The sequence below is a fragment of the Poecilia formosa genome, unplaced genomic scaffold (genome assembly GCF_000485575.1).
Source record: "Poecilia formosa unplaced genomic scaffold, Poecilia_formosa-5.1.2 Scaffold351, whole genome shotgun sequence".
In the NCBI taxonomy this organism is placed as follows: domain Eukaryota; kingdom Metazoa; phylum Chordata; class Actinopteri; order Cyprinodontiformes; family Poeciliidae; genus Poecilia; species Poecilia formosa.
The window spans coordinates 13392-81911 of NW_006800290.1; the positions used below are offsets into that span (position 1 = coordinate 13392).

At 38.9% G+C, this 68520-nt stretch overlaps 6 protein-coding genes across 17 annotated transcripts in view; 2 read left to right on the forward strand and 4 right to left on the reverse strand.

Moving 5' to 3' along the window:
- Positions 1–683, reverse strand: part of atp6ap1a (ATPase H+ transporting accessory protein 1a) — a 12356-nt gene extending 11673 nt beyond the window's left edge. The window contains exon 1 of one of the 2 annotated variants that reach the window (XM_007574393.2): positions 497–683. In XM_007574393.2, the coding sequence (XP_007574455.1) occupies positions 497–633 (137 nt within the window). In that variant the 5' untranslated portion in view covers positions 634–683. The remainder of the gene's footprint in view (positions 1–496) is intronic. The other variant, XM_007574392.2, reaches the window with a different exon arrangement.
- A 394-nt stretch (positions 684–1077) lies between these two features.
- tafazzin (tafazzin, phospholipid-lysophospholipid transacylase) lies at positions 1078–7827 on the reverse strand. 2 transcript variants are annotated; one of them, XM_007574396.2, is made up of 11 exons: positions 7724–7827; positions 6422–6569; positions 6213–6341; positions 6089–6134; positions 5169–5254; positions 5016–5096; positions 4885–4926; positions 4628–4690; positions 4097–4149; positions 3945–4022; positions 1078–2771 (listed from the first exon to the last, which is right to left on the reverse strand). In XM_007574396.2, the coding sequence occupies exons 2-11, from the start codon at positions 6528–6530 to the stop codon at positions 2670–2672; spliced, it is 789 nt and encodes a 262-aa protein (XP_007574458.1). In that variant the 5' UTR covers positions 6531–6569; positions 7724–7827; the 3' UTR covers positions 1078–2669. The 2 variants fall into 2 exon arrangements, with proteins under 2 accessions (XP_007574458.1, XP_007574457.1); XM_007574395.2 differs by having other exon boundaries at positions 5016–5254.
- A 408-nt stretch (positions 7828–8235) lies between these two features.
- Positions 8236–14663, forward strand: ndnl2 (necdin-like 2). 2 transcript variants are annotated; one of them, XM_007574398.2, is made up of 11 exons: positions 8236–8324; positions 8539–8602; positions 9820–9939; positions 10148–10211; positions 10744–10823; positions 10898–10995; positions 11082–11161; positions 11949–11991; positions 12798–12860; positions 13655–13769; positions 14382–14663. In XM_007574398.2, exons 2-11 carry the CDS (start codon positions 8552–8554, stop codon positions 14481–14483), a joined length of 816 nt encoding a protein of 271 aa, XP_007574460.1. In that variant the 5' UTR covers positions 8236–8324; positions 8539–8551; the 3' UTR covers positions 14484–14663. The 2 variants fall into 2 exon arrangements, with proteins under 2 accessions (XP_007574460.1, XP_007574459.1); XM_007574397.2 differs by having other exon boundaries at positions 8245–8395.
- Positions 14664–17199: 2536 nt separating this feature from the next.
- LOC103153466 (6-phosphofructo-2-kinase/fructose-2,6-bisphosphatase) lies at positions 17200–30517 on the reverse strand. Of its 2 annotated transcripts, none has more exons than XM_007574400.2 (14): positions 30234–30517; positions 26936–27061; positions 26129–26225; positions 25753–25819; positions 25402–25476; positions 25258–25314; positions 24499–24620; positions 23504–23711; positions 22301–22447; positions 22039–22143; positions 20847–20976; positions 19743–19805; positions 19580–19644; positions 17200–18303 (listed from the first exon to the last, which is right to left on the reverse strand). In XM_007574400.2, the coding sequence occupies exons 1-14, from the start codon at positions 30256–30258 to the stop codon at positions 18244–18246; spliced, it is 1347 nt and encodes a 448-aa protein (XP_007574462.1). In that variant the 5' UTR covers positions 30259–30517; the 3' UTR covers positions 17200–18243. The 2 variants fall into 2 exon arrangements, with proteins under 2 accessions (XP_007574462.1, XP_007574461.1); XM_007574399.2 differs by lacking the exon at positions 30234–30517 and adding an exon at positions 27876–28927.
- A 2425-nt stretch (positions 30518–32942) lies between these two features.
- LOC103153467 (NACHT, LRR and PYD domains-containing protein 3-like) lies at positions 32943–51534 on the forward strand. Of its 5 annotated transcripts, XM_007574401.2 has the most exons (11): positions 32943–33002; positions 35853–35893; positions 37116–37397; positions 38702–40451; positions 41863–42042; positions 43016–43189; positions 44837–45010; positions 46826–47002; positions 49261–49434; positions 49953–50105; positions 50625–51534. In XM_007574401.2, exons 2-11 carry the CDS (start codon positions 35860–35862, stop codon positions 50635–50637), a joined length of 3111 nt encoding a protein of 1036 aa, XP_007574463.1. In that variant the 5' UTR covers positions 32943–33002; positions 35853–35859; the 3' UTR covers positions 50638–51534. The 5 variants fall into 5 exon arrangements, with proteins under 5 accessions (XP_007574463.1, XP_016517449.1, XP_016517450.1 ...); XM_016661963.1 differs by lacking the exon at positions 43016–43189; XM_016661964.1 differs by lacking the exons at positions 43016–43189; positions 44837–45010.
- Positions 51535–55217: 3683 nt separating this feature from the next.
- Positions 55218–68520, reverse strand: part of LOC103153468 (neural cell adhesion molecule L1.1-like) — a 47619-nt gene continuing 34316 nt past the window's right edge. For 3 of the 4 annotated variants that reach the window (XM_016661960.1, XM_016661962.1, XM_016661959.1), the window contains 17 exons: positions 67800–67960; positions 67489–67642; positions 65997–66133; positions 65615–65716; positions 64980–65186; positions 64389–64459; positions 64086–64311; positions 63145–63251; positions 62070–62334; positions 60705–60827; positions 60456–60626; positions 59728–59841; positions 59044–59193; positions 58826–58957; positions 58664–58733; positions 58141–58152; positions 55218–55679 (listed from right to left, as the gene is read on the reverse strand). In XM_016661960.1, the coding sequence (XP_016517446.1) occupies positions 55424–55679; positions 58141–58152; positions 58664–58733; positions 58826–58957; positions 59044–59193; positions 59728–59841; positions 60456–60626; positions 60705–60827; positions 62070–62334; positions 63145–63251; positions 64086–64311; positions 64389–64459; positions 64980–65186; positions 65615–65716; positions 65997–66133; positions 67489–67642; positions 67800–67960 (2458 nt within the window). In that variant the 3' untranslated portion in view covers positions 55218–55423. The remainder of the gene's footprint in view (positions 55680–58140; positions 58153–58663; positions 58734–58825; positions 58958–59043; positions 59194–59727; positions 59842–60455; positions 60627–60704; positions 60828–62069; positions 62335–63144; positions 63252–64085; positions 64312–64388; positions 64460–64979; positions 65187–65614; positions 65717–65996; positions 66134–67488; positions 67643–67799; positions 67961–68520) is intronic. The other variant, XM_016661961.1, reaches the window with a different exon arrangement.

The window sequence follows — 68520 nt, forward strand, 5'->3', positions numbered from 1 at the left end:
CAATGTGGCCCGTTGAGGGGGGCCAATATGCTGAAGTGGCCCTCGGGGAAATTGAGTTTGACACCCCTGCTATAAAGTGTATTTGAATGTTTAGAATATCTGAGGCAGACAGTAACTAGTTATATTTACAATTAAAGGTTAATATTGTAACAACATGTAATATAATTTTATATAATTCAATAGTCTATTTTTATGTATACACATTCCTCGATCTAGAAAGCGTATTTATTTAATTGAAAATTGATACTGAAGGTGATTAAAGCCATTGGAAAAAAAATATTTTAATTTATTTTTTTATTCTTAGTAGCCCTCATCCTCCTGAGGTGACACTAAACGCATAAATAAACACAACATGACTTCTAATGCGCGATAATTTTAGTTAAATTCAGACCTAATTTCGACATCACAGCTAACATTTCTCCTCCTCCGACATTAATACACTGCTAACGGTTAGCGGACGGTCCAAGCCCCGGTAGAATCCCTGGACCCCACTCACCTTTCACTCGTCCATATGATGACCGGGACCTGCTCATCGCACTGCACCGTGATGAGAACACTGAACACGGCCAGAAACACGGTCATGGACCCGGGAATCCGCTGGAGGAAGAGGCTCGCTGTCCCTGACGACGCCATCTTTCCTCCGATATGACAGCAGGTGCCGAACGTGACGTAGAGGAGACCACGTGACGACTGAGGAGCATCTCTGCAGGAGCGCGCTAAACTCCGGTGTATCTATGGCAAAACAACTTAACACATAATCACAATACAAGATATTGGTGAAATTCTCTGGTTAAGCAATCCTACGACTAATTTTACAAAAAGAGCGACACGTAAGTAACAAAGACAAGTTATTATGCGCAGCTATATTATATTATGGCTTACTTAACCCCGAAGAGTGTGTACAGATATTTAAAATATTTTTCTGTGTTTTTATTCAGTTTTATAAGCTTTGACATCAAAATACCTCAACTCAGTTGTAAAATTAAGCTTAAGTTTTGTTTTCTAAAATACCATTTAGAAATATATGATTGTCCTGGGGCTAGAATAGAAACAAGGGTACAAAACAAAGACAAATCACAGCTTTAAAAGTCAGATGCTTTATTGAAAGCATACAGGAGGAAAGAGTAACAATGACAGAAAGGTGATTCACTTAAAATAATGGCAAATCAATGTTTTGTTTCCCTTAGAAAAGTCAGTAATCCGGGGATAAAATACTCTCTATTTATACAAAATATGCATCAAAGCTGGGGATAATTTCAAAAAGTTAGTAGATCTACAGAAAATACAGCATTTTTCAAACATACTTTCCCAAAATCTTCACATAATGGCCATAAAAACCCCATCAAGAATATCACAAATCAAGTGTTTGGTGTTGAACTGCCAGGCTATAAAAGCGATCCAGCCAGAACTGTGATAGTGATCGGTGCTGCAGCAAACAGATAAACAAAAAATTGAGCAGGAATCAGAAACCAGAAGACAGAAAAGAGGTTAAAGCACCTCTGACCTCAGACTGAGACCAGAAATCAAGCAGACGATTCCCCAATCGACATGTGGCACAACGTGGAGGTAAACGAGCGTGTAAAGTTACCTTATAAAAGATACAACAGGCTAAAGACGTCAGTTTTTAGCTTTGATGGAAAAATTAATGGCTGAACATATAAGAGGAGTAAAAGTAGGGTTATGGGTTTGCAGAGTGATGTATTATTTGGCATAAAACAGGATGAAAGAAATGAAAAATCTCAGTATTTTCATGTATAAATTGTGGATGTGAAGATTAAATCAACATCAAAGTAGTTGGAGGAAAAAACATTTAAATGGGGTCAAAATCTAAACGGAAGCTGCTGTGGTAAAATCTTAAAAAAGATCATCTAATGTGAGTCGAGATGTGTAAAAACTGTTAGCGTTAGATGCTAATAGAGTTAGAAAAAGTCCAACTTTTAGAGAAAACTTGATGGAAATGGGAAGATATAAACAGAACTGGGAGTTTAGCTGCTGGCGCTTTGGCACGCTAACGAATCAGGACTGACATCAGTTTATAGACGCTTGTCAGTCCACAGGTGCTTTAACTGGACAACACTTCCTGGTCACTTAAAGAGCAGCTTAACGTCGAATTCTCCAACCGCATCATCAGAACCAACATCGAAACACGAAGCAAACAGTGAAGAAAGATCGTAAATGTATTTTAAATTACCGCCTTCGTAAGCGTCTGACGCCGCTAAATCAAAGCAGAAATTATTTTAAATTAAATATGAGAATTAAAAATGAGGGATAACAGAAATGTAAAAACAAGTGAGGTGAACAGAGGCACAGGTTGGATTTGATCTGAAAACTAGGAGCAGAAATGATTCAAAATCCACAGCAGAAACAATTTCTGGGTCAACATACATTCAAAACAATCAGTCATCAACCTGCGTCACAGCTGCTGTTCGCTAATTCAATTTAAAACATGCTTTTTATTTAACAGCTGGAGATTCTGTTTCTTCAAAAGTACAGAAAACAATCACTGATGATTGTCGTTTTCTTCATAATTAACTGAAAAATCCAGCATGTTGTCAGAGCAGAAGGTTAGTGACCCGAACCAGAGTCCAAACTGTGTTAGCATCTGACCAGGCTAACGCTACATCCGTCCGTCCGTCCGTCCTGCTCGCTGTTTGGAGGGAAATCGAGCCTCAGGATCTGGTTTCTATCTGTCTGTGGAGACCTTCAGCCTGAGCTTTCAGGTTCCTGAACTCCGTCTGGATGAAGTCGGTCAATGTCTTCCTCATTTCCATCTAAAACAAGAGTTTGGTTAAAACCAAGGGAGGAAATCCTAATAAACAGGGAGATTTCTTAAGCGTGTTGACAAAGTTACAGTGAAATTTAACATAAAATATGTTTATGTTAAATTTAACTGATATTAATAACTGATATCAATGTCCTTTATTAGTTCCATATCTCTTATCTGAAAGGTTTTTAATGTGTTCAATCTGACTAAAAATTCATCCTTATTTTTTTTCTTAGATGAATGGCGAGTTTATTTTATTCTTTGTTTCTTTTGCCTTTTCATTTTTGTATTGTTTAAATAAAAAAGTTCCTTTAGTGATTTAAGACTTGGGGGATCCGGGCCCCCCAAACCCCCCTGGAATTTACGCCTGTGGTTATAAAGTTAAATTTACGTCACAGAAAACAGACGGTGTCTGCAGCTCAGTCAGGCTGCGAGAGAGTGAGAGAGAGCAAGACTATAGCATACAAATCAATGTATAATTAAAATAAAAAGTAAAAGAAAAATATATTTTTAAAAAATATTCAACAGCTAGAATATAAAAAATATATAAATAGTGAAATAAAAATGAAAACTAACAAAACAATAAGATTAATAATAATAATAATAATAATAATAATAATCCCAATAATAAATTGGGATTATGTTACATTACTACAATTAAAAATGACAAACAAATATTAATCTATGTTACTATGTATAATCAAATAAGTTGGGAAAGTTATTTTTGGAGCAATATTTGACCTAATTATTACTTCATCAAACTATTTATGTTTTTCTATGTTTTGACAACTTCTGTCCTCCATAATTCAACGTTTAATGAATTATAATATGTGTTAAATCTGCATATAAATTTATTCCTTAATGTTACTGGGGTTAAATAAAAAGCCCCTGATAGGTTCAACTAAACGAGAAGTAAATAAATAATTATTAAATTGGTATATAGTGACACATCAGGATTAAATAAATTAATGCCACCAGTTTGGTCATTTTTAGTGTTCAGTGTGTAAGGAAATGTGTATAATAAGTGTTATATTGGTTATGAGATATAATTACATTACTGTTAATTTTGGATGTGAATATCAGGCCATATTTTCAGTGCATTCCTAGTTCAGACATTTTTCTTTAGTTAAATTTGCTGCTGGTTTATTTTTCCCCTTAAAAAGCAGTTTGTCGTTTTCACCTGGCTCTTCTTTTCAGCTCGGAGGGAATCAACCAGCTCTTTGACGCTGAAAGGTTTTCCCACCAGGACCGTGATCCTCTGGAAGAAAAAACAACATTTAATACCAACAGAAGCAGAACAAATCCAAAACACATCCAGGTCAAAGGTCTTACGTTCCCGGCCCGAGGAATGTAGGGCGACTCGTTTGGCAGGACGTCGGTCAGACCTGAGGAGACGAAACAGCAAACACTCACAGCTGGAAGCACAGAAACACACCCAGGAGAAAACAATTAACACCATCAACTCAAACAAACCAAAAAACTATTTTATAAAAAACAAAAAGTAGCGCTGTTTCAGTTGCTATGGCAACGAGTCTGAGTGTGGACTCAGAGAGCAAGAAAAAGTGGTTTGAGTTGCTCTTTAACTGGTTTCCTGGGCTATTTTTCCCTTTGCTGTGGTTCTCTGAATTAATAACCCAGGAAACCTGTTAAAGAGCAACTCAAACCACTTTTTCTTGCTCTCTGAGTCCACACTCAGACTAGTTGCCATAGCAACTGACAACAGCGCTACTTTCCAGGTTTCATCCAGTTAGCGTCTCTACTGCAGCAGCGCGGCTACGGATGGCATGTAAAAGAATCGTTGTGCATGAACCTTCCTGATGTAAACGAAAACATGCAGCGTGTTCGTACTGTGGGTTTACTCACCTACATGCCAAAGCGGCAGGATGATGGGATTCAGAGAGCACTCTGCTATCAGCCGACCTACACCTGAAACACACAACAGGACCAACGATTCACCAGATGTAGGAGATATTTTAGAGGTTCTCCACTTCCTGACTGGGGCAGAACCAGCAGAACCTGGTCCAATGCCTGGTTCTGAACCAGATAAAGGCCGAGACTCTGGGTCAGGCTGAAGAGTGCAAACAGTAGGAGACGGATAGAAAAGAGGCTGTTCCACTCACCCCATTTCAGGCGGATAAATTCCTCCGTCATGTTGATTTTCCCTGTTAAACCAGGAATAAAACAGAGGAAGTTTTATTTTGATCCCAAAGACTCAATGAAACAACATCTAAAACATGAACTACTGACGAACCTTCAGGGAAAATGTGGACCCATTCTCCCTTGTTGAGTTTCTCCAGGACAAAGTCCATGCCCTTCTGGTAAACACCGTCGCCTGCAGGAGACAAACCGTTACTGCGTCTTTCATTTGTGCAGAAACCCGAACTGGGGCTTTGCTCGGACTCACCTCTGCAGACAGGAACACACTTTCCTCGGCTGAAGAAGCAGGAGTGCAGCTCTCTGGTGAAGCAGATGTCAGACGCTGTCGGCGTCCTGTCCGGTCCAAACAGAGGTTTCCATGGTTACTCACAGGGAAAATCTGGACTGGAGGAGCAACCAGGGATGCACCGATCCACTTTCTACACTTCAGATACCAATATCTGAGGTTTATCATCAACTGATACCGATTGATACAGAAAAACAGCCGAACCGACTGAAATGTTTGGATAACTCTGCACCAGTACAGCTCAGTGAAATACACCAGCAGCTTCACAAGCTGGTCAAGCGAGTTTGCTGGTCAACAAACTTTAATTTGTTCAATCGGCTCAATTAGAACAGCCAATGTAACATAAATAATAAAGAAACTGAAACTGACAGAAACAGCATGTTGACTATCTCAGTCAAACATGTACAGAATAAACTGCAGCAAACCTCAGATGGTTCAGAAAGAGCATTTAGAAATTCTAAAAACAAAGTAAAATAAAAAATAAAGCATAAAATTGGACTGAATGGATCTGCCCTTAAAACCCTAAGACTGGGTTTTTCAGTCTGAAGGTTGCTTAACTTTATTTTAATCTTTCTATTTTTTTTTAAATTATTATTATTTAACTTTATTTTTTTAATTTTTTTGGCCTATTTATTTGTCGATTTTGGCCCATGTGGCCAAAAGTTTGGACACCCTACCTGATCTAATTTGTGAATAAGTTAAAAAAGAAAGTCTTGACTCTGCCTACATCTCCCAAAATGCAGTGCAGTCCTACACTGGAGCTCAGTGAATATTCTATCTATTGATATTGATCCCATGTCTATCCTGACATATATTGTTGTTGATTTATTGTCCAGATATTAACATCTGATCGGTGCATCGCCAGGAGAATAAAAACTCACCATCGCATCTTCTTATAGCTCCACAGCTGCCGCAGCTTCAGCACACCTGCTCCAAACGAACAGCATTACTTTACTTCCTGGTTACAACCCTCAGGGCCGAACCGCCAACGTTCCCGGGTCTTACCCCAGATGTGGGGGTCGTCCATGCAGGACTGGTGATTGGACAAGGTGATGAGGGGCGTGTCTGACGGCCGGTGGTCAATCAGGTCCAGCAGAACCTCCTGGTTGTGGACGGTCAGGTAGTTCATGTACTCTGAATGGAGACCAGAAAGTGGCTGCTTGCTCCGCTAGCATGGCTGGATGTTTGTTTGCAGTCAGAGATTAAACACTTACTGGTCCAGATGAAGGAATACGTTCCCACCATGCCCATGATGAAGGAGCTGGAGACCCGCCACGCCAGCGCAGGGCATTGTGGGAACGGCCATCGGACCTCCAGGGGCATCCTGGCTCTCCAGAGGTTCTACATACAACCACAGTCACCCTGACAACAAGAGATGAAATAATCATAAAAATAAAGTAGAATAAAACAAAGGTCAAACAGCTGCAGTGGATCCAGTCCAGAATGAACGACCTTCAGATTCTTCAACTTGAGGTTTGAAACATGAGCGTGATTGGACGTTCCAACAAAAAATGATGCTAAGCACATCAGAGCTGGTTTGGCAAAAGATTAGCCATTAAGCTAACATCAAGCTAATGTTAACATTAAGCTAACGTTAACATTAAGCTAACAGTCAGCTATCAGTAAGCTACAGTTTGGAGTTCCCAAAAAAAAACAAGAAAATGAAAAGATGGAGAGAAAAAGAATACCAGAGAACTGCACTAAGATAAACAGATGGATGGATAAATGAATGACAGATGGATGGACAAGGGAATGAATAGAAGTATAGATGGATGGATGAATAAACCGATGGATTAATGTATGGACGGATTAATAGATGGATGAAACTATCACGATGGTGAATTAAAGATTAAAATCTGAACTCCTGCAGACCTGGAAAAGTCTTAACTTCCAGATTTTTCCAAACTGCATGAATCCTGGATTCAATCAGGAGACTAAAGTCTGAACTTTGTGACACAGAGAGGTCAAAAGGCGAGGAGCTGTGTGATCTAACAGTGACGTCACATCCAGCAAGATTTTTTTTTTCTCCTCCAAATGTGAATGAAAATATTGATTGTCTCTTTTTAACCGGAATGCATAACCTAAAGGTTGTTCTACTTGACTGGTTAACCAGGTATATAATTCAAGTATAGCTGTGTTTATGTTGATTTTTTGTTTTTTTCTCATATTGTCACTTGTTGTTATAAATGAAGACTATTTAAAAGCATCCAGCAGCATGTCTCAGTCCGCTGTAACATCCTGTAGTTCCTGAACAAAGTCTCTCTCACCTGAACACGTTAATTAAGCTGACCAACACAAACTGGGGCAGTCCAGCTAACACGTCAACTAGCATTCCGGTTAAAGTTTAATTATATTTAATCAAATATCAGGAAACTTTACAGCTCTAAATAACCACACATAACTATTTTTATTCAAATAAATGCACGTTACAGCCAATCAGACAGTAGACCCCTCATTTCTACACTTTTAAGTTGTTTATAGGAAAGCAAAAATCTCCTTTTTTATGTTATACTTACTTTATAACTGTCTCTAATGTTAACCTTTCTTCTTTCTTCTCCTTCCTCCTTTTTCTTCTTCTCTTTTAGTTTAACTGCAGTATCTGCATCTCTTGCGGCGATATCGCCTCCTGCTGGATAACCTGATCATTGCAGTTTTTATTATTCTAAAATCATTCGTCAGGTCGGATTGTTTAATATTTTTGTTTTAGTTCATTCCCGCCATAATAAAATTGAGTAAAAAATAATTTTGTTAAGCTAAATGATAAAATATTTTCTAAGGACCTTCACACCCTCACATGTGTCTGATTGACAAACTGAAGATACTCCTTAGCAGCACTGTTCTGAGGAGAAATTATATTGGTAATTGCTTAAATTATGTAATTAGTTTAAAAATGTAAGAGCCAATCTTTTTAACTTAGCAAAAGTTGAAAATCATCAAGTCATTTGAACGTTATTTTCTTTTCATGACTAGCGTACCCCCTTCCAATATGGCGATGATCTTGGCGTATTGCAATCCTTCAGGACGCAGGGATTTTGCGTCATCAGCGGAAGCAATCGCGGGAATTCGACAGTTGGTTGAAACACCGGTTGGTGTTCATAGAAACGGTTCATTTAGTGAGTGAGTGAAATATTTAAACCTGTTTTTATAAACTGCTATTACTCTACTGGGATTTAGACATTGTTCCGTCGGTAAGAACGTTACTTGTTTATTGTTTATACGTGGTTTAATAAGCTAACACTCTGTTCAGCTAACGTGCATCACTTCCTGATGTGTTGTTTATGTTTGTGTTTCAAGTCAAGCTCATTTTTATGACTTAAAATGACTCTTTCAGACGTTGTCCTGCCATGACGCAAAGAAAACGACTATCTAACGTACAAAGCTCATCTCAGAGTAAAGTAAGTGTTAAAAACACGCAGGATTGTTTGAGCAGGCTGGTTCCGCCGCCATGTTTCCCAGGTCACGCTCCCGGCCATTTTTTGTGTTTCTCACAATAAACTAAATAGACACAGAGCCCAAGGATCCCAGAAAACATAAACATTCATCGGGTAAATTTTCAGCTCTTCATATTTTTTAAAAAGTTTGAATTTCTAAAAATCATCTTTCAGATCACGGAATAAGAAATTAACATTTTATTTTCTGAATAATATCGTTTTCAGCACTTTAACGATGTAATTTATCATATCACATGTTGCCCATCAACCATTTTGGGTTGTAGATTACTGATAGAACCTCCAGGAAATGCATAAAAATTGCATATCATCCAAAACTTTAAAAATGGACATGTCAATAGGCAAAAACAGACCACAAACCGTACTTAAATAATCCATATTTTATATAATCTAATCTGGATTTGTGTAGTAAGTATGTTGTGCATTACAATGGATTCCAATTGGATCAGATACACATTGAACATATGGATAAAAAAAATCTCAAATAAGTATATATATATATTTTTTTACAATTTCATTAACATAGTCATTTCATCAGACTAAAATTCTAAAATTTTGACACTAAAAACATCTGAATTATTGAAATGAACATGCATAGAAAGAATTAGGAGCATATTTAGTAGCTTTTTTATAATTTTAAAGTGTTTATTTAAAAAAGGCATAAACCTTTTAGCTAACAAGAAATATAGAATGCATATGCTAACAATAACGCTATGAAAATAAAATATGTGATTTAAGATTGGTTTAAGACTTTTTTTTAAAATCAATTTTATCAATCAATCAATTAATCAACTGTTATTTGTATAACACATTTCAACAGCAGGACATTTCAAGGTGCTTTACATAATTAAAGAAAAAAAAAGAAAAGAAAAAATAAGAACAGCATGTGACATTGAATAAACAGTAAGAAAGAGAAAGAGATAAAAAGATAAAAAATGTTTTAAAAAAAGATTTAAAAAAAAAGATTTACCAGTTATTGATCTACTTTTTACTATGTAAGGACTGGAGTGTGCTGATAAAGCTCAACCTGAATAAAAAACCAATGCTAACACAACTCATATTCTCATGTAGACTGACGTTGAAGACTGTTTACGTTGGAATGAAACTGTAACAGTTTCTGTTCAGATTGGGATGTTTCTTAGTGTGTCTGTGTTTTTATTTAGCGGCAGTCCAACAGCTTCATGACACAGGAGGAGGATGAAGATGCAACGTTCACTCAGCCGAGCACATCACAGGTCCAGAGGGGGCTGGAGAAACTCACACCTGCACAGGTCGATCAGAAGGTAACACAGTGCCACCCAGACATGTTTGGTTTGCAAAAATAAATGGTTTAAAAATATTAAGATGCTTCTAAAAGTACACATGCAAATATCAGCTGATCACCAAGAATTATGGAAAGGAGAGCTGATTAGTTAGTGCACCTGTACACCTAAAGTAATGAATTGTTTAATTAAAACAATGTTAATGTAATATATTTTACCTTTCATGCAGACTGCTGAGGTGGTGCAGTACATCCTGGTAAAGGACCAGAAGAAGATTCCTGTGCGCAGAGCAGGTAGAGTATCGTCATGGCAACAAGGGGATGGAACCGGCAACCTTGGTTGATTCACAGTTAGAGGGAGGGAAACTGAGGAACGAAGGAGCAGAGCAGGTTCACGGATGTTGTGAAGGAGGTTACGAAGAATATTCAGCAGATTGTAAATATTTTCTGCATTTTGATGAAACGCCTCTTAATATCCTGAAGGGAATATTTGCTTTGATGGTGTTTAATTTATCAGTAGAGATAATTTTTTTCATAAGGTAGCTTTCTCTGAAGAGAATCAGAGTCGGCCTTTATTTTCATCGAACAGAAGCTCAGCGAAATTCGTTTCAGTGCAGCCCAGCCAAAGAACAAAAAAAGGCAAAACAATCGGATCTCATGTTCTTCTCGAAGGTTTTTATTTTACTTTATTTCTTCTGTCTAAAGGCAGAAAAGGAAACAAATATTTATTACTGTAAAACAATCCCAAATTGAAAATAATTTCTGTGTATATTTTAGGGTTGGAGAAAGTGTCAGTGGTTAAATCGTGGCTCGTTTCTCTTCCCAGATCTCGTTAAACACGTCGTTAAGGATTACAGAACCGTCTACCCCGAGATCATAAAGAGGGCAATGCGGACATTTGAACAGGTTGGTTAGATATGCTCCCATACATTTATAAGATTAAATGTAAATCTGACATTAATATTTGATTTTTCTACCAGGTGTTTGGCTTAAAACTGGTTGAAATTGACTCCAAGAACCACATGTATGTTCTGGTGAATAACCTGGACGCCTCTACAGCCAGACCCTCGCCAGTGGAGTGAGTATCAGCACATATCTCCTGTAGTTTGTTAAGCACAACTTTCAATGTTTGGTTTAAAAAAATAACGCTTTTTCTGTTTGTAGGCGTCCAAGCAACCCGAAAATGGGCCTGCTGTTTGTGATCCTGAGTGTTATTTTTATGAAAGGCGGCGTCGTCAGAGAGAGTGAGTCTCATGATGCAACGTTTCGCTATAAAGTTGGGTGGTAATTCTGTTTTTCTTCAATCTGCTGCAAATCTAATGCTCAGTGTGTAACTCTCTTCTACACTGACCCCTAGTGTCCAGGAGGACAAACTGCAGCACCTTTTGACCCCATAGCTCCAGCTTTACCACACAGATGCACTTTAAGATTAAACTGTTTTTTTAGTTGGATTAAATAATTTTGAAAACTGCATAAGTATCAATAATTGATTCCTTAATGGATTCTTGATTTTTTCAATCAAAATCACTTATTTTGAGGTGCTACTTTAGAAATATTTGCAAGGAATGTTGTGAATTTTTTTCTTTATTAAAGCGCTTTCTAAATAATCAGTCCAGATGCTCATCTCTTAAATTTACTCCGGAAATTTATGATGTCCAACTTTACACCGCAGGAGAATATCTCTGTTTCATTTAATGGAGAATTTCAGTTTCTTTTTTATTGCAAATGAGAATGTTAAATTAAAATCTAAATTTCAGAGGCTTTTTGACTGAAGTTGACCTCCACAGCCACATATTTACATTTTTATCTACAACGTTTCTGTGATGGAGGCAAAGATGAGAAAGGGAAAAAAGAAAACAGGAAGTTAACTGATATAATCGCAGCATATTGTGAATGTTTGGCATGAACTTTACAGCAGTTTTTTGTTTTTTCATGATGGATTGCAGTGTCAGCACATTACCACCCAACCCTAATTCACCTTATTATTATTATTTGTTGACCAGAATGAGACTGAAATGTTTGTTTTTTCAGACCTGATATGGAACACTCTGAAGAAGCTGCGTGTTGATCCGGGGTAAGGAAGAGTTTTTACATTCAGCAGCTTCACTCGCTTGTTGCTAAGCTAGCAGTCAGCTTGTTGGTTGAAACTTCAGGGCTTTAGCTTTCTTCTTCTATGGTTTCTGATTATGATGGCCAATGGTGGACACACTTGTGCTAATGCTCTTATAGCGGAGATAATTTTTTGGTTAGAATTTTGCTAACTTTGAAAACGTTTAGTGAACTTAGTTGGTTTTTCAGGGGAAATTATAAAATGCTAATTTAGTTAGCTGTTCTGTAAACTTTCTGCTGAATAAAGTTTGTAGTTTATATTCATGCTCTTATTTTGAAGTGGGTGAGTTCTGTTTCCTCTCTTTTTACCTACAACTTTGTCTAAAACAAGAAACAGACAGACAATATCAAGATAACCATAAGTACATAGCTTGGGTTGCTAGGCAACAGCACATTGCTCATCTATTGTGTCTTAACAATCAGAGGTTTTTGAAACGGCTTGTTTTCCAAACACCAGAAAATATAAACTTATTGCTAAAAACTGCTGGGTGGTTTTATTTTAAATTTTTTAAAGTCTGTTTTTAGGAGTGGTAGAAACCCAAGTTAAAGTACAAAAACAAGCAAAATGTGAAATTTGGATAATAAATCCCCTTTAATGCTTGTTATACTGCTTTAGCGTTGGCAGAGATAATTTCATGATTAGCGCCTGACAGTTAGCGCAGCTAGCTGATTAGTTAGCAGTGTCTGCCGCTGGTGAAAAACATATGAAGTTAAGTTTTTTCCAACATGTTTACTGTTGTTTTGATTTTTTTCTGACATAAATCCCTCCAGGCAGAGACACGAGGAGTTTGGTGACGTGAGGAAAGTCATCACCGATGAATTTGTGCGTCAGAGGTAAGAAAGAAGCTGCAGCTTTCGGATTAGCAAAAGGCAGCCGCTTGGCCTGCGTATCGTAACCCAAACAGACCCACCTGTTGGCTCAGCCTCAGTCTCTGGAGCCTCCAACCGAGAGGTCGCCGGTTCGAGTCCAGCTCGGGTCACAGCTTGGTGTGTTCAGAGCCAGTTTCTGTCAGACCATAGACTCTGGTTTATACCACACCACAGATTAACAGCAGCGTGAGAGCAGGCGGCTCCTGCAGCCCAGAGGCCGGCCAGCATTCCCACTGCAGACATCATGATGCAGCCTGGACCAAAGTTTCCACAGTTCACTAAAACTAACAAAATGACTGAGGAAACATTTTTGTTAACTGAGCTTATTCTGGCAACGGAAGAGTTTGAAGGAAACATCAGTCGGTTGATTGTTCAACAATATTTTAATAAATGTTTTGAAAATTACTTCTCCTGTTGAGGATCCATTACCCAGTCAATGCAAACATGATAACAATACTTGACCTTTTTGAATTCTGGTGTGTTCAGAGCCAGTTTCTGAACTAAACTACTAAAAACTAAACAATATTGACTACTAGTAACTAGCAAATACACGCCACACACTAATTAAAACTAACAAAATAAAACTAAATTATAATGAAAAACTCAAAGCTGCTATAACCCTGAACCGGACTTCCTGTCGCTGCAGCCCAGAACAGATAGGTGGCGCTGCAGATCGGCTGGTTTCTGACTAGTTGTTACGTTTTTCTGTATTTATGATGTAATACATCCGTCATGAACGCATGGTTTCCTGTTTGCAGGTATTTGGAGTACGTTCGGATCCCGCACACAGAACCGGTGGAGTACGAGTTTCGCTGGGGGCAGCGGTCCGACATGGAGGTGTCCAGAGCCCAGATCCTGGAGTTCATGGGTCAGGTGAGGGTTCTGCTCCAACGATTCATTACTGATCAATTAATCTGACCATTTATCGGATGAAAAACTGGAAAATTTTGCTTTTATACAATATTATAAAAACACAAAACAAATAATTCAGTTCCTTTTTAAGAAAATAAACGTTTTGTTGTCTAAAAACCAATAACGGTAATCCAGGAGAGAAGAAATGACCTTTACCCCCTGCTGCTCATTGATCTGTAGAAAAAGCCTGAACTCCTTATGTGGGTTGAAGCAAAACCACGTTGGCAGAGAAAAAGTATCAAATAAAACCAAATCGTCGCGCTGGACTCCGTTTATGTCGGCTTTATTTGGGCCAGCGCTGGAGGGTTCCTCTGCATTTTAGACACTTTTTATTTTCACCCAATTTAACATAAAAACAATCCCAAAATTCTGCTAATCCTTGGGATTAACTGATTAGAAATCGGAAAGCAGAATGTACATGAAACAGTTTTATACTCTTAGCGTTGCTCTTTCTGTAAATGGCCTTTTTCTTTTAGTCTGTAAATTAGTTGACGATTATGAGATTAATTCTGTTTTACTCTGATAGGATTTAATCCAGAATGTTCCCTAACTGGTTATTCTGGTTTGTCTCAGCTTCATGAGCAGGATCCACGGAGCTGGACTCAGCAGTACCGAGAAGCTCACTCCGCCGCCACCGCCAGCTCCAGCCAGGCCAGCAGCAGCAACCACAGATAACCTGCTTACTTTGACTAGGCCTCTTCTACAGTTTAAAACTGAACTCTCGGTTCCAGATTTGCTTTTTCCTGGTTTTTAATAAGGTCAACATCCAATGTTTCATTTAGTCAGTACTTTAACTGTTTGTTTTTATTGTACAGAGTAATGGATTAAATGTGTCATTAAAAAGTTGTTAAAGAATCCGGCGTGTGAGTTCAACTGCAAATAACTTCAGCCAGAAAAGCATCAGAGACAGAAATGCAAAGACAGACAGACGTTTGAGACGTTTAGGAAACGTAGATTTACCGACGCTCACCGTAGTAAACGGGGCCGGTTCTTCTCCAGCAGACTGGGTTTCCCTCCAGGTCGGCCATGATTACTGGTCTCCAGCAATACAAGAACAATGTAGAGAAATAAGATGATTTCAATCCTATCTGCCCATTTTTAAAGTGCAACTAAAACCCAAATCTACTTTCATAACTGATAAATTGTCTAAAATGGTCCTTAAAGATTTTCTTCATGTAAAAGGGCAAATATTTACATTTTTGTGTGAATTTAGTTGCACTTTAATGATCAGCTACGTCTGAGCTGATTGTTTGTAGTTTTTGGTAAAGTGAACCATTTCAGTAAATGTAGCACTTTAAATAAATTAGCATATTCTAATAAAACAACAATCTCATAAAGTGCAACATTACCCAGAGAACCTGTGGAACGTTCTTTAGAAAAACAAACAGTTCAGAGATTATGTTTATTCAGGCACCTGATTTTAAGCAGACATGGTCACAACACAGATTACACACCAAATACACTTAATGTTTCACAATGTTTCATTTTAAAGACCTGCATTAAAAGGAATTACAGTGATTTACTGAAGCACAGAATCAAGAGCAAAAATCTTAAATAATTCACATAATGAGGTCGAGTTTGGAGGAATGACTCAACTTGTGAAGACACAAATCTGAGCGTGAAAATCCAAGATGGTTCTGGTTAATCTGGAAACCACGCTCGTCTTTCAGATTACATGAATGCTGTGGCAGCTTTACAAGCGTCCAAAATGGTTTTCAAAAGTGCACATGTGCAACAAAACAGATTTCCAGTAAATTAGGAAAAAGTTTATGCAAATTGGATGCTGTTTGGAAAGTTACTACGAAAAGTTTACAGCTATAGTTTCATTTAGCCTTTCATGAGGGAGTTTATTTTTCAGTCATTTTCACCATGTTATTCCTACATAATAAATGTTAGAGCTCCCAACTAAATATCTGGCTTTTAAATTAAATATTTAGTTAGGAAGCTAAACATGAACTAAATGATTCAGTCTGAGTTAAATATAAATATTTAGCAAGCAAACCAAATACATAAGTTGTTAGCTAAATACTCAGGCAGGTACTTGGGTAGCGACCTAAACACTCGGGTTGCGAAGTAAGTATTTGGTAAGCAAGTTAAATATTTAGCTTGCTTGCTAAAATTTAGTTTGATAAATAAATATTTAATATAAAAATAAATGTTTAGTTTGGAAATTAATTTAGTTAGAAAAAATATATTGAATTTGAAGTTTGGAACTCTGACATTTATAAATGTAAGAATAACTTGGTGAAAATATGACTGGAAAACACCCACAGAGGCTAAACACTGAAAATTATTGCTGCTAATCTTTTTACTGTGTAATTTTAGAAACAGCACCCATGTACGCATTGTAAGAGCAAAGAGCATATCGTCATAATTTTGGCTTTCAAAGCAATAATTATGAGATAAAAAGTCAGAATTTCTTTTTAAGGTGGAAAAAAAATGCAGATTATTTTTTTCTAATGTCGACCTCATCCTCCATTTCACATTTTACATGTTTAGTAAAGGATGCAAGAGCTTGAAAAAGTAAAAATCAAAAGTAACACAGCTCATATTATTCAAACAGTACTCAGCTATTAAAAAAAAATCATATAATCATTACAGATGCAGTCAATTCCCACAGGGACAGCAACTTCTTCACAAGTTTGTATAAAAAAATGTAAATAATGAATGTTGGTACCATGTATCACTGAAGCATGGTGGTGGCAGAAGGGCCTGGGGGCTTGGTAAACAGAAGGAATGTTGGATGGTATTAAAACAGGCAGAGGCCCACATTTCCACTGGGTTCAGATAATTAACACCTAAAAAAACCCCTTCAGACTATGAAAACATGAGGCTGTGACGCCATCTAGCGGCGCATGGCTGTACTGCATGTGGTCGGAATACTTATGCGCGGTATTGTTTGCATTTTTGATGCCTTTGAGCACCTTCATTGACATCCTTCTTCAGGCTCATAATACTATGAATCAGGAAATTAATAGTTTTTAAAGGCACCGTGTAAACAAACAGAATGATTTGTCCCTTCTGGGCTACTGTAGATTTGGTGTCCTTGAAAACAAATGTCTTATTTTGAGCTAAAACTGAACGAAGGTTGTAACAAATTGTTGATCAGCTATATATTTTATGTGTAACTGAATGTCAACACAGAGGCAAACATGAAGGTTTTAGGAATGTGGACGGAGGATTTAAACCTTCCAGCTGCGAGACTCCGCCATGAAGTGTCCGCCATGACGCCAGGAAAATGTTTCTACAACGGCCTTAAAGGGCCATGTAAATAAAAAAAGCAGTAGTATATTTTAGCCGAAAAAAAAAAATTAAGATTTTTTTTAGATTAATTTAAGAAATTTAGAAAAAAGTGGTAATTTCTGAGTTTGAAATGTCGAATTTTTTTTACTTTTTTAAATTTGTGAACTTTCCAGCTTCTCTAGGATAGACGCGAAAAGATACCTGGCTTGTTGGCTAACTGTGTTAGCCACACACTAACATACACTTAACTAGTTAGCGGTAGCCTAAACCGCAATGATGTGCACGCGACTCAAACATATTTAGTTAAATGACTTTGCCACGAAAAATTGTAAGACATGTGATTAACGTATTTAGGACCAACTTACATTTTTGTAGGAACTGAATACATTTTAAGGCGCTGAAACCTTAGTAAACAGAATCTTTTAGTGTCTTAGCTAGCAGATAAAAGCTACATTAGCTAAGCTAATTTAGCTAGTTCGGCAGTAAGTACCACAGTAAATATCACTGATATTTATGTCAGTATTACGCAGAGATGGGTAGAGTACTCAAAAACTGTAATCAAGTAATAGTTGTAATGTACTTACATTGTTTCAGGAAGGAACCCAAGAACTAGTTATAAGCTTGTGGCTTGTTTACCGTTGTCATAGCAACTGCCTACCAAGATGGCTGTCAGTTACAAAGTTCCTGGAAATGTGATGGTAGCTGAATTTAATCTACAGGTGGTGACTTTGGTTTTTTCTTTTGTCTGTGCTATGAATACAGTTTGTTACCAACGTCTCTGCTGAGCTGAATAATGTGCTGATGAGGGAATGAAGCCCTTTGCGTAAATCAATGAACATCACTTTTCAAATCTAAAACTACCACTAAAACATGGCGGCACGACATCTCCGCTATTATTGCTGTCTACATGAAATTACAAGAGTTGAAGGAACAGCACAGGATGAAGTAAAGCAGTGTGAAACAGAGATTAAGGACTGTTGAACAGTCCTGAAGGTCGTTTTCAGTTCTTCACTTTTTAAAAGTTGTTTTCAACCTGGACCCTTCTAGATAAAGTGCACTAACAGTGGAATTAAGATACCATTGAAGAAACCTTTCATTGTCAGTAAGCTCTCAGTTTTCTAAAAACAAGGATTAGATAAATTAAAATAAGACGTCTTCTCTGGACGGGACGGACGTTGAGCTGAGGCGTCCTCTAGATGTGTTCAGGTACCGTCTCCAGCGCCTCCTCCGGGTCTCTGTCCACTTCCACATTCTGAGAAAGACAAACTCAAGCTGTTTGTTCAAACAATTTACCGCCTACTTGACTTATTTGCCTCCCTACAGAGTTCTTCTGTTTTTGCCTTTTTGTTTTAGATCAGAAAGAAAACCAAACATCTGTTTTGTAATTTTTTTCTTTGCAGTCAAAATTGCTTATTTTGTGGTGCTACTTAAGAAATATAAGATATTTTTTACTCTTCTAAAATCTGCATATATAAGAAAAAACATGAGAAAAAAAACAATTGGACACAAACATTTTCTTTCTTAAAAGAATTTAAATAATTTTTTACTTGCTGTATCAATAATGGACTAAAACTTAATCCATTATTGAGTAAAGCTGAGGCAGCAGTGTAAAAGTAAGAAATACTGCCACCTGCCGGTGGGAGTTAGAATCACTAACCAATGTTTGCAGGAATTTTGAAATAAATTTACAATTATACCTTAGTGTAAAAAAAAAATGCAGGGATTTGATTTTTTTTTCTGAATTTTCCCAATCACAGAATCGCAAAAAGCTTTTCCTCATAGTGCCAGGCTGGCTTGGATAATGTTTTTTCTCCTGAGTAAATGAAATAATCTTTTGAAAACTGCTCAGGTATTTCCTCAGGTGATTTTTCATGATCTGAAACATTTTAGTGTGGAAACAAATCCAGTAGTTGCGTTTCCATTGACCGTATAATTGTGCAATTTGACGTTTCAATAATAAATTTGCGTAATTTTGAAAAATCTTGTTTTTTGATTAAAAACAAGATCAGGTGGTTTTTTGTTTTTTTTGGCTGAATTGAAATTTGTTTATTTTGCAAAACTGCAATAGAAAGACTTTTTTTTCCTCACACGAGCCACATGATCAACAGCCGGATGTTGCTACTGGCGTAAGCCATGAAGAAGAAAACAGGAAGTGGTTGGAGGAAGATGGTGAAGCACGTCTTAATGATTTATCGCGTGAACAAGCTCATTCATGTGTGATTTTAATTGCTTCTCTTATTTAACAGAAACACCACCAACGTGAAATTGTGATTTTTTTTCAACATTAGTGGAATATTTACAAAGTTTTGTGTACATTTATAATGGAAACGCAGCTGGTGTCTAAACCAGACCATTTCCTCTGGTTGCTGGCCTGTTTTAGCAGTAGTTGTGTGGGACAAATGTAATATTTACTCTAAAATCATGAGTCCTCTTATCAGATCACCAAGGCAGGTCTGAAAACCTTCATCTGTTTCTGCGCGTTATCGCTGTCTAAGCCGCCATAAACCAACAGACTGCAGGGACTTTACCTCCGGCCGGTCTCTGTGTGTGTTCACAGCTTCAATGTTGAGAAACACAGACTCAACTTTACACCCTGAGGGGAAACAAAACAGAAGTGGTGAAATGTGTCACAGACAAACAGCAGATTCAGATCCAGAGCAGCTTGTTCTGAGGCTGATAGCAGGAACGGACCGTAGGCGACCGGCGTGAGCTTCAGGACGGTGTGCAGAGGACACTTCAGGTAGGGCAGCTCGCCTGGCACAGAAACACGAGTTACTGCATCAGAAACACACCAGCTGCTTTTCACTATATTCTGCTAATGTCCAATAAATAAAGGGTTATTTATTGGATTTAATAACCCTTTATTTATTGGACATGACTTATTAATGACTTTTCAATAAGTCATAAAAAATCATGGCAGCGACAGATGTAAACAGCTACATCAGATATATTCAGGCATTGGAGCGATATGGGAAGCCATCCTGCTCAAATATATGTGATTTAACATGTACTCAACATGTTGGCTGTGTGTTGTGTACGTGTTAAATTTTCATTTGTGTATGTTAAAAGTCATAAATTTGCACGTAGGGGGGAGCTTGTCGCTCCCCCCTACGTGGGAGTGGCTACGTACTTAGCTTGCTCTCTGCTATGCTGCAGCTAGTGGGAGTGGCTACGTTTGTGACATTTTGGGGAAATTGGTGTGTTTCCATTAAAAGCTGCAGCATGTAAAAGTGATCAAAAATAGTTTTTTCATACATTTGTTGAAACTGTCACCATGTTGTGATAGATTTCACAGATAATCCTTGAAAAAGTTTAGCTCCTCTGGCTTCTCCCACTACCAATTAGAAACAACCAATCAGAGCCAGGAGGCGGGTCTTAGCTTGCTCTCTGCTATGCTGCAGCTAGCATGTTGTGAACACTAAGCTGGTTCACATAGCCACCAATTATGGCAAACAATTTTTCTGTCACGGAAAGTTGTTTCTTCACCATTAGCACATGTATCAAATTGTAAATCAGGTTAATTGACAGCGCTAAGTCCCGCCTCCTGGCTCTGATTGGTTGTTTTTGGTTAATTTCTTCAGACACAGTAACAGGTCAAGGAGGACAATTATCTGTCTCATAAACTGCCACAACATGCTGACAGATTTAACAAAAATGTTCAAAACATCTTCTTGATGAAAGTTAGGTACTGCAGCTTTAAGCTGATTTATTTTCATAATTTTGTGCAGTTTTATGGCTAATGGAAACGCAGCCAGTGGAATATTTTTGGTAAAATAAAGATGTTTTTTTCCTCACTTGCACTCTTGTCCAGGAAGTAGGCCAGCAGACATCTCATGACTGCCTGATGACAGATGACCAGGACGTTCTCCTGCCTCTCCAGCTCCATGATGACGGGCTCCAGACGCTGGACCAGGTCCTCATACGACTAGAGGGCAAAGGTCAAACAGGTCAGATTTACAGGGTTAAACACACCAATGATCAACATTCTCATTACTGTCAGGTCGAGACAGCAACTCCAATTCACAGAAAGGATGTCAGACGTAAAGTCTTTTTTGACATTATTGTCATTCTGTACAGGATCAGAATGCAGTGAGTCAACTAGACGCGTCACTGGATCGGCTTCCTGAAATAACAGTCATATTGTCACTGGTCCTGATGTATAAAGGCAGTTTTGATCGGCAGTAAATGTTTTTATATTCCAGAGATATTTTCTGCTGTGGAATATGAAATTATTAAAATCATAATTTATTAAAACAAAATCAGGATTTATTAAAACAAACCTTTGACATTAATAGATATTAAAGTCTATGAATGGAGGCTAATCTACAAATCTGTAGATGAAACTAATATAGGATTTTTTATTTTTCCACCTTTGTTTTTCAAATTTTTCTATTTCTCCCCCATTCTTCTTGTTTTAAAAAAAAATTCTTTCTTTTTCCTTTTTATCCTTCCTTTTTTTTTAGGTTTTATTGGCTCTAGTGGCTTTTATTTGATAGTTAATTGACAGGAAAGTTGGTAATGAGAGAAAGGCAAAGGTCGCCTGGCCGGGAATCGAACCTGTGACGGCGGCGTCGAGGACTAGGGCCTCCATACGTGGGCTGGAGGCCTGGGCCACCACAGCACAACCCGTCCTTCCCTTTTGTTCTTCTGTTTTTTCTCTTTTCCACCTAAAGCCTCTTTATAGACGCAGATTCTTCACTTCCTGCAGAAACTAACGAAGCTACAAATGAGGAGAGTTTTTTGTGGATGGACTGATTATTACTCATACTTTGTGGGAGTGTCTGAATTATTTTTAAACCCTGATTATCCTAAATGCCACGGATGTTTTTCCTCTGAAGTTCAGAAGTTTTGGAAACGACCTTTTAACTTTTCCAGCATCAGCTGCTTCTCTGCCTTTCCTGCTGGCGTTAACACAAAACTCTTTACTCTGGATTTGTGAATAATCTGGGAGACGTTTTGGGCTTGCCGTACCTTTTTTCAGACTCACCTCTCCTTTGGGGTACCGGTACCGATATTTGTCCTGATCCCTCAGAGCGAACTCCTCTGGGTAATGCTCCTGAATCTCCTCATAAGTCATTTCCTCACAGACTCCCTGATCAGAGAATGACAACATGAATGTGTTCTGCAGTATCTGCTGGGTTAATGGTATTTCTACGTGAGGTTGAGTGTAACAAGGAGGAACAGTTGGAATCACATCAGAGTTTGAACCGTGTTTATGAAATGCGGCGGCGGCTCGGTTTGAGGCTCACAGCGTCGATCTCGTTCAGGGCCTTCCACTGCTCGTACTGGACCCCCAGCGCCTCGGCGGTCTGGATGGTTCTCTTCATGTGGCTCGTCCAAACCTTCAGGTCGCTGATGCTCTGCCCGCGCATGTAGGCGCCCAGGGCGGCGGCAAACTGACGGGCGGACGACAGAGAGAGCAGTGAGACGCAGAAACTAAAACTAAACTCGATTTACACTCTGAATTATTCCTCCATTAAATATTTAGGTGCTAAACTAAACCTTTAATTTAGCAACTAAATATTTCTCTTCCTAGCTAAATATGTATTTAATTACTAACTAAAAATGTATTTTGTAAACTAAGTATTTAGTTTGGAGATACATAATTAGTTGGTAAGCTAAATATTTAGTTTACAAATAATATAAATATTTAGTTTAGCAATTAAAAATTTAGCTTTCTAGCTAAATGTTTAGCTAAATATTTCTGTATTTTCCAACTAGAATTGAGTTGATAAACTAAGTATCTAGTTTGAAGCTACATAATTAGTTGGTAAACTAACTGTTGAGCTTCTTAGCTAATTTTTATTTAATTACAAACTAAAAATTTGGTTGGTATACTAACTTTAGCATGGAGGTACATAATTAATTGGTAAGTTAAATACTTGCATTGTAAACTAAATATTTAGTTCATAATCTAATGCTTAGGTACAAAACTAAATATTAGCTCAGCAACTAAATATTTATATTTACAGCTAAATATTCAGTTAAATATTTATTTACAAAATCAAAATGTAGCTGGTAAAATAAATATTTAGTTTGAAGCTACATATTTAGTTGTTTATCAATTACATATCTTGTAAAATAAATATAGGTAAATTTTTATTTATTTATTTGAACCTTTACATCCAATACCTGAATAAAGGCTGATTCTATTCTATTCTATTCTATTAATAATTTAAAGAGCTCTTATCGGAGTTCTACCTGCATGTTTTGTTTTATCGATTATTGATGGATTTGTGTCCGAGTTGTTTTGCTATCTGACTGATTTCGTAATCGCTGGACTTTGCTCTGCAGTGAAACTAGGAGTGCTGCTGCTGCTGCTGCAAACATAAACATCAGCATCCAGCATGACAGGATTCACCTTTGACCTGAGCTTTCGTCTCAAACGGATCATCTTAAACTTGGACTCTGGTTCTGTTTGGTAAAATGTTCATTAGCGCCGCTGGCCTGACCTTTGCCCCCCGGTGTGACAGGCCGGAGTCTCCCCCGATGCGCCCCACCAGGTTGAGCTCGCTCTCGCCGTGCCGTGACAGGTAGATGGACCGGGGCGTGACGTGGATGTTCATGAGGTAGTAGACGATCCGGCTCTGGATGTGGTCCTGGACCCGGTTCACCAGGTACCGGCTGCCCACGTTGAAGATTTTAATGTACGATAAACTCCTGTGGAGAGAAACGGGGAGACGGGCGGTAACTAAACACATGAAGCCTCCATCCATTTATATCATTTAGCCTTTAGTATGGAGCAACATTAGTGAAGATACGGTAAAACAACAACATCTATAATTTGGATCATTTAGAGAAAAAATTGTTAATTTATTAAACTAATATTTTAACAACATTATTCATTAAGCTTAAATGTTTAAACTAAGTATTTAATTGGCAAGCTACATATATAGTTTACAACTAAATATTTAGCGCCAAACTAAATATAATATAAACTACAAATCTATATAGAGACACATATAGATTTGTGTCTCTATAAATAAGATAAATAAGATAGAGACACTACATAAGTAGTGTCTCTATCTACCATATCTTATGGTAAACTACATAAGATATGTAGTTTACCAACTAAATATATAGTCATACAGCCTTATATTTAGCTCCAAGTTAGATATTTATCTCTACGCTAGTTAAATATTCAGTTTGCAAATTTAGTTTACCTGCTAAATATTTAGTTTCGCAACTAAATATTTAGCCTGTTAACTAACCTAAATATTTTGTTAGTAAGCTAAATATTTAGCATATAAATGTTTAGCTTCAATGAATATTTATTGAAGCTATTATTATGAATATTTAGCCTTTAAATATTCATAACTTTTTTGTTTTTTACTTTTTTACTTAAATATTTAGCTTCAAGCTATTTAAGGAGCTGAATATTTAGCCTGATTTAGCTAGCAGTATCGGTAGCAGCATCGGTATCGGTAGCAGTATCGGTATCGGTTACCGGTCCTTGCTGTCGTCCAGGGGAACGTAGGTCATCTTGTAACACTCGATCCTCTTCAGGAAATCTGCAACAGCTTCTTCTTTGTCACAGTCTACGTAGTCGGGACTCGACAGCTTCACTTGCTGTACAAAAAAAACGACTTTGGTGAGTGAGGCAAGTAAATAATCAGTTAATCACATGATAAATTAAAATTAGCTCAATAATTTCCAATCTGATGATTAATATTTTTGATTATAAACTTCATAATCTATTTTATTTATGGTTTTGGTTGTCTGGTTTTTATTCTCTTTCCCATTTTTGCTTGTGTTTTGGATATTTAAGCAAAGTTAAGGTTTATTAGTCTTTATGATGACATTAATACTATATTACTTGAAAATGGGAGCGGGAATTTATCGCATCTTTTAACTATTGGGAAAAATTTATTATGATAAGAATTCTGATTTTTCTTGATAAATTCCCATTAATAATATTGAATAAAAAAACAAATATACTTTTACTATTCACTAATAACAAGAGCATCAATGAAAATCAGGAAATTCAAAAGAATTATGAATTATTGTAATGAAATAAATCACATTTAAGTGAAGCTTATTTCAGATTGTCATGTTTTTCAAGCATAAACACTGTATCATGCCACACAATTACCTAGTGAAGTAGTAATTGTTTTTTTAGTTATTATCACAACTTTACCACCAAATATGTCCCAAAACGACAATATTATTGTTTATCGCAGTGAAATCTTAAATCACAGTAACTTACTTTAATATTCTCAGCAATTATTTCGGGATCGTCGCAAATCGACTCCACAAAGAAAACCTGAACCAGGGAGAAGATGGGCACTGTAGCTTTATGTTTCTGACAGATTTCTACGTTTTACAGCAGGAAAGCAAATTAAAAACCAACTTTGTAACCATTTTCTTTGCCGAAGTTGAGGATGACCTCTCTGCGCTCCGGTGTCGTGTTGGTGGCATCGAAAACCTGGCGGAGCAAAATCAGGACTTTTATCACGCAGTTAAATATGACGTTAACTACGTATAAATGTTTTCAAGATCAACATTAATAAACATTTACAAAACATTCATTGTCCATTAACCAGAAGAATATCTGATAATTCAATTATTTGGGTCATTTAAACAAATAAAAAAAATAATTCAGAGGCTCTGTTTCAGGTGAACTTCCTCCACATTTGCGTCCTGTCTTTAAATTGCTCCTGTTTCAAGCTGCAGCTTTGGATAACCTTTGACCTGAACTCACCGCGACCTGACCTTGGTCTCTGGTCAGGTAGTCACACACATCCTGCAGGGCCGTGTTCACGCAGGCGCTGCAAGTAAACACAAAACATTAAAAACAATGTAAAAAATATTACGAAATAATAAAAAAAAATATTTAAAAACCATAAAAAACAATATAAAAACATTAAAAAAATAATAAAATATAAAAAACAACATTAAGAAACAACATAAAGAAATTAAATATAGATAAAACATGATGACATTTCAGGCCGTTGATAAATGTTTCAGTAATCGGTGGGATTTCAGCTGAATCCTCACAAATTGGAGATTTTATTAAATGTGATGATAATTTTGGGATTAATATTTTCTTTAATCTGTTTTCTGCGTGATGGTCGTACTTGCGTATCTTCATGGCTTCTGCGTTGTCGGGTTTAAAGAACTCGTAGCTGTTGTAGGAGCGGGTTGCTTCTCTTCTGTACTGCCCCACGTTAAACACTAAAAAAATACAAATAAAGTTACACAAGGATTTTAATATTTTAAATGTTTAATCATCTTAATTTCAGAATCTGTCATCAATTAATTGCACTTGAATTGAAAACAATATCGACAAAGTACAATTCATAAATATTTATGCTGCTAAATTATTCAATAAAAAAGTAAGAAAAACCTAAAAAAAATTTGCAAGAAAAAAACCAAAACTTTTTGATTAACATAAAAAAATTTTCTATAAAAAATTTCTATGTTTCTTAAATCGGAGATATTCGTGAAAAAAAACTCAAAACTGTTTTAGGTTAATTTCAGAAATTTTCTATAAAAAGGTAAAAAATTTCCAATTTCAAAAGATCTAAAATTTCCAAGAAAAACCTCAAGAATTTTCAGATTAATCTTATAAATTTTCTAAGAAAAAAAAAGGAAAAAAAAAATTTTAGTTCAAAAAGTTGAACATTTCCAACAAAACACTTCTTGAAATAAAATAGGAGATCCTAACCCTAAAAGTTGAACATTTTCAACTTTTGAAATTCAGAAAATCTCCAAAAATTTGAAAATTTGCTCCTTCTGCCAGCTGAAATCCAGATGACAGACATCAGGGGCCAAAAGTAATAATTAAGGAAAATGGGTTTTCAGTGGCTGAAGGAAAACGCTACAGCAGTGCTGGAGGCGGTAAAATGTAAACCGAGTTGGACCCCAGGCAGGAGGATGAGTACCTTTGGTCGACACCCCGATCCAGTTCAGGTACCTGGTGAGCTTCTTGGAGATGTAGGTTTTTCCCCGAGCCGGCAGGCCGACCATCACTATCAGGGTCGGGGAATTGGTGAACTGGGGAACCGAAGCTGAAACAAGTTAAACACAACCAGAAGAAAAGAAGATACTTTACTGATCCCAAAGGGAAATTAAACAAAGAGTTCAGGGGTTGAAGGTCATCCAGCTGCCATTGATTTCACATTATGATTGATGGAGGGGATGGCTGGTTGCCATGGTTACTCATCATAACAAACGAGGAATGTTTTATCAAGAATCCATCCAGCTGCACAGTACGGCTCAATCGATTATTGAAATAATCGACTAATTTAATCAACTAAATTAACTAGCATGGCCTGTTGTGAATGCTAAAGCTAGTTAGCATGGCCTGATGTTGTGAATGCTAAAGCTAGTTAGCATAGCCACTTATGACAACGGATAATTGGTTTTCCTGTAACGGTGAGTTACTCTGCCATTAGCACATTCAGCAGCGTGTACATGAGGATGACTAGCAACGCTAAGCCCCGCCTCCCGGCTCTGATTGGTTGTTTTTGAAGTGTTTCTTCAGGCAGCTGTAGCAGCTCAGGGAGGAGGAGGAGATCAATCTTATCACAGATTATCTGTTTTATGTTAAACTATCTTCACATGGTGACAGTTTGAATAAACACATAGAAAGGTTTATTTTTGCCAAAGTTACAAACTGCAGCTTTAATATCGGATCAGAACACGATGACCCCCGTGACCCTTTGGGGTGAACGACCATCAGGACTTCTCCATGTTTCCAAAATAAGAAACCATCCAAACTCAGAGTCATTAAGCACAGCTTAAAGTCTCACACTCCTCAAAAACAGAAACACAGAAACCCACACCGGGTCAGAACCAGAACCGCTGGTTCTGTCTACTCACAGCCTCTGCGTTTGCTCAGTCTGCTTCCCATCCAGGGAACCCAGGTTTTCTCCAGGGGGGTTCTGGTGAGCGTCGCTCGGTTCTGGGACATGACTTCGCCGTGTGTGTGTGTGTGTGTGTGTGTGTCTTGGTGTCGTCTCAGAGTCGGTGTGTGTTTAACAGCAGGGAGCTTCCCAGTTAAACGTGAAGTTTGAACTTTCTCACGATATGGGAGGAGCTACCTGTTTGCCTCGCTGTGATTGGTCGGTTCGTCTGTTTGTCACAGAATAACGTCCAGTCAGCACAACGCTACACTTTGACCTGCAGGACAGGAAGTGGACGTTCTGTGGGAATCCTGATGGGCCGACAGCAGGAAGCTCTACATGCTTTTTGAAGATAAGGCTGAATCGATCAATCGTGATTAATTGATTATTGAAATAACCACCAACTAATCCAGTAATTGATTAATCGTTGACAGACTCAGACAAAAGGCCATTTGCTGGAAGAATAACACACTCAGTGCAGTAATTAAGCTAAAACTGTACAAAAAATATAATCTTCTTACTGGGATCCAAATACAGAAACTAATTTAGCAACATAAGACAGATGAGCAGAAGAAGAACAGTGGCTGTTTGACTGTTTCTTTGATCAGTCTCAGTTTTTGTCTCTTTCCCCCAACATTTCTGTGGAGAATAATAATCCTTCTTTCAAACCCCAAGAGAAAGAATAATTAAAAGAGACATGAAACGTCAATACTTGGAGGAACCAAATGTCAAAGTGGAAAATCAATGGGATTTGCTAACTGCTGTTGTCAGAGACCAGCCTACTCGCTTTTAGTGCTTTTCTCTAGATAAATGCCAAAGAAACATTTGTAAATCAATGTGGCCAGTACACTTTGATGGCAGAATCAATCTTGTTTTGATAAAGCTAATTACAATCAGGATACCATCCACAGATTTAATTCATGTAGAGAAAATCTTCCCTGAAAACAACCAGCTCCTCTATACGGTATACCTGACATGCCGAAAAAGGAAAAGGTGCCAAGAAAACTACGAGGTGCCATGACAGTTAAAAATTACCAGCAATAATTTGGGTTATTTAGCCTTTAATAAAAGTTTTTTTAAAATGGGGATTCATATATAAATGTCACAATTTAAACTAAATATTTAGTTAGCAAGCTAAATATTTATCTTCAAACTAAATAGCTCTGGGCTATATACTGAGCTTTAAACTAATTATTTGGCTTGCTAACTAAAAAATTTTCAAGCTAAATATTTACGTTCAAAATAAAAATGTACTTAGCAAGACAAATAGTTAAATATATAGTTCAGACATATTTAAGTGGAGCTAAATATTTAGTTGGTTATTAAATATTAAGTTTGTTAATATTTACAAAGCTTAAATATTAAAATTTAAGCAGCTAGAAATTTAGCTTGCTAACTAAATATCTAGTTAGGAGCTTAAGATTTAAATTGGAGCTAAATTATTTGTTGGTAAACTAAATAGCTTAGCTTGCACTCTAAATAGTTAGGTTAGAAACAACATTTTTAGCTAAATTGGGCTATTAAATAATTAGTTTGAAATAGTGACTGTCACAGCTTTTATTTTGATAGTCCACTTCCGCTTATTGGCAAGTGAATTTGCATTTTAGCTAAATATTTAGCTAGCTCAGAGCTAAATGTTCAGTTTGTAGCTAGCTTGCACCCTAAATATTTTGGTGGTAAACTAAATAATTAGCTTGCTAACTAAATATTTAGTTTGAAGCTATTTATTTTAATTTGACTTGTTGGAAACTGTGACATTAATGAGTGAATAACATGATGAAAACTTTACAAACGGCACTCATTAGAAAACTCATTAGACTTTTTTTCTGGGATAAATTCTACCGGAGGCGTTTTTGTTCTGTTAACCAGAACATTCTTCCCAGCAGAACTAAGCAAATCAAAATGAGTAACAATAACTTTTATGTTGCAGCTTCTTCTTCTTCTCTGAGGATTTTAAAGCGGCTTGTTGTTGTTCCTCCATGTGGGGGCGGAGCGCGGCGGGGCGGGGGCGCTTTGTTTATGACGCTGAAGCCCCACAATACAATGACCCCCTCCTTCATGATGGACCCCTGGACTGTCACCACGCCCACGCACCTGCCAGCCCGCCTCGCGCGAGCCGCGAGTGTTTCCGGTAAAACAGCTCGAGACTCCAACCAAGATAATAAACAAAGAAACACCCGAGCATCTTCAGCTCAATAGTGGATCTTTGATCCGTTTGCGTCACAAGGTCGCGCGCCGTGGATTTCACCTCTTTTCCTCGGGACCGAATGAATGAATGAATGAATGAATGAAAACAACCTGAGCGGTAATCACGCAGCAGGTCGGTGCTGATTACCGTGCGGACGCTGGAAGCGGAGCATCCTTCCCGGGTCCGGTTCCGTCCTGCGGAGCCTCGAAACACGGAGCGCCGTCAGTTATGACATGTGTGCACCAAGTACGAACACTGGCCGTGGGCCCGCCCACTCCACGGCCACGGAAGCAGCGACCCGTCCGATGATTGACTATCCTACCGGAATGTCCTCCTCCTGCGGTGCGTCTGAAACCACAGACTTCACCTCCTCCTCCTCCTGCACCTCCCCTTCTACCCCCTCCACCAGGGAACGGCGTCATGTGAACACCACGTCCCAACTGCGACGGAGAGAACTGTAAATTCAAAACTAAACAAAAGAAGAATAACTTTACGCCTAAAAAAACTAAAATTGGGAGATTAATCTCAGAAATTTTCTAGAAAATCAAAGATTTTTGAGTATGAAACATAAATACATTTACAGGAGAAATAACTCAATTTTTAAAAATATTTTAGAAAAATATCAGAAATGTCTCAGTTCCAGTAATCAAAAATTTGCAAGGAAAAAACATCTGAGATTCATCCAAGACATTTTCTACAAAAACTTTAACATTTCTGAGTTGAAAAGTCATAAATTTGCAGGAAAAGAATCGAAGACTTTTAGATCAGTCTCAGAAAAGAAAAAAAAAAACAAAAAACAGGACATTTCTGAGCTCTAAAGTTAAAAATTTTAAAAAAATTTCTAGCGTTTCTTGCCATAAATGTACTCCTGTTTTCCGTCTGTACTGCAGCCTCTCAAACAAACCCAGAGCCGTTGTTCAGTAAATGCGATGTCATGTTTATTATTTGTTGACAGTCTGATGTCAACTCTGCTATTGACAGCAAAGAATGAAAATAATTCTAATAGAGTAAATAATGTTTATTTCATTAAATAAGCTGTATTAAGACACTAATACTTTATATTTAAAAATACACAAAAAGTGAAAGAATAAAACATGTATTTATTATCCTGGGGTCACTGGTCACAGGCAGGGCTTCAGTCTGCTGGTCAGTCTGGTCAGTTCTCAGGCTTCTCTGAGAACCAGGTTTCTGGTTCTCAGAAGTCCTGGTTCTCAGGCTTCTGAGACGTCCTGGTTCACAGGCTAAAGCCAAGAATAAAAGAGAAATTATCCAAAAGTGAATAGAAAATACATATATGTTTCCTTCACATTCAGAAATAGACATGTTCAGCATGTTGGGCTCTGACTTGTAGCATCTTTACAGCTAAATCCCGACATGGTGAAGCGGGGAAACAGAGACTGAAGGACAGCAGCTCCAGCTGTGATCCTGACTGATCTTTCCTCAGCGGTTTTTCATCAGCTCTCTCATTAGAAAACATGTATCGGACATTTATAGAAATACAGAACAAATCATGTCCCGTATCGATTCAATACGCAGCATTTAACAGCCAAATACTTCTGTACTGTATTTTAAGGGACGGGTGGCAACCCTAGTTTGCCTGGAAAGTTTAGTGGAAGGACCCTCAGTGATGAACCAGCTGTCTGTTATTAGCTAATGCTAATTAGTGTCTAAAGCTTTAACAGCTAGCATCCAGAAGTTACTTGATGATAAAAAGTATTTCCTCTGAGCTTCATTTCAGCCCAGATAATTATTTATACCTTGATAAATACAGTGGAAAAGCAGAGGAGATAATAATGTTCCTGTAAAGGTGATCACAGTCAAAAGGTGTTTTTACGCCAAGCCTGAATCTTTGGAGGGAAAGAAAACTAAACAACCTGACAGCTTTAAAACTTTTACACAGTAATGATTCATTTTTAGGTGTTATACTTCATTATTATTTTTTACCTTTAATCTTTCTACAAATCTGCAGTAATGAAAACGTTTCCCCTGTTTGCTTCTCATGCAAAATAAATAAAAGCTTTCACTGGTTGACCTTGATGAAGTTTGTTTTTCTTAAGAACTGGATATTGTAGATTTAAATGTGAGGCCGTCTGCGTGATAGATGAATCTCAACCCAAAATGAGGCAACGAGGAAACATTCCTGCACAGGAGAGATAGAAACTCATGAACATCTCACACTCCCCCAGCTTGTTGTATAGTGGATGGCTGCACTGCAACCGGAATTTTGTTGTCTTTCTGGCAGTGACAATAAAATTCTACTAATTCTGATTCTGATTCTGAGTAAACGCATACCGCACGTTCACACTTGTTGAAAAAGAGCCCAAAGCTTAAAGAACATTATGTTCAGGAATGAAAGAGGTTCAGGTGAGAATCAGCATGGAAAGTTTCCTTCAGATCAACATTAAACATTATTAAATAAGTTCATAAAATCTGTCTTTAAATATTAACATATCAGAAGGTTGTGTCTGCATGCGGAGAAACATCAACATTTCAAGGTTCTTGGTTCTGTTGGCTCAGATTAGAGCAAGCAGAAACTATTATTAGTTTTATTGTTCTTGTGTTTCTGTGTGGAGATTTGTTGTTTGTTAAAGTTCTTTAAAGATGAAGCTGAAAATCTCCATTAACTTAATAAAATATTGATCCAGAAAATGCTGAATATGTTTCAAACAAAGAATCTTTAAACTGAAAGGTGAACTTGTTGTTCTTAAACATCCATTTCCAGGTAACGATGATCAGCCGGATTCTTAGTATTCTGACAGGTGAATGCTAAGAATCGTGTTGAAGCTTCACCCCCTGTTGTCAGAGGGGGCGGAGCCTCAGGTGGGTCCGATTTAAGTTCTGGAGACTCAGATCCAGTTCTCCAGTTTGCTCCGACTCAGTTTGTGTGAACAGAAGGAGAATCAAAGTCCTGATCAGGTGAGTTTTAACTCCACATTCTTCTGGTTTCCAGTCCTGACTGGGTTTTCTCTCCTTGAGCTGCTGGACTGAACCAGAACCAGAACTGGGTCTGGTTCTGATGCAGAGCTGCAGCACCTGATTTCAACCAGGAACTCTGATTTTCTCAGAGTTTTCATCTGTAACCCAGACAACAAGCTGAACTTGCTCCCAGTTTCATAGTGGAGTCAAACTGGTACCAGTAGGGTTCTGAGTGTTTGTGGCCTGGCTGGGATATCTGGGTTCCTGGTTGGTGGAGGAAAATATTTCAATATGAAGTCAATAATTTATTGATCTGAGAGGATTTCTCTGGGCTTTTATCAGTAGAAAATCCAGATTGAATCAGTCTGTGGTGACAGAGGACAGCTGTGATCACATTTGATCAACAATAAGGGATTATGGTGACATAGCAACACAGCGCCCCCTAGAGTATTTCAAAACATATCCTCCCCCCTTTCCCATGATTGGATCATTTATCTCGGCTTCAAGTCGGAGATTAAATCAAAAGCCATACAAAAGTATTTACACCCTTTAAGCATCATATTTTATGTGGTTCCAGAGATCAACCTTTTTATGCGAGACTAAAAGAAAGTAATATGATAATTATATTATTAGTATTATGTCATAATTGTGAAGTGGAAGGAAACGGATGAATTATTTTCAGATTTTCAACCAAAATAACCAACAGTCTTCACTTCTGTCCACTCTGCAGGTGGCTCAGTTATGGAAAGCTGATCAAGCTGTGAATAAGCAACAGCGCCCTCTGCAGGAATAACAATCTAATGACATCGGGACCTGGTGGAACACATCCAGGGGGCGCTGCTAGGAATTTAGGGCCCCATGACAGAAGATCAAATTGTATTAGTGTGTGTTTTTTCTGGCAAAAATTAAAAATTCTAAATTATCTAAAACAAACAAACAAAAAAGTGTAATCTCCCATTAAATGACTAGAATACCTCAGATGAAAACAGAGAATTGATTCATGTTGAAATTACTTATCCAAATATTTCCCTTTTTTGTTAACCTTTTCCTTTGCAGCATTTCATTCAACTTTTAAAGATAATATATTTATCTGCAAAACATAATTAAATATTTTAAAACAGTTGATCTACAATAAACATTATAATCTTTAATTCTATCTTAACTATGAAACACTTTCTATAGAGAAAGATTTGAACTTTTTGTGCTTAGAATATCAGCCTTTCTGGGACTCTCGTCTTCTGTCATTTTAACAGTGAAAATATAATGAAAGGAGAAAAATTTAGTTTAAAGTTCACACTGTATAACATTACATATTTATTTATTTATTTTAGAAAAGCAAAACAAGTAATGGTATTGCTGTGATTAATAGAAATAACCTGATCAGTTCTGCACCTTTAAAAACCTTCAGTTTTTTTTTAACAGTTTTATTTCTGTTCATTTTCAAATGCATGACAAACAATTATATTTGGTACATTGTTAAGAAACTGGGTGAAAAACACAAAAGCAAAACCTCAAAATAACCTGACAACTATTCAACACAACTGGTCATGCCTATTAAAGTGTCAATAAATCAGTCATTATTTATTCTTTCTTTCTCCCCCTCCACCGCACCCATCCACCTCAATCCCTCCCACCCCCTAAGTGTCTCACTTACAGGATAATACAGCTCCAATTAATATGATTACACAACCATAGTACTGCCAGCTTATGTTTGAACTAATCCAAAAAAGAGTCATTCCGCTTCCCGGTCAGTCACATCCATAGACGATAACATTTCCATGAAGGGGCCCCATATTGCCCCAAATGCTTCTTGTTTTCCTCTCACATTATAAAGAATCTTTTCCGAGTTACAGTGAGACACCAACTCATCAATCCATTGTCTGATTGATGGCAATTTTTCAGAATTCCAATTTTTTAAAATACATTTTTTGCTGCTGTGCTTGCAAGAAAATAAAGTATTTCTTATAATAATTTATTTTAATAGTTGTTAAATCTCCTAAAATCCACACCCTGGGTTCTTGTTCAATCTGATGTCCCACAACTCTAGATGTGATCTCAATCATGTGTTTCAAAAAGTTTCCTATTGTTGGACAATACCTTAGCATACACAGAAGGTCCCCATCGGTCACCTTGCATCTCTGACATTTGGGAGAAATTTTGTTGTCCATCTTATTCAATCTATACAGAGTGTAATATGTCCTATGGAATATATTAAATTGAGTTTGCCTATGGTTTGTAGAAATCAACATGGTTTGTGACTGTTCTAATAATCGACTTCAATCCTCTTCCTCATATACACATCCAATTTCCATTTCCCGTTTTTGCTTTTTAGCCGCCTGATGTATTGGTAATGTTCCATTAAGTATGCCGTATATAGAGGCCGTCAATCCTTTTGTTGAACTGTCTAGCTTGTGACATAAATATGCCTCCAGGCAGGTTTCAACTGGGATTGCTGGAAATGTCTCACTAGACTTCTCTTTAATCCAACTTCTGATCTGTAAGAATTTTAAAAATGTTTTTAGGAAGATCAAACTTCTTACTCAATTGTTGAAAGTCAGCTAGTGTATCATTAATATACAGGTCAGCTATTACTTGGATTTTCCTATTTCTCCAACCCTGCAATGGTGAATCAGCAATATGATTAGAAAGATTAGGGTTGCCCCACAAGGGTGTTCTTCTAAGGAAATTAATATTTACATCTAAAACTATTTATATTTATTTTTTGTGTCTTTTTAAATGATTATTTTCCATCTTTAATCAGGTGTTTTAATCTCTGTTCCAAATTCATAAGACCAAAGTAAATTATTTATGAGATAAAGTCACCCCATAATAAATATTCATATTTTCCAGATGAAAGATGGCAGAGAAAGAGGACGACCAGCAGGATTTTGGTAAGTGATCAGAAGCAGAATGAAGAATCTTAAAGGAACAAACTGACCAATCACAGCCTGTGTTGCTGCCATGTGATGAACCTTAGCCTCAGTGTGTATTTATTGTTTTCATGCTTCCTGTTCAGTGAAGCTCTGGTGGAAACATTGTGAGTTTCTGTGAAACCTGAAGGTAAAAACTTAACTCAGATGGAAACAGAACCAAACAGGCCAGCAGTTCTGATACTTCAGGAATATTACTATAATTAATTTATCCAGTAATCACATAATTTATTACTAATTTATTATCTCAGATGAAAAGACCTGGTATGTATTTTATTCAAACATTTGGTGACACAGATCCTAAGGTGAAGTGATGATGGTAAAAGGTGGGGGGGAGAAAGAAAAAAGAAAGGAAAGAAAGTGATGAACTAGAGCAGTGGTCCCCAAACTTTTTTCTGTGAGGGCCACATAACTCTTCCCTTGTGTGGTGAGGGGCCGGAGTGACTTTGTTACAGAAAAAGTTTGATGTTTATCACGCGCTGCCGGTAATTATTGGGAGGGGGGGGCTTTCTCGTTTTATTTTTTACCCAGAAAGCACATGGGAAACAACCTTGAGTGAAACGGTCACTGGGACTGACTAGTATATATCCCATAGTTGACATAAAGGCTAATTTTGAAGTATAAGCTGCTACTTACAGGCATTGCTTCGAAGAACTCGACCTGAACTGAAACGTGTTCATCTGCTCTACTGCTAGCAAACAACCGTACTGATTAAATAACATAAAAGTCAAGCAGTTCCCTAAAAGTCCAACAGATGGCAGCAATGCGCCATGCAAAACAAAACACCCACAGTTTACAGGACACACTTCCTGCTAAAGAGCCCCCTGGTGGTTGAAGAAAAATCCACACATAAACCGGCAAATACAATGAATGAAAAAAAATCTGAATGCTCTCTGGTATTGTTCAGGGGGCCGGACCAAATGTGGAGGCGGGCCGGATCTGGCCCGGGGGCCGTAGTTTGGGGACCCCTGAACTAGAAGCTTCATTTGGTCTCATGTAGACAGAATCAGTGGTCGTCACTCAGATATGAGGCAGAAACACAACAACAGGTTTAGACCTGAGGAGCTGACCAACAGACTCCAAGGGGAATCTCTGGATGGAGCAACATGAATAGTTGATCTTCATCAACTATTTCTCTCAGACGTCAGTTTGAATGAATCCTGTTTCTGATTTCTGCCTGCAGAGATGAAACTTTTCAGGGCTCGGAGTGAGTTTGTGAAAAGAGTTTCTGAGGAAATCCTGACTCAGCTCCTCGATGACCTGGAAACAGATGGTGTCTTTAATCTTTCGGAGAAACGAGCGATACTTGAAGGGAACCTAATCACAACAAAGAAGGCCAGGGAAACCATAGATGCTGTGAGGATGAAAGGACAGAGAGCCTGCAGATTGACTATCAAACGTCTTCATCACATAGATCCGACTCTGTCCAATCAGCTGAGTTTGTCCTCTGACTCCCCTGTTAAAGGTGAGACACACAGTTCATTAAAGCTTCTTTTACAGTCTCTACTGTCTTTGATTAAACACACTAAATGATAAATCAATCTGATCTCTTCTAATTGCTCTCAGAACAACATAAACCTCATGATGTGACTCTTAGAAAACTTCTTGAATTCCCAGTAGTTTCTCCAGTTTTGGTTCCTCTTTGCACGTCTCCTTCACAGAACAGACATGATTTCCTGGTGGGGGTTATGACCCCTCCCTCTGAGCTAGAACTGCCTTAAAGTTTTGTTCAAATAGATAAAAGGGAAGGGCGACATGTCGGGTTGTACCACTCAGTACTTCTACAGCAGCAACAAAAACGAGGATCTTAGAATCATACATTAAAGGGGAAGGATTATGTATTCCAGGAACATAGTGTCAATTTATAGCATAATATCACCCAGTAACTATGGGTGATATTAGTATATAAGAAATTTTACTTCCCAATTTATGGCCTTAAAATTGGGCCTCTGTCTCTTTAAAAACTCTTGCTCTTTCTAAAACTAAACATTCAGGAAGTTATGACAGCAGCACTCCTCTGCTAATCCTTAAACTAGTGTTGAGGTCAAGACCACCTAATCCAAGACCAAGACTTTTAGGGTCCGAGAGCAAGTCAAGACTAAGACCCCTGGGCGTTTGCCCATATCGCTCATGTCAGAAGCCACCACTGTTTGCACCATTAAGCATAGCAATTGAGGCAATGCCCTGATGGTAAATAATGCTCAACTATGAATACTGCCCAAGGAGCAACAAGCAAGAAGTAACCAAGCACAAGGCGTCACTGTGTCTGTTTTCACCCTCTCTCCCGCTACATCAGTACTTCTCAAATAGTGGGGCGTGCCCACCAGGGCGTTGTGACGAAGTGTCATGTGGCCTATCAGTGTGGTTTAGGTTTGTGCACTTTATGCGTGTTGGGGATGTGGCTGTGTTTTTGTGGATCAGGTGCAACGATAGTTTTGTGTGTATTGTCTGATAATATCCTGCTCACACCTCCTGCTGAGCTGCAGGTCAAAAACTATGGACATTTTTCCTGCAGATTGATATAAAAGGGGGGAGGGGGCTCCACTGTAAAAACCCTTTGAATGTTCAGCAGGATCAACAAGCTGTAGAGTACAGCTGTATGAATCATTTCTTCATGTTTTGCATGTTTCAGGTTTTTTCTGAATTAAATCCTCATGGTTTGTAGTTGGAATGAACTCCTTTTTTAGACATATTGATTTATAAATTATAGATATATTGTGAATATTAATTTGCTAAATTAATATTCTGTGTTTTTGTCTCTGTGTTCAGATTTTGATGATCAGTGTCAACATGACCTTAAAGAGTCTCTAAAGAATATGTTCCAAACTATCTATGAAGGCATTGCAATACGTGGAAAGAAAACATTTCTAAACCAGATCTTCACAGAGCTCTACATCTTGGAGGGAGGAAGTGGAGAGGTCAATGACGAACATGAGGTCAAACGGATTGAAACAGCATCCAACAAGCAAGGAACAACAATAAAACTAGAAGACATCTTTAAGCTCCCACCCGGAAGAGTGCAACCAATCAGAACAGTGATGACCATGGGAGTGGCTGGCATTGGGAAAACACTGTTAACACAGAAGTTTGCTCTGGACTGGGCTGAAGGGAAAACCAACCAGAACATAGAGTTCATATTTCCATTCACTTTCAGAGAGCTGAATAACTTGAAAGAAGAAACCAGTTTGGTGGAACTGATTCATGACCGCTTTGTTAAAACCAAAGGAATCTACAACTTTGAAAATGTTCATGTTCTGTTCATCTTTGATGGTCTGGATGAGAGTCGACTTCCTCTGGACTTCAACAACAGTCCATTCCTCACTAACCCTTCAAAGTCCACCACACTGGATGTTCTGCTGACAAACCTCATCAGGGGGGAACTGCTTCCTTCTGCTCTCATCTGGATAACCACACGACCTGCAGCAGCCAATCAGATCCCAGATAGGTCCATTGACAAGGTTATAGAGGTCAGAGGGTTCACTGATTCACAGAAGGAGGAGTACTTTAGGAAAAGATTCAAAGATAAAGAGCAGGCCAGCAGCATCATCTCCCACATTAAGGCATCACGAAGCCTCCACATCATGTGTCACATTCCAGTCTTCTGCTGGATCACTGCTACAGTTCTGGAGGATGGGATGAAGACCAGAGAGGGAGGAAAACTGCCCAAGACCCTGACTGAGATGTACATCAAGTTCTTGTTGCTTCAGACCAAAATTAAGGAGGAAAAGTATGATGGACGACCAAAGACAAAATCAATTTGGAGTGTAGAGAACAGGAAGCTGATTGAGTCTCTAGGAAGACTGGCTTTTGAGCAGCTGCTGAAGGGAAACCTGATATTCTATGACAAAGAGCTCACACAGTGTGGCATCGACATCAAAGATGCTGCGTTGTTCTCAGGAGTGTTCACTGAAATGTTTAAAGAGGAGAGTGGGGTGGGTGACTTCTCCATCTACTCCTTTGTTCATCTCAGCATCCAGGAGTTTCTGGCTGCAGTCTACATGCTCCACTGTTTCACCAGCAGGAACTCAGAGGTGATCAAGGCATTTCTGGGAGAAGAATACAATGAAACATCTCTAGATGAGTTCATGAAGAAAGTCATGGAGAAATCCCTCAGCAGTGAAAATGGCCACCTAGACCTGTTTGCCCGCTTCCTTCATGGTCTCACTGTGGAGTCCAACCAGAGACTCTTAGGTGATCTGTTGGGTCAGACAGAGAACCGTTCAGAAACCATCCAGAGAATCATCACCAACCTGAAGGAGATGAACACTGATAGAATCTGTCCTGACAGAAGCATCAGCATCTTCTACTGTCTGATGGAGATGAATCACATTTCATTTACTAAGGAGATCAAACGGCTCCTGCTATCAGGGAAGGAGCTCTCAGTGACTGACTGTTCAGCTCTGGCCTTCATGCTGCAGATGTCAGAGGTTCTGGATGAGTTGGACCTGGAGAAGTACAACACATCAGAAAAAGGACGACAGAGACTGGTTCCAGCTGTGAGGAACTGCAGAAAGGCTCGGTGAGTCGAGATGTTGTGTGAATGCTGATTCAGCACTATTGCCCTCCTGTTTCTTCAAGTTGCTTCTGGATGTTTTTGGTCTTTAACTACTTCCTTCATCCTTTGTACTATTTCAGCCACTAAAACTTATAAACTCTAAAAAATTGTTTTTTTTCTCTGAAAGATCTAATCAGGCAGCAACACATTTTAACTTTAAACTATTCTTCACTCATTGAGCTGCTACTCCATAATTCCCTTTTTAGGATTTTTGGCTGTTTTTATAAAGTCACTGTTTAGGTTTGATGAAAAAATAAATATAAACCCCAACATACTGTTGTTGCCATGGAAACTAATTAGAAACTTTGTGAACCAACTTTTCCTCCTCCCACTAGTTTTCTCTAAGTTTGTAAATGAGATCAAAATGTGGTAATTGTTATCTGGTTTCAGAAAAAGTCCTAGTTTCTGTCAGATCCTCTCAAAGTGCTGAGAACTCTGCTTCCAGAGCTGGAACCATTTTCCTCATCAACTCTTCATCTGCAGCCTTTGTTAAAGCTGTTAGCTGTCCTCCATGAAGACCTGCAGAGACATGAGCTTCAACTCTTTAGGCATCCCAGCCTCTTTAGTTCCTGGAGAACTTTCACTGCTTCACCATGAAAAATGCTGCTGGACCCAAACATGGTCTGTCTCCTTACTAATGCTCTGTTTACTGCTGCTCTGCAGGACGACCAGAACAACCTGAAGCTTTTAGCTGAAGCAGGCTGACGACTGTCCACTTTCTACTTTGTTAAAGCATCAAATCCAGCAGATGAACGGAGACAGAACTGGGAGAATCATGTGTCTGGTCTGCTCCCAGTTTCCTCTGTGGCCGCATTTAATAACCTGCTGCTGGGAGAATCTTTCTATAGAATATACTGCTATTATTAATGATGATGAGGATTCTAGATGCTGCAGCAGATATTGGCTAAACAAACCCAGAGATGCCAGAGGTCCACAGCAGCCTGGACTTCCTGCTCTGCTCACTTCATTTATAACTCACTTCCTGTGGAAGATCTCAAGGAGACAAACGTTCTAGTCCAAGTCAGGTGTGAGTCAGACCTATGAGCATTTCTGCTTTCTCCCCATCATCTCCAGTAGTTTCCTTCATTCAGCTCAGTCAGCCTCTTCATCAGCTCCTTTGAGGCTCTGATGCTGTAACTCCATCAGATGACAGAAGATCTTCAGCATCTGACTGCAGCTGAAGGTCTGAGGACATGAAGCCTGGACCAGAACCAGAACCAGAACCTGGACTTTAGTCATGAACTGCACAGATTCTCTGTTGGGTCAAACTTGGAAAATTGAAGATCAGATGATGACATCACTGTTATCATATTTGGTCTGTTTATGATCCAGATTGATTTTATTAGAACTGAATTTATGTCTTCTCTAATCACAGACTTGGTGGCTGTCCGCTCCATGGGCCTGAATGTGAAGTTTTGCCCTCAGCTTTGAAGTCCAACCCAGATCTGACTGAACTGGAAATAAGTCAGATCAATATACGTGACGGTGGAGACTCTGATATGAAGAGTCTGTCTGAGATCCTGGAGAGTTCAGTCAGTAAAGTGAAGAAACTGGGGTTTGTTTTCTCTATTTATCCAATAAAATCATTCATTGATATTTTAATCAATATTTTTACTCTAATATATTTTATTTTTAAAAAACCTAAAACATTTTACCTTATAAATTAATTATTTTCTTATTTCAGACTTTAATACTATTTGACTTTGTTTTTCAGTTTTTAAAATGTTTTTGACTGATGAACAGAAATGAGTAAAATAATTTAAATGATGTTAATTAATGATGGAGATGTTTCAGTTTGGTTTGGTAAAGATTCAGATCAGAGGCGGCCAGAGACTCCATGGGGCCCTAAGCAAAATTTAGTTTTGGGGCCCTCTATTTTTGCTAACAAGGTTGACCTGCTGGATCAACAATTAGACGATTAGATCATTTACTTACCTGCTATGAACTTATTGCATCTCTGATAGTGCTATTTACATTATATCCTGTATAGTACAGGATATTTTATCAGCCAGCAACAGACTGGCGACCTGTCGAGGGTGACCCCGCCTCTCGCCTGGATAGTTAGCTGGAGATGGACACCAGCACCTCCCGACCCCACTAAGGGACAAGGGTGTAAGAAAATGCATGGATGGATGAATTTTATCAGCCAATAGATTTCTGGGCGCTGATTTCCTTAATTTTGGGAGATCATTATCGGCCAATATTTGCATGTGAAGCCCATCTTATCCCCTGATTTTATTTTACTTCACAGTTAAATTACTGGATCAATAAAGTCTGATGGTTACTAAGCTGGAAACTTAAAACTAAAACTACAAACAAATAATCAGCAGTAAACAAAATAAATCTCATTCAGGCTGCTGTGTCTGTGAGAGAGAAAGGCTCATGTTAAATGAGTTGATCAATATTTAAAATGAAGATAAAACTCAAGGAGGATCAGGATTGTATTTAACAAACCAGAGACAGAAAATGGAGACAGTTTTAACCTGCATCCTGTTGGCTTCTGCTCACATATTTTATTCTTTATTCAGATTGGAGTGGTGCAGTTTGTCAGAGACCAGCTGGACTTCTCTGTTCTCAGCTCTGAAGTCCAACCCAACCCATCTGACAGAACTGTGGCTGAAAAACAACAACCTGGGAGATTCTGAAGTGAAGGAGCTCTGTGGTTTTCTACAGACTGAAGGCTGCAGACTGGAGTATTTGGGGTATTTTAATTATTATAATGATATTTCTGTGAATAATTATATGCAATTGATCATAAAATCAAAGTTCATATCTTCTGTTCCAATAAATATTTTCTGACTTTGTTCCTGGACTTGGATCAAGGTCAAGATGCAAATGAGAGATAATGGAATCCTCCTTTATTGAAGTTCCACTAATCCATCACTTAGTTTAAATATTCTGCTATTAGTTGATAATAATCCAGTCCAGGTTTAAAGAGTCTAGGTGTTGTAGTGTTTTAACTAGAGTAGATTAAAGATGCTGAAGGTGGTGAATAATTAGGTGGAATTGCCCTTTATCCATTTCCTGAATCATAAACTTCAATCAGAAACCAACTTCAGCTTTGTTTGAAAAAACTCAGACAAATGAGTTTTATTCTGAGCTCAACAGGCTGCAGGTTCTTCTTGACATGAGTATTCTGATTTCAGAACAAGCAAAGACTGCAGCACATTAATCTGAACCAGGTGTGTTAGGAGAGGTTCTCCACATGCTCAGACTAAAGTTTCAGACTGACAGAGATGGACAGAGAAAATCGACTAACTCTCAATGAAATGGTTCCTAGAAACAGGGAAGCTTTCTGGGGACTTGACTACCTGCTCATATGGAGCTGCAACACAAGCAGGAGTTTAATGCTGGCAGGAAGCAAAACAAAATGGAAGCAAGTGATGAGTTTCTATTTTAGTGTCAATTCCACTGATGGAGCAAAGCACAAGTCAGCCATCCTCAAAACCACTGAGAACAGCTTCCAGAGGAAAATCTGAGTTTGTTCTGACAGACAGACTGTATCAGGAACCGAGATGATTGGATCTGCTATAACAGCTAAGATGTCATCCACATACATAAACAACTTGTGCTCTTTTCCTCCTGTATGAATTCCTTTAATTCTTGGGTCGACTCTTATTGCTACTACTAATGGTTCCACAACCAAAGGGAAAAGAATCTTAATTGCTGCTTTTGGTTTAGAATATAATATTTCCACCCATATGCAGAACATAGATCCAAATCCAAATTTTAGAAGTGTTGTTTTGAGAAACCCCCACTCCCTGCGGTCGAAGGCTTTCTCAGCATCCAAAGAGAGCACCGCAACAGGGATTGGATTAGAGGAATTCAAATGTATTAGATGAGTAAACCTTCTCATATTGTTGATTGAAGATCTGTTCTTAATAAAGCCTACCTGGTCTTCATTTATGGTATCCAGAAGAAACGTGATGTGTTTTTGTTAATACTTTACAGTCTACTAATATAAAACTAATGGGTCTGTAGTTAGATGGGTCTGAAAGATCTCTGTCTTTTTTAGGAATAAGTGATATCAGAGCCTCATTGAAATGTCACGTAGAGAACCTGACTCAAAGGCTTCTCTATATACATCAAGGAGTACTGGGGCAATGGTGTCAATATATTTTCTATAACATTCGACTGGAAAGCCATCCAGGCCCAGCGATTTCCCAGGTTTCATAGGCAAGATTGTAGGAGAATCCAATTTTTCTCTTTTCTCATTGGAGATGGTTGACAGCTTCAATGATGGGGAAAAAGCATTCATTTCTTCCATGTCAGGTTTATTAGTAGATGTGTAGAGGTTTTTATAAAACTCTTCTAAGATCCTATTTATTCTTCTTTTATCCTTTATTCAGATTTTGGGACTGCAGTTTGTCAGAAACCAGCTGGACCTCTCTGTTATCAGCTCTGAAGTCCAATCCGACCCATCTGACAGAACTGGATCTGAACAGCACCAACCTGGGAGATTCTGGACTGAAGGAGATCTGTGGTTTTCTACAGACTCCTGGCTGCAGACTGAAGATTTTGAAGTACTTTAATTATATAATTATGGATATTTCAATGAATAATTAGATATAATTTACATGACGCCAGCTCCACCCCCTTGTGGAAGTAGAGCTGTCCTCCGACAAACAAACTGTTACTATGGCAGACATAACATACCTCAATGCCATTTTTTGAGTCATTTTTGCCTCATAAATCAACACTGAGGCAACAACGGCGGGTAACAAATTTCTCGGTAACACTTTATTTGAAGGGGGGTGAATAAGACTATCATGACATTTTCATAAACATGACATAACACCTGTCATTAACATCAATAAGCCTTCATGAATATTTATGACTGTTGTCAGAAAGCGTTATTTGGTAAATTATGACAACTTGACATTAACCAAGACATCATTACTGATATAAATTTGTTATAAAAGTATTACTGATTGCACTTTAAAAATTAGGTAACTTTATGTTATTAAAGGTAAAGTTTAAACATGAAACGATGACAAAATCGATCATCGAACTGCGGCTTAGGGTGTCCTGGTGCCAAGTGCACATATGGACACCCTTATGCCTGAACATGGTGTTCGTTATGGACAATCCATGACCAGCACAGAAGTCCAACAACAGAACACCACTCGGGTTCAGATCGGGGGGCCATTCCTCCCAACTATGCCCCTCCAGGTCTCACTGTCATTGGCCACGTGAGTGTAGAAGTCCCCCAGTAGAACAAGGAAGTCCCCAGAGGGGCACTCTCCAGTACCCCTCCAAGAACTCCAAAAAGGGTGGTTAATCTGAACTGTTGTTCACAAACAACAGTCAGAACCCGTCCCCCCACCTGTAGGCAGAGGGAGGCTACCCTCTCGCTCACCGGGGTAAACCCCAACATACAGGCGCCAAGATGGGGGGGCAACAATTATGCAAAATCTTGTCCGGTGCCTCTCACCATGGGCAACTCCAGAGTGGAAATATGTCCAGCCCCTCTCAAGGAGACTGGTTCCAGAACCAGAGCGATACGTCAAGGTGAGACCAATTATTTCTAGCCGGAACCTCTCAGTCTCACACACCGGCTCCGGTTCCTTCTCCACCAGAGAGGTGACATTCCACGTCTCAAGAGCCAGCTTCTGCAACCGAGGATCAGACTGCCAGGGTCCCCTCCCTCAGCCACCACCCATCACACACTGCACCTGACCCCTTTGGCCCATCCTACAGGTGGTGGGCCAATTGGACTGGGGACCCATATTTCCTCTTCAGACTGTGACTGGCCGGGCTCCATGGGTAAAAGCCCGGCCACCAGGCACTCGCCATTGTGCCCCACCTCCAGGCTTGGATCCAGAGTGGGGCCCCGGTGACCCACGTCCGGGCGAGGGAAAACCAAGTCCATTGTCGTAACTCATCAAAGGGGTCTTCAGGCTGTGCTTTCTCTGGCCCCTCACCCAGGACCTGTCTGCTTTGGGTGACCCTACCAGGGGCATGAAGCCCCAGACATCATAGCTCATAGGTTCAATGGGACACTCAAACCCCTCCATTTAAAAATAAATGTTGGTAAAGAGCTGTCGGCTAATACAAAGCCTGTAAGGAAACATGGAGAGAGAAAAAAATATCTGACTTAGTTTAAGATCCTAAGAAACTTTTAGAAAAACTTTAATTTCCTTTCTGGATCAAATGTTCTGGTTCTGCTGGTTTGGACTCTTTAAACCAGTTTGACTGGATCAGATGTTAGAATCAGTTCATCATGTTTCTGAGACTTTTACATTCAGGGAAATACATTTTCTACATTTTTATTATTTGTTCATATTTCAGTTTTAAATCCTGTTGGCTTCAGCTTACATATTTTATTCCTTATTCAGATTAAAGTGCTGCAGTTTGTCAGAGACCAGCTGGACTTCTTTGTTCTCAGCTCTGAAGTCCAACCCGACCCATCTGACAGTACTGGATCTGTACTGCAGCACCAACCTGGGAGATTCTGGAGTGAAGGAGCTCTGTGGTTTTCTACAGACTGAAGGCTGCAGACTGGAGACACTGGTGTATTCTAATTATTTTAATTATTGATATATCTGTGAATGATGACAGGAAATTAGATCTTACCTTTGTAATGCTTTGTGTGCAATTTTAGTTCACTAAAATCATTCTCATGTGGTTTACCTGGGAAAAATAGATTTAAAAATGACTCATCTTCACAATCACGTTGTTCCTTTATGATAATGTTCCCATTTCTGCAGCCGGCTCTGATGAAGGATTCATAACTTAACTAAATTACCCACATCAATCTCACAGAGAAAATGTTAAAATTTTCTAGTTGATAGTTCAGTAACTGGAATCAACACAAAACGAGAAAAATGATCAATGTTCAGAATGTGAGCTGTAATGGATATTGTAAAACGCTGAATTAGACAAATTGAAATAAACCCCTTTACATGTCATACTTAGTAATGAGCTGCAGTTAAAATACAACTAGCAAGAGAACATAATTAATAGATTAATGAACAAAAACTGGAGACATAAAATATCTCTGATGATAAATGTTGGTACAGAGCAGTCAGCTGACGAAACATGGAGAGAGGAAAAAAAACATCCTACTGCAGGGGTGTCAAACTCAATTTCACCGAGGGCCTCTTCAGCATATTGGCCACCCTCAACGGGCCACATTGACGGTACAAATCAGGAGTGGCCAGGTTCAGTCCTCCAGAATGCAACTTTTAGATGCATCCCTGCTAAAACACACCCCAGACAAAAGGTTGACTTCCCTCATCAGCAGCAACTCAGTTCTGTAGAGGCTTATAATGAGTCAATAATCCAGGTGTGTTAGAGAAGGAACGCATCTAAAGTTGCAGATAGTAGCTCTGGAAAACTAGACTTGGGCAGCCCTAGCAAAAATGTATAAAAATACAGTGTTAAAAATAAATTAAACAACACCTCATATTGTTAAATAACGCTTTGGAGCTTCTGGTTAGGAAGCGCATTCAAAACCTTTTGTTGAAATGCGGCGTTAAATTCAAGTCTCCATTACAGACCAGAGAAAACTAAAGAGAATGCAACTTTGTGTTAATCCATTTGAGGAGCCAGCAGTTTATCTTGAGGAAATAAATGACGATGCAGAAGTTAATTAGACTGTAACATGATGCGCAGTCCGCTGCTCAACCACTGCGGACGCGGCTCCGCCGTTGCGAAGAATTAAAAACTGCTGGAAGTAACTCATCCAGCGGATTTAGCAAATGCAGCCTTCTGGGTTCACGTTACCCAGGAGAGCGGCGCTCTGGAGGAGCTGCAGACGAAACATCTGACCGTTTCGGAGAAGCGAAACCAGGCAAAATAAATAAATAAATAAAAAAGCTCACACCGGACCGCGCAGGGTAAAACACTCAGAGTTCAGTTGATCTGTTTGGATCCAGGACGAAGTGCTTTCAGACCCCAGCGGGTGAAGTGATGCTAATTTAAGTGAAGTCGCTTAATTTAATTTATTAAAAGTTATTGGGGCCTCAGTCAGTGGTTTTTGTCACTACGGAGAAAAATGTAGATACATTTATCTGCTTAATCTGTGATGGGATCTGGATTCACGGTGAATATTAACTAAACCGCATAAAATGCGGCTAAATAGCCAATGTTAATATGATTGTTATTTCAGGATAAAAATAGTACAGGACCGATTTTTTTTTAATGTTGTCGGTCAAGATAACGGATAACAAAAAAAGTCTAGCGCCACCTGCTGCCCTGACACCAACTCACACATCTTCATCCACAGTCTTACTTGTAGATTGATTTTTCTTTTCTTGGACGTTTTGATGTTAGCTTGTCGATGTTTCAGTTTTATTCGCTGGTAAAATCAATAAGCAGCTTGAGGTGACTCTGCTGCTCTCTAGTGGCGAGAAGCCGTAATGTTGGCTGCTAACAATCGGAATGCATTATGGGAGTTGTAGTTTGTAGTCAATTCGTGCTCAAAACCTATTTTAAGTCAATCATGGGCCTATAAAACGCTGAGCGGGCCACATAAAATGACATGGCGGGCCACATGTGGCCCGCGGGCCTTGAGTTTGACACATGTGTCCTAAGATCCTGAGAAACTTTTAGAAAAACTTTGAGTTTCTTTTTTGATAAAAATGTTCTGGTTCTGCTGGTTTGGACTCTTTAAACCAGTTTGACTGGATCAGATGTTAGAATCAGTTCATCATGTTTCTTTTGCATTCGGGGAAATCCATTTTCTACTTTTTTTATCATTTATTTGTTCATATTTCAGTTTTAACTGCATCCTGTTGCCTTCAGCTCGCATCTTTTATTCTTTATTCAGATTGTGGAGCTGCAGTTTGTCAGAAACCAGCCGGACTTCTCTGTTCTCAGCTCTGAAGTCCAACCCGACCCATCTGACATTAATAGAGCTGTACGGAACCCACCTGGGAGATTCTGGAGTAAAGGAGCTCTGTGGTTTTCTACAGACTGAAGGCTGCAGACTTCAGAAACTGGTGTATGTAATTATATAATTATTTTAGTTTATTTAATATTTCTGTGAATAATTAGATATAACTGATCATAAATCAAAGTTCATATCTTCTGTTCTGAGTTGGTTCCTGAACATGGATCCAGAGTTTAATTTAGTCCCTCTGAGTGGACCCGCTGATCTGAGGTCAGAAAAGGACAGCATTCGGACCTCCAGTATGTAGAAATCCCCCTCATATGAAACAGGTCAAAGGTCATTCAACCCAGTCTAGAGAAGTGAATTCCAGCTCCTGGAATCTGACAGGAACAAATCAATAATCAATGACTGATGCTTCAACACTTTGATCAGAACCTGAAATGATTTTACTGACTAAAATCCTCCATCACAACATGAGTCAGTACCAGGTTCTGGTTCTGGTTCTGAGGTCAGCAGGTCTTTATTGAAGCAGCAGCATGTTGGCATCAATATTCATGAGAATCTTTAACTAGTTCTGTTGGACTGGTTAACCTGCATCCTGTTGCTCACATCTTTTATTCTTTATTCAGGTTGATGAACTGCAGCGTGTCAAAGATCAGTTGTGATGATCTGGCCCCAGCTCTGAAGTCCAACAGCCTCCGTCTGAGAGAACTGAACCTGAGCAAGAACGACCTGAATGAGTCAGATGTTCAGCAGTTGAAGGATCTTGTAGATTATCTAGTGTAAGTACGTAAATGTTTGTAGTGAGTCCAGCTGCTGTCAGCATATTGAACTAAACCCAGTTAGCACCAAAGTAAAGATCCAGTGTTCCCAGTAAAGCTGCAGCTGCTCAGTGGGAGGAGAGTGGATCAGGCTTCCTGATTGGACACAGAGGCAGCTATCAGCCAATCAGAGGAGCCAGCAGCTTGCTGTGTTCCTGTGTTTGTGTTGGTGTGAAGATGAGTGTTGTTGCTGTGTCCATGTCTCCAAGAAGTCCAGCTGGACTCCAGTGTCCAGCTGTCCAACATCTCTAGAGACAGTGGTCCTCATTCATCAAACTGTGGCAGCAGCAGATCTGATCTCAGATCTGCTTGTTCTCTCAGATCAACAGGAAATGACTGATCAGGTTCATCTTGGTCACAGCTCTGAGATCAGTCTGACTGCAGCCTGGAAACCATCTACTGGATGTGCTGCGTCACTGACTGCTGCTGGAGAGGCTGGAAACACTCACTGATCTGCTCTCTCCATCCTTCTCTCTGCAGGTGGTGGGACTGATCTCTATAAAGCAGAGAATGGTCTCTGTGTATTGCTGATCCTCAGAGGTTGAAGATGCAGCAGTTTGAGTCCAAAGAGACTCTGACTGGATCATGATGATGACCTCTGACCTCAAAGATTTTCCTCCTGTATATTTTCTCATGTCTGTCATTTAGTGTGCAATATTATTTGTCTCTTTGGATCAATAAAGATCCAATTCAAAATGGGCTCCATTTAGAGGTTTCATGGAGTTTTGATCTGAACTGGATTCACCTGGAAAGTTGATCCTTTTTCTCTGTGATTAATTTTCATCCTGGAACCAGAAATGGTCTGAGAATGGAAATCGTTTTCAGTTCAGCTTTGAATCATGAAAGACACTTCAAACCTAAACTTTCTGTTGCTTCTTCCTTCTGTTGACATGAAAATGTTCCTCAAAGCTCCACAGATAAAAAGATGCTTTACTGGAAACTGCAGAGAAACTTCAGCTTCCATCACAGAACCAGTTTAGAACTGGTTGTCCCACAGAAACTCTGATCTTAGAGTAGTTTTGAGGAACATCCAGCATTTTATCTGGAATAAAAGATTTTACATATTTTTATGTATGATGATTTTTATGTTCATTCTAAAATATCTAAATAATGATGTTTTGCATCATAGTCATTGATTCTCAGTATTTTAATATTTCGGTTTGTTTTGGTTTTTACTTTTTTAACTCCATATTTTCATTGTTTCTTTAAGTTTTCTAGAAAACTTCAGGACTTGATGTGTCACATCAGGGCACTTTACTGTGATTTTTACTGATTTATTCAAACCTCAGAAAATCACTGGGATAATGTGCTGATTTGTTAATGATTTTTTAAAAATATTTCTTCTTATGTAATGTGGGTTGCTGGATGTTTAATGACCAAATAAAGTTTTTTATCTGCCATGTGGTTTTTTAATGCAATTGTCTGTACACACGTAGTAAATTCACCTTAATTTTAATCCCCCGTGCCATTTAGCCCATTTCAATTTGTTTTAATTTCACCATTAGTTTTAAGGCTTAATGTAATAGAAACTTAAGTTGATCTGAGCTTTAAGCTTCTAATTCAGGCAGAAGTTTATTTTTATGTTTTTCAGATTGAAGATGTTTTCCTCGAAGCTTTTTAGTTAAGGTGGTTCAAACTATAACTGCAATTTTATATTTTCCAGTGTTTCATTTTGAAATTCCCCAGAGGAAGCGCTTTTAGAATTTTAACAGCTTTATCAAGGGCATAAGCTCACTGCTCTGAAGGAAGCGAGTCTGTATCACCTTTAGCTAACTGGTTTCCTAAATAGCAGTGGTGCCCAACTCCCGGGCCGCGGACTGGTATTGGTCTGTGGACCAATTGGTACCGGGCCGCACAAGAAATACTTAAATATTTCGCCACCCATCAGTTATCTTTAAAGATTCTAGACTTGGCGCAAGTATAGAATAGTAACCTTGTCATTTTTGTACATCGAATTTTTAGATGCTGAATTTGAGACAGTAAATTTGAGCAAGTTGAATTTTTAGGACACTGAAAATATTGCATTTGAATTTTCAAAAGTTGAATTTTTTATATGCTGAATTTTTCTAACACTGAAAAAATATATAGGCCTATATTGAAAATTGTATCACTTTGCAATAGGAATGTGCTTTTTTTTAACAAATGAAAATTGCAAATGTACAAATAATGACAGATTTTTTTTAAATTGAAAAAGTAAGCGCAAATATACAACATTAACGTTTCAGATGCATTTTTTATTCAAATTCTGATGGCACATATTTACTTCCATACAGGCCGCTTCACATGATGGACCCGACAACTTTGTCCTCCAGGTAAGGGGCGCTACTTCGAGGCAAATTGCGACAAACTCAATGAGTTCATTGACAGGTGCCATCGTGTCAACTGAACAAGTGCGCGGCTGACATTCGAGGTGAGAAACAGAGATGAGGAAACAGCCCCTCCCCTCCTTAAAAATGAATCCGTTGCCTCTTCCTCCTCTTTCACTCCCTCCACCAGGCAACCGGGTCATGTAAATATCACGTCCCAACTGCGACGGAGAGAATTGGAAATTGGAAAAAAAAAGAAAGAAAGAAAAACGATTAACTTTCCGCCTAAGACTAAAATTAGGAGATTAATCTCAGAAATTTCCTAGAAAGTCAAAGATTTTTGAGTATGAAACAAATAAATTTGCAGGAGAAATAACTACATCTTTTTAGATTAACTGAAGAAATATTCTAGAAAAACATCAGAAATGTCTCAGTTCCAGTAATCAAAAAATTTGCAAGAAAAAAATTGAGATTCATCCAAGACATTTTCTACAAAAACTTGAACATTTCTGAGTTTGAAAAGTCATATATTTGCAGGAAAAGAATCAAAGACTTTTAGATCAGTATTGGAAAAAACCAGGAAATTTCTGAGCTCTAAAGTTAAAAATTTTTAATTTTTTTTCCCTAGCGCTTCTTGCCATAAATGTACTCCTGTTTTCCGTCTGTACTGCAGCCTCTCAAACAAACCCAGAGCCGTTGTTCAGTAAATGCGATGTCATGTTTATTATTCGTTGACAGTCTGAGGTTAGTTCGCCAGCTTACATACAGCGCACAATGCAACAAGCTAGTTAGTTAGCACATCTCAGTATTGCAGCGATTTCTCCTCCTGCCGTCACATTTCCTCTCAGTCCGGCCCGGTCCGAGTCCCGCTGAAGGTTCCCGGTTCCGGCTGGTTCTGGACGGAACCAGGAGAGCCGGAACATCTGAGCTGCTTCATCACAAAACATCTCAGGCAAGTCCGTTAAAACTCTCTGCTCCGGTACCAGCGACGGCGCAGGGCCATCGGAGAAAGGAAAGAAAAGGAGTACATTTCTGTCAAAAAAATCTCAGAAAGTTTCTATGAAAAGCAAACAAAAGACTAAAATTTACAGCTTATGAAACTCAGAAGTTTCCCCTAAAAATTTAAGAAAAAAACAAGGAAATATTTGAGCTCCAAAAAAAAAAAAAAAAAAAAAATTGATAAAAAAAATTTGAGATTATTTCAGACAATTTGTAGAAATTTTTATTCTCAGTTTCAAACTGCGAAAATTTTGAAACTCAGAAATGTCATTGTTTTCTAGAATTTTTCTGAGATTAATCTCAAAATTTGACATTTGTTTCTGCAATTTTTGACTTCTCAAAGTAAGAAATGTTCTTGTTTTTTTCTCAAATGCTGTAGTTCTTTGTAGACTTTTTTTGACTCAAAAATCTGAGATTAATCTGAACATTTCTGAGTTTTTTTGGCAGACATTTACTCCATTTTTCTACGTCCGTTTGAACGTCACATTTAATAATCTGTATTTCTGCTGCGTCTCTAAGCTCTACAGGAAACAGGAAGAGGGTTGAAATTCCTAATTTTCTTCTCTACAGGATCTGGAGCTACTAAGTGACACGAGGGTAAAGGTCAACAGCAGACGGTGGGTGGGACGTCTGGACGTTACAAACGCTCAAAATCAAACACGTCAATAGATAATAAAAACAATTTGGTTATTTTATAAAACAAGCTGTATAAAGTAACAAAAAGAGACAATCTTAAGGTTTTATTTACATTCAGAGAAGGAAAACGTGAGATTCTTTCTGCCTGCATAATAATTTTCCCGCCTCTGCATAGGAAGCTGCGAGCTTTTTGCAACTAAAAATCACTGCAGTCAGTTAAAACTGGCCCCATCTGGTGGCCAAAGGGACTAACTACATTTTATTACAATTCGGTTAAACTTTTCCCTTTAAAAACTGAGAGGCACGTTGAAAATGTGTGAAATTAAACATTATATTGCGGGATTTATACTTTATTCTGATTACATGGTTTAGTTGCTCACTGAAGCTGCACAGAGAAGCAGAGGTTAGTACCGATTTATCCGCTCAAAACCAAAGTCTGCATCGTTCCCAGTTCGGTCAAGAAGAAATTTAAATGCTTATATAAAAAAAGTGATGATGTTTAAGTAAAAATGGATGAAAAAAAACAAAAACAAAACAGGATGAGGCTGAAATATTCATGGGAAGTTCAGCTAAATGCGTCATATTTGTCCTGTAATGCTCCCAGCTGCGCCAGCTTTCACTTTTTAACGGTGAAGGAGAAATTTGAAGCTGTTATATTCTGACAGAGCGATAATAATATGATTCTGTGTGAGCTCAACAGTACAAAGCTGCTAACTCCAAGCTTTACAGCAACAGTTAAAAATACGGCAGTGAAGATTCACGGCAAAAACACAAAATAATACCAAGTGTTTATAGTCCAGTTTGTAGTGCAAATAGATTAATACGCTGTAATTAAGACAAAACTAACATGAAAGTAACTTATCAGCAAGATTTAAAGCTTCTTTTAACTAAGTAATTCCTTAATATGAACAAATACTGGTTCAGTTTTCTTGGAACTAGAACTTTTTCATCATTATTAATGAATTTCTTACTGAAAATAAGTTTCTAATCTTGCTGATAAGATGCATTTAAATTAGTTTTGTCTTAATTTTGTGTAATAATCAATCTGCACTCCAAACTGGACGATAAACTCTTGGTATTATTTTGTGTTTTTGCAGAGATGAACAGTAAAGAGTAACTCTCTGCAGAATCAGACAGTGGAATGAATTTAATGAAGATATATTTGTTTCTCTAAAGGAGCCAAATTTGTTCATTTTTCTTAAGTTAGCAGTTTTGCATCAAAAGCTGTAAACATGGAGAGTAAAACTTCCTGTGGACGTCGGAACCAGGAAGTGGAATCGGGTCCGTCTCTGCCGTTCTGCTGCAGACATGCATGTGTAGGCGGTTCTGGTTCTGGATCTAGCTGGGCCGGTTCAGGATGCCGGACATGGAGGGAGCGAAGGGCGGTGGCGGCGCGGGGTTGAGCGGGGAGGCCGGGCCGGAGCTGCCATGCGGCGCGGCGGCGGAGCGGCCGCTGTACTGGCCGATGAAGGAGCCGTCCTCGTTGAACTGGATGTCCACGCTGTCCCCGTACTCGGCCAGCGAGTCTTCGCTACCCAGCTTGCTGTCGTCGCACAGGGACTGCTGGCTGTCCGAGCGCTTCTCGTCTCCGTCGCTGTGGGGAAGCAGAGCGGGAACAGCAGTTGGTGACGGTGGCGTTACGACCAGATTTCCCTGTCAACTTTTTCACATTTTGTCGCGACCACAAACTTTTAGTTTTACTTTATTTGCAGTTCTGTGGGACAGAAAGTATGGGAAACTGCTACAGCAAATGAAATTAATGAATTATTTACATATGTCTTGTGTTTTTACAAATGTAAATCTGAAAAGTGTGGTGTGCACATGTATTTAGCCATTCTTAGATCAATACTTTTTAGGAGCATCTTTTATTGAGGTTAGAGCTGCAGTTCTCTATCAAATTTGTGAGTCGTGTTTAGTCGCTTTAATCAACTCCAGTCCAGGTTAGAAAGTCCAGTTTGTTTGGGGCGGTGTGAACACGCAAGCTAACGCTGATCCGTCTACAAACCTTTGTCTGGGTTTGGTTGAAGTGAACTCTGGTTCAGTTTGAATGCATGTGAACGCCAAACGGACCAGAGACCGCTCCAATAGCAGGAAGTGGACTACAGCGCAGGGCATTCTAGGTAAATACAACCAAAGCTAATGTGCCAGCACTAGCAGCAGAAATGGCTTGTGGTCTTTAGCCAAAGACCACCAAACCTTATGACCTCTAAACCTTCTGGCTTTAGAGGTCATAAGGTAGCTGACCTCTAGAGCAGTTCACTGGATTTTATTGAGGCGTTTTGGAGTGAAGGGGGTTTGTATCCAAATGCGTGTCACACATTTCAGATTTTCATTTGTAAAATGCTTTGACTCCACTTTATGTTGGTCTATTGTATAAAATCTAAAGAAAATACAAGAAGTTTGTGGCTTTGATGCATCAAAATGTTAGAAAGGTCAGGAGGTGTGAATATTTTTTAAACGGATCGTAATAATCTGCTATAATCTTAGGAACACAAAGGGATGTAGAACAAAAAGTGACGGATTTAAACAAAAAGCCAAAAAAAGCTTTAATAAAAACAGAAATAAGACGCTGGCTTTAAAGGCTGCAGCGGCTCAGAAAGTCGTTTCCAGTCTGAGACAAATGATCCTGCAGCGACACAAATGTTAGGTTTTTCAAACTTTATGGGTTCTGTAGCACCAGAGGAACCCACTGGGTCAGAACCACTGGTTTAGTTAGAAAAATCCAATTTCTCTGATTATGAACCCACAGGAGGGAGAGAAGCTGATTGTGAAGCTACACAAACATTTACAGCAATAATGTTTTATGACAATTAGCCAGTCAGAAAAAAGGTTCATTTTGAGTCATATTTTCACCATGTCATTCATTCATTCATTCATATTATAAGTGTCACATTTCCAAATTATTTTTAGTTCCAGGCCATTTATTTAGCTAAAAAACTAAATACTTAACTAATTCAGAGATAAATATTGAGTTGGTAAACTGAATATTACCAACTTAAATAGAAAGTTTTGAAACACTTAATTTGAAACTAAATATTTAGTTTACTAATTAGATTGAAGCTAATTGTTCAGGTTGATATTTTGAGCTAAATATTTAGTTTCAACCCAAATATTTAGCTTGCTAATAAAGCTCAATATTCATTAGCAATATTTAGCTAATGAGTAGCTAAATATTCATTAGCTAAATATTTTGCTAATTAGCTTTTTAAAGCTAATATTTACATAATAATTAGCTAAATAATTGGCTTGCTAACTAGTTTAGATCTACATGTTTAGTTTAAAACAGTGATATTTATAATGAATAATGTGGAGAAAATATGACTTAAAAATGTAATCCTTAGTTTTTTCTCTTAGGCTAAATAACCTGGATTACAGCTCTAAGTGTTTGTGTAACTTTACACTTCCCAGCATGATGCGCATCAAGTCACAATGTAATGGCAACAAAGTGGACCAGAGGTTTGGTCTCCACCGGGAACCTTTAGGTCCGATCTCAGGAGAATGGGTCCAGACTGAAACAGGATCTACACTGTAAAACTGTATCGTCTCTGAGACATTTTTAAATTTCTCCTCGTTTCCTCACAGAAACATGAAAAACTAGAAAAACAAAGATTTGTGTGGCTGCTGAAACCTTTGCACCTTCAGAGTGAAAACAGGTTTAATTTGCTTCAGCAGTGAAAAAATTCTCAGCCTTTCAAAGTGAAACCAAACAGTTGCAACAGAAATAAAAACGGCTTCAGGAAGGACTTTGATGCCGAGCGGGAAGCATCCAGGTGAGGTTGCAGGACAGGTGAGAGCATGACTCAGCGCCATTTTATCTGATTTTTTACTGGTTTTACTGCTGGTGTAAACTGGTTTGGGAGAGAAAACCATCCGAATCCCAGAAAGCAGTGAAAGATGTTGAAAATGAGGCGGACATGATAAGCAAGCATCAACGTTTCGTAAACCATCTGAAATAATTTGTTTAGATATTTATCAGATTTAAGAACAGAAAGGTTTTATTTTTATGCCAGTGAGAACGAAGAAGCACATGACAACAGGAAGGCCGACTCCCTCACCTCTCCAGAGATCTGCAGGAAAAGCAGGAGAGGAGGAAAGAAAGACATGAGAGCGAAAACAAAACGCAACATTCAGTGGTTCCTCTTTGTTCCCAGAGCCGGCCCAAGGCAATGCAAGTCAAACAGCTGCTTAGCGCTAACAAGAGCACCAAGCTAGCAGGACAAATACATTTAAAATAACACTCAACAAAATAAACTAAATGCTATTACATGTAGAAAATGATTTCTGTATCATTTCTCAAGCTGTTACACAAATAATCGATTCTTCCTGTTGTTGACTGATGGTGAAATATAAGACATCAAACTTGTTGACTTATTTACTTTAAATTTAGAGTTTATCAACTGATTTCACTTTCAAATATTTATAATAACTTGGCACAATTAATTACCAGAAAGGTTTGTGTCTTTGAACGCCGGGAGGTTCAAAGACTTCTGCATCTCTGAAGTCTATTTGATTCCTGATCTGATACTGTGACTATTGGTTCTGATTGGTTCCGATCGGTTCCGATTGGCGGTGACTCACCTGTACTCGCCGAAGGTTTCATCCTTGTTCTGAAGATCGAAGTCAATCTCTTTTTTCTCTTTGTCCTTCACTGTGAGGAGAAACACATTTTTCCACATGAGCATGTTGTATTTACGTCGTATTTACGTCCTATTTTCCGTCAGATCATCGGTTTGGCCGTACCTGCGTATTTCCCCCCCCTGCTGCGCTTAATGAGGCAGAGGATGAGGAGGATGAGGATGAGGAGGACGATGGCGCTGATGAGTCCAATCAACCAGCCCTGGGTGGCAAACCGGCCCGGCATTTCCGACGGCACTGAGGCAGAAACGTTTCACCTTTAGAACGTCTTCACGAATGTAAACAACATTCAATCCAGGCAGTTTGTGTTTGTGCGGACGCACCTGGCCCGACGGTCCGCAGCATTTCCTGCCAGTGCGTGTTGTTGTCGTGCAGGATCCTCAGGCTGTACTCGGTTCCTGGCTGGAGGCCCGTCAGCGAATAGAAACCCTGCGTGGAGTTGATCAGCTCTGACTTCTCCCACTGACCGCCGGCTGCACACAAAGAGAAACAACACAAGTTAGCCGCTGAGTTTCCATTACAAATATCGATATTCTGCTTTTACACACACACACACACACACACACACACACACACACACACATACATATATATATATATATAAATATAAAACAGAATTTTGCAATTGTGATGTTTCGATTAAATAAGAAACATAATTAAAATCCCACGTGAATCAGTTTGTTTACGCGGTGAGCCATTAAAAAACTACTTCCTGTTTGTCGTCTTCTTTGTCATTCCCTCCAGTAGTAACATCCGGTGGTTTCCAACAGTTTCCATCACAGTATCGGAAAATAAACCCATTTTTATATGACTGAACAAAACCAACTCAACCTAGCACAAAAAACTTTTAATCAAAATGTTTTACTTTTTTTCCCAAAATTGGCGTCTTTCCATTAAAAAAAATATTTTTGTGATTCCAATTTGCGCAGTGTCCCATGCTTCCCGTCTTGTTTCCAAGTTTTAAAAACGTAAACACTTGGTGGATTTGGACGTGTCCTGCTGCTCACCGCTCTTCCGGAGGTAGTGGATGTGGAAGCCGTGGTTCCGGTGGCGGTCCTCAGGCACCCAGCTCAGGTTGAAGGACGTGACACTGGAAACCACGGTGATGTTTGTGGGAGGAGCTACAGGAAGCAGAGTGACGTTTACAATAGAACAATTTAATGTCATGAAGCTGGAGTTTACAGAGTTTGGGTTTGAAAAGTTACACAGCCAAAAATGAACATTCATTTTGATTATTTATCCTGTCAAGAGAAAAGAACGGGGGTTCGTTTTCATTCATATTTTCATCTTGTTACTCATTCATTCATAACATTTTCAAACTAAATATTAAATTAGCAAACTAAATATTAAGCTTCAAACTAAATATTTAGAGAGAAAATATTTAGAGTGCAAACTCAATATTGAGCTGGTGAGCTAAATGCGTAGATTGAAACTAATTATTCAGTTTGTAAGATAAATATTTAGCTGTCTAAGTAAACATTTAGCTCAAAGCTAATTAAATATTTAGTTTTTAAATCAAATATTTTGGCTGCGTAACTAAGTATTTATCTTGCTATCTAAAGTATTTAGCATCAAACTTAATGTTTAACTTGCTAAATCAATGTTTAGTTTGGGGCTTTAATTTGAAGTTGTGACATAAATACTTGTTGATTGTGTAACGGTAAAAATGGCGCCCCCTTCAGAGCATCACTGTGTATTGACATGTGGTTCGTAGGTTTGATGGTGGCGCGATTACCTCCTTCCATCAGTGTGGCGCCCCTCCGTGTGATGGGCGGGCCACATCCTGCTGCGGTGCATGCGATAACCTTAAACAGGTAAAAGCTGCTTGGGTCCAGATTCATCAGTTCAAACTGGTTTACGTTGAAGAAAACATTGAATATCGGGATCTCCATCTGGCTGCCTCCCTCTGACAGGAAACAAACCAGGCCCAACGTCAGATTAATTCATCCTGAATAAAGTCTCTTTTTCCAAACTCAGCTGTTACCTTGCTGATATTGGACCTTGTAGCTCTGAAGTTCTCCGTTAACTTCATGCGGAGGAGACCAGTGAAGAATCAGTGAGGTTTCCGTTGGGCTTTCAAACGTCAGAGAAGCAGGAGGACCAGGAGCTGTGAAGACAAACGCACCGAGAAGGAGAGCAGAACAATCACTGGTCAACCTGGAAAACCCAAACTTCTCTGTGTTGATACGATAACTTAAAGATGATCTACTATAATTCCTTATTCATTACATTTTCACTTTCTAATCTTCTTATTTTAATCCGTTTTAAATCTAAATAAGCTGCTGCTGGCCATGCCCCCAACCCAACGTTTGCACTTTTGTGAAAATGGCTGAAAATAGATGCAAAATCATACAATCATACATCTTGAAAAAGCAGAAGTGGAGCCTCCTGTTCAACCAACAAGAATGCACCAAGTGGTTTCTGGATGGAAAGTCAACTACACTGCAAAAACACAAAATCTTACCAAGTATTTTTGTTCTAATTTCTAGTGCACACTAAGATAATCTGCCAGTGGAACTAGAACTGGACCTCCACCGGGGTTGCTAGGTAACAGGTTGAGCTCAGCTGGAGTTGCTAGGAAACGGCGCAGTGTGACTTGATCGGGAGGTTTTTGAAACGACTGGTTTTTCAGACACCAACAAACATGAACTTATTCCCAGAAAACATCTGCGTGGTTCTTACAAGCATTTGAGTTGATGTTAGAAGCAGTAAAAACCCGGATGGAAGAACAAAAAACTGGATTCTAGTTCCACTGGCAGATTATTCCACTTATAACTAAACCAGTTTCATGAATATAAATGACTCAAAACAAGCTACTACTTCTTGCTGAAAAGTCCCCTGTAAGTTAGTTTTGACTTATTTTAAGGGTACCAAGATATTTACACTAGAAACTAGAACAAAAATACTTGGCAAGATTTTGTGTTTTTGCAGTCCTTTCCAGCAGCCATTGTACAGCGCATACAGCGGTAAAACCAACCGACTGAACTGGAGCTCTGCTTTGGTTGCTAGGTAATAAGTGGAGTTCCACTGGGGTTGCTAGGTAACGGTTTGGGCTTTTCTGCGGTTGCCAGGTAACAGTGCCTGCTGACTTGTGACATTACAGTCTGAAGCTTTTTGAAACCAGAAAACATGAACTTGCTGCCAAAGAATGGCAGCGTAGTTTTTCTAAGTGCTGTTTAAACTTTGAGTTAAGGCTGTTTGTAGAAACAACAGAAACCCAAATGGAAGAATAAAAATGTGCAAAAGGAGAATTTTGCATTCTGGTTCCCCTTTAAAACTCAAACTGTGTGTTTTTGCACAGCAGCAGCCTATCAGACCAAATGGATTTATCATCTAAACGTCGCCTCACCTCCCTCTGGCGTGTTGAAGCGCACCGGTGAGGAGCGAGGGCTCTCCCCTTTGCTGTTGAAGGCGGTGAGCTCCAGTTCGTACTGGGAGAACAGACGCAGACCAGTAACATCAGTGGTCGTCTTGGAACCATGGACCACCTCCACCCAGTTGTTCCTGTTTGCCAGTTTGTGTTGCTCCAGTTGGTGTCTCTCCGCTGTGTGGTGGTGTTTGCCCAGAGACCTCCTGTCCCGTCCGCTGGAGGAACCCAGCCTCCTGATGTACAGCTGAAGAAGAAGAAAGATGATGACAGCCTTACTGGAGTCCCATACTGGGTTTATTGGTTCAAATGTCCTGGGGAACCAGTTAGGAAGCGGCCACCAGTTACCTCCCACCCTGCAGAAACACAGAAACTCACCAAATGTTTTCCTCTCGTTTCCACTGCAGAGAAACAAATCAACTTTATTGATTTTGACAGCTTTTGGTTTTGGAAGATTTAATTTCTGGAAACCAGGATTTTTTCCACCAACACGCTCGTTGGGTTTCCATAGAGCAGAGTGACGTCAGCACGGCGAGGGCGGCCATTTTGTTTGACAAACACGTTTCATGGCTTCTATTTAACTTTGAAGTCTGTGACAAAGTACTAGAGCCAGGCTAAGACTTCATTTTTAATTACAAAAATGCTTTCTTGTAACATTACAAGAAAAAAAAAAACATGATATTCCCAGAATAAATTCATAATTTTATGAGAACTGTAACAAAAGTTTGTAATATTATGTACGAATTAAAAAAAAAATCAAATGAGTTTGTTGAGCATCTTATGAAATTATACTTTGGTATAAGTGGTACAGATAATACTTAATTGTGATATTTAATCTTAATCCATCAAGCATCAAATTATCAGTAGCAGGATTTATAATACAAAGGCATTATTGACTTTAAATAAGCAAGTTAGTCATAAATTAGTCTGAAATATTAGCATTTTTAAGAAATCTTTGGTAGGTCTCTGTGTTTTTGCATGGAAGCAGGTCTCCGTCTGGTGGCAAATGTTTTCCAGGATGTTCCAGGACGTTCCAGGACGCTGTAAGGAGGCGTACCCTGTAGCCCAGCAGGTGGCCACGGACGTTCTGCGCTTCGTTCCACGTCACTCTGACGGTGCTGTTCATCACGCTGAAGGCAACGCCGGTGGGCGGCTCCTCTGGCTCTGCAAGGGGAAAAACAGCCACAGGCAGGAAGATGGAGAAGGAGGCTTTTATTTTGACAGTCTGATGTGAGGGAAAGGTTCGATGTGAAGAGGAGGACATTGATTTCCTGAGAGGGAGCCAAAGAAAACATGTTATAATAAATAAATGATTTAGTCTTGCACTAATTGATCCTGGTTCTTTCATCTCTTAAATTCATGTAAAAATAATGAGAGATGCTTTCTTTGACGCTTTTAACAGTTTAATATCAGCATAAACAGCTGGCACTGAGTTTGAAGAGTAACAGTGATGTACAAAAGTGTTTATACTGCTTTAAATTGGACTTTTTTCTGTTTAAAACCACAAATTTTACTGTATTTCTTCAGGAATTTAATGACATACAGTATCCACAGATCTTATTCTAAACTGTATTTTCTCCATAATTCTACATAAATACCCTATTATGACAATGTGGAAACTTTTTTGTTTTATAAATTAAAGATCACATTTACAAAAGTTTTCAACAGCCTTTGCTTCATACTTTCAGTTTGTGGTTGTAATGAAAAAAGGCCGTAAATAACCACGGCTGTTTTTCCCACCTGCTATGCCTCCCTGCCACCACTAGGGGGCAGAAGCAAACTGATAGCCTACAGCTGGTACCTGTTTGTTATTAACTGATACTGTAAACTAAACTGAAACTGAGTTATAGTAAAAGTTAAAAAGACATCAGAATATTTATTTTTCTACAAAATTTGAAGAATAATCTCAAACTGAAGTCAAAAATGTGAATTTTAAACGTGCATCATAATTGTCAGTCTGGAGTTAGAAAGTGATAAATAAATAATCAGGAGACGTACTGTCCTCCCCAGAGTGTCCAGTCTTTGCCTCGGGAGCCGGGCCTGAATCGATGGCGTTGACAGCCTGGACTTTGATCTCAAACGGCGTGAAGGTTCCCGTGTCGTTCACTGTGAACGGCGGAGACTTGGCGTAGGCCCAGTTCCACTCTGCGTTTCTACTGTCGGCCTCCCGCCAGTACACCCGGTACTGGAAGTCCTGGCCATTGTGGAGACGTTTTTCCATCTCCTGCGGAGGGAAACCAACAGATTCGGTTAAAGTTTGGAAGCGTTTCCTGTTTCGAAGCGAAGCGCCGAGCCACTCACGTCCCAGGTGATGAGCAGAACCCCCGGCTCTGTAGAGTTGCTGCGAACATTCGTGGGGTTCGAACGCGGCGCTGCGGGAAAGCGGAGCGGAAAAAACAGGAGGATTTTCACTTCAACTCGTTTCCTGAAGAACCGACTGTAATACTGACCTAGAAATACTTCAACATATTTTTTACTCAAGTAAAAATAAAAGAAGCTCCAGAAAATGACTCTAGAAAGTATTTGGCAAAAAGTCTGTTCAACTAACTGATCAAACTATCAATAATTTTATATCTAAAAATTGCATCATCATATGGACCAAAATATAAAGTTAAGTGGAAATTTTGGTGTTTTAATGACCAAATTGTTATAATTCATATAAGTAACAAAAATAACAAATCAATTTATTTCAATAAAAAACTTATGAAATTTTAACAAAAACTGCAATGTTTGGTTAAAACATGTTTGATTTTCCATCCAGTGGGAAGAAAATCCAGACATTTTACTCCAGGAAGAGTAAAGATGCTTCATAGTAAAGTTACTAAAGTAGAAGTGAACAGTGCAGCGTAGCAGAAACACTCCTAAAAGTACACAGCTCAGTTCAGGTTTCACCTGCAGCCGGAGTGCTGTGCAGCTTGGTGGGCTCGCTGGCTTTGCTCTGGCCCAGTTCGTTGACGGCGGCGACCCTGAAGCGGTACCAGCAGAAAGGCTGCAGGCTGAGCTGGAAGAGCCTGAAGTCTCCAGGAACCGTCGTCCATTCCGTCCACGCCGCGGCGCCGCTGTCCATCTGCGGCTTCTCCTCGGCTTCAACGATGAACTCTAGGGGCAGAAACTCGGGCCGTAAGCGACGACGCTTAACGCACAATTAATCTGAAAATACGAACCCGTTAATCTTACATAACAGATTAATCTAAATACCATTCTGACAAACAATGGTGAAAGATGGAAGTTTTCCTCGACATTTTAAACATTCTTGTGTTGCGTCACTAGCCAGTGTGTGAACATCTACATGCACAAGATCAAAATTTCACTCAAATTACGCCGGTGTTGCACCACATTCTGTGACCACAGGAGGCGCTGTTGCATTTGAACACAATGCCACGCCAAAAACATAGGGAGGAAAATAAAGAAAAAACCGAACTGTGTTTGAGTTTCCGGTTTGATAATCCAGTGAAGTGAAGCTCAGGTGACTTTTTTCAGAAATCCAAACCCAAACAGATGCGACTGGGTTTTTCCTGCCTCTCTACCTGTTATGGGGCTGTTGTGTGAAGATCCTGGGATCCAGCTGAGGGTGGCGCTGTAGTCCTCAATGGAGGACAGCGATACAGAGGTGGGGGGGTCCGGTGGAGCTGCGGGCCCAAAAGTGGCTCCAGTTAGAAGTTCACATGCATCTCATCTTCACCATGAATCTAATCTTAGCTCAGAGCTTTCAGCGATTTATTTTACTCACATTTTTTAATGCAGAGAAATTTTAAAAGCAAACTTTGGGTGAGTTCACTGCTGAGTTGCTAAAGAGACAACTAGGAAGTTGTACCTTGACCACATACTGGAATACTCAACCAATGTTTTACTTTTCATCAGAAATGATCGACGTCGTTTTAATAAACCGAAATAAACCGACTTCCATACCTAACACCGTGATGGAGCCGGTGGCCGTCACCTGGCCCACCGGGTCCGTTCGGACCTCACAGGAAAACCTTCCTGTGTCGTTTTGTTGGACCTTTTTCACTTGTAACGTGTGATTCCTGTGGAGATTGAACCTGGACCTAGAGAAAAAATAAGCAGAAAAGTGATGCAAATATCAAGCAAATGGACAATAAATCAATAACAATATAAATTGCTACAAACATGATCAATATCAATAGATACATCTGACAGACTATTAAATATACAGACATGTTGCAACGTGATGTCACACACAAAAGATCCCGCCCCGAGCTTCCTGAGGACAAACAGCTGCTGGCTAACAGTGACTAGCATCGGTTTTAGCTGTAAATGATCAACTTAAAGAGATAAACATTAAATGTATCTGTGATATATGAAAGAAAAAGCAGCGCTTTGCTGCTAATCGTCAACACTACAACTGGATAACAAGTTCAGGAAAAAAAAAACAGCGAGGGAGAGGGAAGTAGTTCAGTTATGCTAGCTTGACTATGGCAAGCGTAACATGTAGATGGGATGTGGAATCCATCACAAAAGGCAACATAACAACTAAATTAACTAGTCAACCACTGCTGTGTTAGCTTAGCTAATAGCAGTGGTAGCTAATCTACTCTTAATAATCACAAACATTAATAACATCAAGCATTAAAAACATACAGCTGTAACCGACTGAGTGTTCTGCTCTTTGTGTGGGAAATGTTTGAGTGTTTTTTGGTGTTGAATCCTGATACACTAGTGGACCCGTTGCTATGGCAACAAGACTGAGTAGCGTAGCCGAGACAGAGTGAGAAAAATAAGAATATGAGTGGTTCTGAGTTATTCTTTCATGGTTTCTCTGTGTTGTTTTCCCTTTGCTGTGGAGCACTACACTAAATTAATAACACCTGAAGAACAGTCTTCAGTTTGCCTTCCCCGTTGTGTGCATGCGCAAATTTCTGGATGTAAAAATAACATCTAATGTGTCTGAAGAATATTCACTGAAGCCCGATGAAGAACTGTGCAGCGTTTTGGGAAATGTAGGCAGAGGAAAGACTTCAGCCACTCAACCCCTCACAGCCAGCTAAACGAGTCGAGTGGCTTCAACCAACCTGTTTACTCTTTGGTTGCCTAGCAACAACCTGTGTAGTAACTTCCTCAACAGCAGCTTAAGGTTTTATAACTGCTTAAAACTAAAGAACGGCTTGGAGAGAAAACAGGATAAAACAGGATGGATCAGTGTGCCAGGTTTTCAGTCGGTATCAATAATTATTAATACTGACTGATACGAAACGCTTATATTGTGATACGTTTTTCATTCATATTGCTCAGCCTTACAAACAACCAGAGCCTGATAAACATGGCTGGATGAAAACTGTGAAATGGTGTTAAAACAAGCCAGATTCTGGACGGCCTTTCCCTCAGCAGAACCAGTTTGTTGCCTGTGTTTTCATGCATGTCGTTCGGGTTTGTGGGCGTTTACTTGTTAGGCATTGGGAAGTTCAGGTCCTGTTCGCCTTTTTTCCACTGGACCTTGGCACGCAGCCGAGAATCTTTGTAGAAGCTACAGTCCAGGTAAGCAGTTTGTCCGAGGTGGACGTTAACGTCCTGCGGACCTTTATGAATCACAGTTCGATCTGGAAGAGAGAGGAACCAGAGGACGAAACATTTTATTTGGGAAATTTATCACCTTTAATCACAAGAGAGATCGTTTTATATTCATAAGAGCATAAAAATAAATAAATATGACATAAACAGCAATAAAAAGGAGAAGAAAGCTAAAAGCTCCCTCACTGTAGACTTCCAGGTTAGCGGTGATGGAGATGTTGGCATTGTCAACAGAGCAGATGTAGGCGCCGCGGTCCTCATGGGTGACGTTGACCAGTTGAACCGTCCCATTGGTGAATAAGGAAACGCGATTATCCAACAGCAGAGAAACGGCATCTTCACGCAGCCTAAACACAGAGAATCAGGCTGTTCGTTATGATAAAAGACGCTGCTGTAGCGCTAGCTTGACTAAAGTTATAACTAACTATAGCGCTGTAGCGTTAGCCTGACTAAAGTTATAACTAACTGTAGCGCTGTAGCGTTAGCCTGACTAAAGTTATAACTAACTATAGCGCTGTAGCGTTAGCCTGACTAAAGTTATAACTAACTATAGCGCTGTAGCGTTAGCCTGACTAAAGGTATAACTAACTGTAGCGCTTCAGCGTTAGCTTGACTAAAGTTATAACTAACTATAGCGCTGTAGCGTTAGCCTGACTGAAGTTATAACTAACTGTAGCGCTAGCCTGACTAAAGTTATAACTAACTGTAGCGTTGTAGCGTTAGCCTGACTAAAGTTATAACTAACTGTAGCGCTGTAGCGTTAGCCTGACTAAAGTTATAACTAACTGTAGCGCTGTAGCGTTAGCCTGACTAAAGTTATAACTAACTGTAGCGCTGTAGCGTTAGCCTGACTAAAGTTATAACTAACTGTAGCGCTGTAGCGTTAGCCTGACTAAAGTTATAACTA

Excerpts from the sequence above, each read along its gene's own strand:
- tafazzin (XM_007574395.2), bottom strand. The coding sequence starts at position 6,530 with ATGCCCCTGGAGGTCCGATGGCCGTTCCCACAATGCCCTGCGCTGGCG. Across the intron at positions 6,135-6,212 it reads GGACGACCCCCACATCTGGG|GTGTGCTGAAGCTGCGGCAG; the intron begins GTAAGACCCGGG and ends CGTTTGGAGCAG. Across the intron at positions 5,255-6,088 it reads AGCTATAAGAAGATGCGATG|GACGCCGACAGCGTCTGACA; the intron begins GTGAGTTTTTAT and ends TGGACCGGACAG.
- ndnl2 (XM_007574398.2), top strand. The coding sequence starts at position 8,552 with ATGACGCAAAGAAAACGACTATCTAACGTACAAAGCTCATCTCAGAGT. Across the intron at positions 10,212-10,743 it reads GATTCCTGTGCGCAGAGCAG|ATCTCGTTAAACACGTCGTT; the intron begins GTAGAGTATCGT and ends TTCTCTTCCCAG. Across the intron at positions 11,992-12,797 it reads AAGCTGCGTGTTGATCCGGG|GCAGAGACACGAGGAGTTTG; the intron begins GTAAGGAAGAGT and ends AAATCCCTCCAG.
- LOC103153466 (XM_007574399.2), bottom strand. The coding sequence starts at position 27,966 with ATGTCCCAGAACCGAGCGACGCTCACCAGAACCCCCCTGGAGAAAACC. Across the intron at positions 27,062-27,875 it reads ACTGAGCAAACGCAGAGGCT|CTTCGGTTCCCCAGTTCACC; the intron begins GTGAGTAGACAG and ends AACTTGTTTCAG. Across the intron at positions 22,144-22,300 it reads CCCTGAACGAGATCGACGCT|GGAGTCTGTGAGGAAATGAC; the intron begins GTGAGCCTCAAA and ends TTCTCTGATCAG.
- LOC103153467 (XM_007574401.2), top strand. The coding sequence starts at position 35,860 with ATGGCAGAGAAAGAGGACGACCAGCAGGATTTTG. Across the intron at positions 37,398-38,701 it reads CTCTGACTCCCCTGTTAAAG|ATTTTGATGATCAGTGTCAA; the intron begins GTGAGACACACA and ends CTCTGTGTTCAG. Across the intron at positions 42,043-43,015 it reads AGTAAAGTGAAGAAACTGGG|ATTGGAGTGGTGCAGTTTGT; the intron begins GTTTGTTTTCTC and ends TTCTTTATTCAG.